Consider the following 71,310-nt stretch of genomic DNA (forward strand, 5'->3'; position numbering starts at 1 on the left):
CTCAGGGTCACACCTTGAGGATCGATAGGAATCACTGGCGTCTTCCCTCTCGTGCCCTAATGCCAGTTCTGATACACAACTTCCTCTCCTCATGTTTTAAATACAGATGACTGATGCCATCTTTCTATTCCTCCTGGAAGAAATCCACATGTCAAATCTGAGTGTGAAAATCCTGTATTTTGATACAAATATATGCCATAAATGGAGATCATGCTAGTAGAGCTTCCAAATTCATAGCCCTTTAAGTCCTGAAGCATCTCAAAGAGCTATTCCCTGAGGATTTATAAGATTTTCACTTTGCCACATAGCAACACACAGCACAGAAAGTGAGGAACCATTTCCAAGGGTGGGGCCGAGAATGGGAAGGCATTTAAACCCAGACATAGGGTAGCGCTGCAACAAAAGGCTTCATCTAGAATTCCGATTTGTTTTTCCCAATAGTGTTACCTGAAACACTACTACGAAAAACTGCCTGATTTTCTGCTTATCACAGAGCAGTGAATTTCAGCCGCAAAGTTTTATACACTGAGGAGTGTCCAGCGTCCCGGCAGGCAGAGTCCCCACGCTTACACCTCGGTGCCACAGTGTCCTTCTGGTCACCAAAGTGTCACTCGCTTCTGGGCCAGGCAGAAGGAAAAAAGCTACTGACAGTCTGGTTTGCTGAAAACGATCCCCTAGTATGTAACTTCCCAACAGCTTTGTTTTTATTTATAAAGGGACAGATCAGCAGCATTAATTAGCAGTCAGTTCTTATTGGAAATGGATGAAGCCTTGGCCTCAGACAGTCTGTAGGGTGCTGCTTTGTGAGTGCGCACCAGGGAAGAGCCGCTCTGTACTTGCCACCTGGCTGGGACGGGCGTCAGCCTCCTGCACCCGCTCCTGCAGGCTTTGCAGTGCGGCTTAGGGAATTCCTAAGTCAGGAGCATCCAGACCACTGCAATGCTGGTAATCACAGAATCATAGGGTGGTTTGAATTGGAAGGGACCTTAAAGCCCACCCAGTGCCACCCCCTGCCCTAGGCAGGGACACCTCCCACCACACCAGGCTCCTCAAAGCCCCGTCCAGCCGGGCCTTGAACACCTCCAGGGATGGGGCAGCCACAGCTTCTCTGGGCAACCTGGGCCAGGGGCTCACCGCCCTCACAGCCAAGAACTTCTTCCTAATATCTCCTCTAAACCTCCCCTCTTTCAGATTAAAACCATTACCCCTTGTCCTATGGCTCCCCTCCCTGATCCAGAGTCCCTCCCCAGCTTTCTGTAGCCCCTTCAGGTACTGGAAGAAGCTCTAAGGTCTCCCCGGAGCCTTCTCTTCTCCAGGCTGAGCAGCCCCAACTCTCTCAGCCTGTCCTCACAGCAGAGGGGCTCCAGCCCTCCCAGCATCTTTGTGGCCCTCCTTCATGGTAACGAATCCATTAGTTTCTTTAATCCTTTTATTTTGGTTCTTTTGTATTACAATAAGATTCTCCGCTGTTTCATTCTCCTTTGAATGCTCAGGTGCACTTTCTCTCAGCAGCAAACGTTCCGTGCCTGCAGGGCTGCAGCAGGCTCCAGCCAGAGGACAGCAGCCCTGCAGCAGCACGGCAGGAATGGAGTGGATGCTCCTCATCTGCTCCAGCGCCAGGCTTCACTGTCCCAGCTTCTGTCCCCTGTGGATGCCACATAAATTCAACAATCTGCCTTTTTATGGTGTATACAGGTGAAGGGCATGAGCACTGGGAGAAGAGGGGGACTGGGTAAGGTGAGAGACAATATCTCAGGCTGCCTCAGGGGTTTCTGGAGGGAACACCTAAAGAGATCCCACTGCTCTGAGCTGCGGGGATGCATCTAGTTTATACCGTTGTTCCCAAATTGACAAATAATATAAGTTTAAAGGTGGTACAAATGCAGCGCAGCACAAATCCCTTCTGTTGGTGGCTACACATTAAGGAGTCATTTAGTGTCAACTATACAACTTACACCGCATCAAGCAAAGACACTGGATTTTGAAGAGCAAAGAGCATCATCATATCTAGACCCGAGCCTTCTGCCCGTGTCCGAGACACTGGAGGGGACACTAACAGGCACTCTGGTGCCCATTCCCTTTGTTGTTCTTCCCCAGCGATGCTGATACGCCTCTTCCTGACCTTTCCGATGAGCCACCTCTTTCAAAGACAGGCTTTAAGGGCGGAGAGGAGCTGCTGACAGAGACCTTTCCCCGTTCACCTGCTACACGTATGGCCGTGCCTGCCATCCAAAGGCCTGATGGAGATAACGGCTCAGCGTGTGCCCTGCTCCGGGAGAGCGGCCAGAGAGGAGGCACCGCTGCTCCCATCTCCCCTCCCACGCACGGTGTATGTAAATGTGGAGATTCTGTTCTATTTTTTAATCCGGTGTCCTCCCGCGAATGCCACTGAGGGTAGAAATTTAGGAAAACACGTTCTGACTGCCTTGATGTTCAAATCTTGTTAATCAAGGCTGGAGTTTCTTAATGAAGGAAGTTAAGAGTAGCACTGTCATTTCGTTTTCATTTCTGTGCAGAGAAGAGGACTCCAGAAGTTAAGTGCTAATTTTACTAAATTACTATCCATTGAAATACACCCAGATCGGTGCAGTAACTCGGCTAACGGCATCTGTAATTATTTGATTACAGTTGCTGAACTATGGATCTCAGAATATTAAAAACATTATACATTAATATAAAGCCAAGGGATAATCTAACTGTCATGAATTCAGACAAAACAGCTACAAAAAATCATACGTGCAGTATTAAGCCCTCAAAAGGAAAACCAGCAGTGTATCTCTTCCTTTCCCAACTCTAACTCAATGTGATGCTTCTAGGCTGTTTAGATAAACATATTACTATTTAGAACAGATTAACTATCTTTTTTCCCCAAATATTTCAATACCTGTATACTGAGACATATCTTCTCCTCCACCATCCTCATTCCCAACAACCCCAGAACTCAGCTGTGGCACATCATGAGCCAAGACACTCAGCCTGCTCCAGACAAGGAAATTCAGACATTTCTTAACCCATATGTATTTTTACAATGAGTTTCCGCTGATTCACAGATAATGACCCGGCACAGCGATCTTTAGATGACAGAAATAAATACAAACACACCTTTTTAAAGAGACACATGATGATAATTCTCCCCAAAATGAAGAAAACATTACGTAGAAAACATGATGTGCCATGTGGACAATTCAGTTTTGGAAAAAAACCAACCAACCAACCAACCAACCAAAGAGGTGAGAGCAGCAAAGCATGACTTGGGAAAAGGAATAGCAAGAATTCACGAGAAGCAGGGAAATGTATCAAATAGCTGATGGCATTGCTGCGTCTCTGCGACAATTATAGAGGTTTAGGGTATAAGAAAACCCCGAATCGAAAAGCAGTTTAGAAAATATCCGACAAGATCAAACTAGTGCCCCTGACAACACGTCACAGGTACCTTCTAGCCAGGTTTTACTCATCATAAACACTAAGCTACCAAACTTGTCCTGCTAGAAGTGGTCAAGTACAGTCTCTTCAAACCTTGGAGACGGAGCTAAACCAGCACAGAAAACCAACCCAACCCTCCAAACTACGACAGAGCCCAGAAATTCCCAGCGTGAGCAGCCCCTCTAGGGCCCGCAGCTATCGGGCACCATGCGTCCAGCACCCACCCGCAGACCCGACACCTCGCTTTCTGTTCCGCACAAGGGGATTTTAATAACGATAAATTACTGCCTGGATGGCAGCGGCAATGGTCCATGGGGCTGGCAGAGCCTAGTAAAGCTGTACACCTAGTGGGGGCACAGGGAATTAAACTGAGTTTTTAGCATACCTTACTTGTTCTACAGGTTGTACTGGAACTATTTGATTTTTCCTCAACATCTGAGCAGATATTTCCTCCCTAGGGAAGGCCAGTGTCTAAAAAACCCTCCTTCCCTTCCCTTCTTCCCTCCTGTTTCCTCCCCAAAAGACAATTTAAAGGTGAAGGAGTTAGACAGCTAATATTTTACCTACAAAAGAGAAGAATGACTTAAACCACAATATTTAGCTGTTGTTGTTGCTTGATGACTTCATATTGATTCAAGTCTGCTCTGTCACCAGAATGTGTCTCACCATCTCCACATCACATGAGGCCAACGAGCCAGCTCAGGGAACTGATTTGACTGAAAATTAGTATTTTTTCAAACATGATAAGATAAAAAAATTGGTTTTAATCTGACCTCCCCCTTTTTTTTTTTATGCTGATATAAAAGAAATGGAGGGAAAAATCTGGCTGGGGAGGAACTTTTGGTGACTGCCCCTCCTTTGCCTAAACCTCCTTTAGGTTGACACTGCCCTCATCTCCCACCAAATGAAGCGGGGCTGAGCTGGAGCGGGAGAAGTAGGCAGAGATGACCCAAACTGCCTCGAGCTGCAAGGCCAGAACCAGAACTTCAGATCTGGAGTAAAAGGCAAAGAAAATACAAAAGAAAAAAAAAAGTTTTTAAAGAAAGGAAGCTTATTCCATTTCCATGTTTATTGGATTTAAGGGTCTGTTTCTGTTCTATTCCCAGGAGTAAAATACAGGAAGAGTTACAGAACATTTGTTGACAACAACTGACTATAGCGATGGGGGGAGAAAAATATGCTCTGGAGTAAGTGCTCCAGCATCCTCATAAATCTGCACTGGAATAGACTCTAGCCATTGTATTTCTAAGGCTGTTACAACAGAGCACAGCAGGACACACTCTCACCATAGCAACCCAGAAAACTGCCCCATCAGAGTACGTTTCCACTCTCTGCAACACCAATCTTTGCCTGTCCTTGCTTCTCAGAGGAAACTGATGTGTTCGGGTCCTGAAGTAGCACTCGAAGCCCGAGTCCTGGCTCCAGTGCCACTTGACGTCTCCTGCACTCCACCGAACAGCAGCAATGGGAAACATCAGCAGCACCTCTCTTATGCTGCAGAGAGTTATTGAAAAATGGTGTCAAACCTGGGAAAGAGTCTTTGTGATTCCTTCAACGCACACCAACCTTTTGGGGCCCAGGAAGAGTTATGGAACATTTGTTGACAACAACTGACTATACTGATGGGGGGAGAAAAATATGCTCTGGAGTAGGTGCTCCAGCATCCTCATAAATCTGCACTGGAATAGACTCTAGCCATGGAACAGACTCTTCAGGGCACATATTGGAGAGATTGAATGATCTGAGATGAAGTTCTAGTCAGGTTCTTCACAGCATTGCCCTCCTTGGCTGTATGACTAGCCCCCACCAGGAAGAAGGGGGCTCAGTTCTCAGCCTGAGCCCTGATGACAGTGATTTTAGACCAAGTCGCGGGACTGCGCCATGGGAGCGGAGCCTGGGGCTCACATAGAGCCCTGCTACCCCAGCTGCGGCCTCTGGCACAGGCCAGCCGGGCAGCCAGAGGTGACAATGTCAGGTTGCATCTACTACTCCAGAACCTGCCTGTTAAACCTTGTATCCTTTAGTATTTTCATAATGTTTCACTTTAAATATTTTATTAACCCTTCATGTCAAAAATCTGTTCTTATGCAATCTTCACAGTGAAAGAAGGTATTTCATTAAGCACTGACAGAGTCAATAGGACATTGCCCTTATTTTCCTTGAACTAGAAAACCCAGCAATCCAGAAGAGAAACCGCACACATTACCCACTGAGACCGAATGACTCTGTTACTGTCCCCAGTTTACTATGTGTCCTGTTTGCTCAGGGCAAATTGTTAAGAAGATTTTAAAGAACTGACACTACAGGGATCCCTGAAGGGCAGGTACTAATTCCATTCTTCTTATGGAATAGAAGTGCATTATCTCCTTTATACAGGTGGAGAATTAAGCAGAGAAGCTAGAGTACCCATTTTGGGGAGTGCTGTGCATCCTACTCCCACACAAACTAAATGAAGTCTTCCCTGGCCAGGGTCCCAAGAGATTACTGGTATTCAAACAGCTATTGAATCCTCCAATAGCTGAGCTGCAGAACTGCAAATATTATATTTAGCACTTGAAATGCTTTAAACTCGAACAGTCAGTCCTTACAACATGGGAGTAGGTGGTTTTGATTTTTTTTTTTCCTACTCAACTGATTAGAAGAGCATGGGGAGAGTTGTACTTTTTGAAATAAATCATTTGGTCAAGAATTGAAAGAACGTTGCTATTGAAGCCGGAATCTGAGATCTGCTGTCTATCCTCTGTTCATATTACCGGTTACCTCTGTGCACAGCTGTGCATGATATGCCCACTTGCTCTTTTACAGAAAAGTTCAAATTCAGTTGTCCTTGAGCAAGCGAAATATTCAGTAGCTTCAGTGGGAGTTCTGCTGAGCCTCCCAGGTTTGATGAGGGAGTTTGCTTTCACGGCTTATTCAGCCCTTTAATCCTTCTAAAAACGTTTCCCACAGAGCTCTGTAGGCACAACTGAGCCAGAGCCTCCTGCACTCCCGTTCCTGTGCCTCCAGTCCAGTTGTGAGCACTGTCAGCGAGGCCGAGACAGGCTCAGCTCCAGCACCGACGTGTGCTACTAGATAAAAAGAGGACACTTATTCTCACTGCAACAATATCAGGTATAAAAAGATTATGGGATCCCCGCTCTTCAAAGTTAACTCCAGCAGCATAAAGCGAGTGTTCTCATGACCGTACCCAACAAGGCTATGTAGTAAACTAACACTCTGCCTGTGACCCTGCTCCTTGATTTCAGAAGTGGTGGGTTATGCGACATTACCAGCTGTACGGAGGTAAGCTGACAACTCAAAAATAAAGCTACTGGAATGGGACTTTCTGCCTAGAAACAAAAAAAACCCCTATCTCTGAGCACAGGTTAACTTGAGAAACACTCTTGCAATCTGCAGTTCCAAAATACTCTGCAAAGAGTGGTAGAGAAAACTACTTTTTCTTTTATAGTCTGTGGTGCTCTAAAAAAAGAGGGGAGCTAAATTCTGAAGTGATTCATAACTGCCTTTGGGAGCATGCGGGCAACCTGCTGTAGACCTTTGGCATCCTGCTGCTCCTTCAACTAATAAATGACAGTAAGCGGTGCAGCACCTGCCAGCTGCAGCAGTTTGCACAGTGCCAAACATCCCAACATCACGTCACAAGATATCAGGGAGGACTTCTACTTTCATTTATACTCTATTAAGGATTTTTAAAAGCCTTGCCTTCCTGTAGACAGGAGCAAGCAATCTACTCTGCAAGCAGAGGAAATTCCACTTAGATGACCCCCATGATGTTTCCCCCCCCCCAGTCTTTCATTTACTCTGTAGCCTTTTTGTTTTTTAGGCCAGTCATGTATCTGAAGTAAGAGATTAAGATGCTTTACAGTTAGACTTTGACCTGCAGTAGTCAGAAATTATTGGATACTGTTTCTCCTGCATCCTCAGACATGGCTTTGGGATTGAATTTTAGGTAAAAATTTCCATATTGGGCCAACAGTTATACTAATCATAGCACAAGCTCCCAAACTGAACTCAGCTTCAAGATCTGTCTGTCTTACTGCTCCCAACAGAAATACCAGCTTATGCGCAGACTAATAAGGTTGTGTTATTAGAAGGAATAGTCATCTGCTCTTTTGTCGTATATCACGAAAATAAGATGCGCACTTTTTTCTTCCTTTGTGTTTTAATTGCCAGTCCTTCACAGAAAAGATCATCTCTCTCATTTGTACACAGCCCAGGGCAATAGGACCTTGTTCGTGAATCTTAATTAATGTGCTGTGTAGAAACGGTTTTTATTTTTGATGATGCACTAGAGATTTGAACCTAGAGGGAAAAAAAAGCTGTTTAGAGAAGTATTATAGACAAGCAGAGTTCTCCTTTCAGCGCAGTTCTTAAGGCACGAAGAAGGATTAGGCTGCTCTGAAGTACTGAGCAGGGGGACAACGGCATATTCACCATGGGCTTTACCCTGGTATGCGAGAAATACCATTTATTTCAGTGGAACCAAATAGATGGTAAGGTACTACCCAGTAACACTGAAAGCTGTCTGCTGCTCTTTTTGGTAGAGTTTGAATTCACAGGTACGTGATCTGTGTCTCGGTGCAGTCATGTAGTCTTTCTCGCAAACAGGGAGTCTTGCCCCACGCCTGGATTGCTTAATGATTTTGATATCAGAGCCCTGACATGAGGTTTTGAGGATCTTGTTCCCACGGAGTCAAACTGCTTTCCTTCTCATACTGAGCACGGCTTTTGGGGCCAAAAGTCTCTGGATTTCTATTTGGGGCAAAAATAAATTGACTAAGCTTTAATCACATAGTTTCAAGTTGCTCTTATATGACAGCATTTTGGTCATGGTCCTACAAGTGCTCTACTAAAGTGCGCCCAGGAAATTGCAGGAGGGATGCAGACACTGGTGCCAGATTAATTTTTTATTTAAGGTTATCAACATTTTAAAGTTCCAAACACCATTGAGATAGCCTTTCTGCAGTGCTCATCTACTTTTGATTTTCAGAACACACCATTACCTAGGAGCACATATTGCAAAAGAAATCCTTTTATACCATTTCCTTTCTTTTTTACTTCCTATGACTCCAAAACAGGAGAATATGAGGCTCTTGCGACCACTATGAACCCTCATACACTGATGCTGTTGACCTCTGCCAATGGGTTTCTGTTTCAGACTGATGAAGCGTTTCCACTAAGGGTGCTCTATCTTCAGCTTTCCAGTGGGGAATAGCAGTAACAAGCCAATATACATAAAAGCCCAACTGATCCTTCAATAATGGGTTAAACCGTCTCAATTATGTGATATGCAACAGTCAGTGCACTGCTGTCCTCTGCAAACCAGACTTCTCATAGATACCCGCTGCTTGCTGGCTCAGGCACACTACTTCACATTTACTTCGGCTCAAAACTTTTGCCTGAGAAAGATTACAATTTCCAGCTGAGAATTTCCTTCCCTGCTGACCCGTTTTTTTTTGGAAGACAGCATACCTGGAGTTTGATCCCAACGGACAAAATGGTGAAGGGAAATGAAAATATTGTCACTCAGACCTGTTTTCTTTCCTTTTGGTGAAATCAATACCCACTCCCTTCAGTTCCTCCAATATCTTAAACTACCATGAAAGTTCTCTTGTACAAGTACCCACACATTTGGCTGCAACACTGGGAAAAGATTTCCATGTCTATATTCAGCCATCTATACATTCAGATATTTTAAAACATTAGCGTTCACTTTGGGTAGATTGCATTATCAATAAACCCACCTCTTCCTCCAATTTCATATTTAAAAAATGTTTTCCTTTATTTATCATTAAATTCAACTCCCAGTAAGAGTCTGCAGAAGGGAGTAAAAAAAGTCTTCAGAGCCTTCTACAATTAGCATACCCTCATCATGCGCCAGTAATTACCTCCCCTGAGACTTCAGTTGGGATGCCACACTGCTCTCATCACTACAGCGCTCCCACGGGGGAAATTAAGAGGCAAAACACCCAGATTACTCAGACGCCACATTCACCGCGCGCACACCATTGATCTCCCGGTCTCTTTGCACTTGACTCCAGCCAACAAATCGCTCACCAGCAACCCAAACCAGCACACCGGCCTTTGTTCCAGGCCACCGATGGCAGGTCAAAATGGATTAGCATGAAACTTGTTCTTTATTTACAGGGAGGAAAAATTCTTTAGTGACTCAGTATTGCTCACAGGATACAGGCACTAAGCTTCTTGGGAGGCATCAGGGAGAAGAGTGTTTGGGTGTGTTAAGGGTTTTTTGCACATGGTGCTTTTGTTCCTTTTTCTTCTCTCCTTTGCTGCCTCCTCCACAATTTACCCAAGAAAAGTTAACCAATGCTGTCTTCGTTCTCCATTTAATGCTCCTTCTCTACCTGTAGGACTCCTTTGGTACATAATTCTTCTAGTCCCAGAAAATGCTTGAGTCCTTTCCCAGGTCCCTAACACCTTTTTTTTCTTCAGCTGGCATAGAGAAGTCTGTGGACCAAGTTAAAGTTCTCCAATCCATTCTATCAAAAAACAATGTAAGTTTTCTAATTTCAAAATTCAGTACCCCGGTTCTCAGCTGTGCTAAGTCTCTCTACACTACTATCCCAGAAATCGCCAATGGCCACTTCAGAAAACTGTAAAAAACAATTGATAAAACAACTCCAACTTTACCCACCCCACTTGGCGTAACGTGTGTGAAAGGGAAAACAGCCCTCTTAAAATCTCAGCGGTTTCTATCAGCTGTAGATATTTCGGATGACTGTGTGTACCCAGGTTTCTCTAAATAAAACCAGGAAATTCGTGTGCTACGCTTTTGCCCAGGATTACCTCGTGCTGCGTTTCAGCTCCCTGCTTGATTTATACTGAACGGGCATCAGTCATAGCCAAATTTCAGGACTGTGTGCTTGATAAATCATGACTAACACTGCATTGTGTTGCAGTAACCAACTGTTTATTTCACAGTTGCCAACGTTATGCAACTCTTTAGAAATATTCAGAAAACCAGATGTGTGGTACACAAAATCTAGGATAGCCATGTCCTCTCCTACATCAAGATCCATGCAGCAACTTCTGATCTCGGATCTCACGGAGAGCACCTGCAAAGGCCACTGGCGTTGACAGGAGCATTTCTGCTCACTTTTTGATGAGGGAGACGGATTTAAACACCCCATTTATTGGAGAAGTACTTAGAACACTGTCCCATTACACGTTCCCATTTGATGCCTTTCAGTATTTAAACAGTTTAAGAGTATAAGGAATGAACGTTCCCAAGTTGTAGGTAGTTTATAAGAAATCCTATTCAATAGAAAAGACAGTTTCCTCTCCTGTTCTTTGTTGTCCTTAAAAGTGTTGCACAGGAGAAAAATCCATGTTCCATCACATATGTCCTTACTGATCAATATATGATTTACAAAACCAATTTTAATTTATTGTCAACGTTTTTTTTTTAATGTAGCCCTTTCTTTTCTGTGGTATCTTTGTACATTCATAAAAGACCAATAGCTTATACCTAGGACTACTCCTAAATGGGCTGAAGCTCATAATCCTAAACAAGGACTGGACAAGAAGAGAATATCCATGCCTCTGTCTATGCGCACTAGTGTTACAAAATATGTATTAAAAAGCCAATGCCACAACTGCAGTCGAAGAGCACGTGCACGAAGGTACGGATACTCTCATCTTTCTACTGCCATGGAGTCGCAGAGCATAACCCCCAAGCAGGAGGTCCCTGGTAGTTGGTCTCATGGTCTAGGAAATGCAATAGCCTGCAGCTTTAGTTTTCAGTTGTCCTTAGAGATAAAAAACCCCAACAGTTCTAATTATTTCCTTGTATCATCTCTTTCCTCACTACCTATGATTTAGGCTTGAATTCCTGTACATTTTAGGAAGTTTTATGAAGATCCAAGTTCAAAACGGGAACGAGTACAGGCTGAATAAAACAGGCTGTCAGAGGAAACAGTCCATGAAGTCGTTGAATGTTTCTAGCACCCAGTGGGTCAGGGTGGGATGGCTACACTGGGCTGACAGCTTGTGTTTTAACACCAGTTTGGCAATATGGAAGGTTTACCACCGCCACTGCACACACCGCAGTAGCACTGGGAACTCGGGACAGAGGGTATGTCCAGCCTTTGCACGAGAGCAACAGAACCAAGAGCTGAAAAGTACGGTATGGAGGCCAGAGGGGGAACTCCAGGCACTCTCCTGCCATTTCTGCCCCACTCCACGGCTCGGCCAGCACACTGGGAGCTTTGCTCTGACCGAGAGGAGCGGTGCAGCTGGAGTAGTTCGGAAAAATGATTTTCACAGTAGCATGCTGAAGAAAGTGCAAGGTAAACAACTGAAGCTGTGATTTCTGTCATAGCGTTTGTTGGAATTTTGCCTGGCACAGTGCAAATACACCACAAGAAATGGTAAATATTAAAAGCGTGTAAAAAGGGGGAAAAGGGATCGCGAGGGTTTGACTCCCCAGCGCAACCCTCCCGGCTGACACCGTGCCCCCTCAGGCGCTGGGCCCGGCCCCGCCGCGGCAGCCATTTTCCCCCGGGCCCGGCCCCGGCCTCGCCCGCAGGCCGGGGGGAGGAAACCCGCTCCGGGGCGGGGACCTGCCCCGCCGGTGGGCAGCAAGGCGGCCGGCCGCCACCCCACGGGCTTCGTCCCCGCCGGCAGCAGCTGAGCAGGGGGAAGCCCGAGGCGGGGCAACGCCTCACCCCGCTTGGGGAAGGCCCCAGCGCCAAGATGGCAGAAGCGCCCTGCCCCCGCGGGCACCCCGGCCTGCACAGCCCCGCCGCGGGGCTCCGGCTCCCCCTCCCCCTCCGGCACTGCCGGCAGGCCGGGCGGGGGGTGAGGGGCGCCGACGGGCGGAGCCGCTGCCGGGCCCGGCGCATCAAGCCAGGGGGAGGGACCGGGCCGCGCCGGGGGAGGCCGCCGCGCCTGCGCCCCGCCGCCGCCGCCATCCGCGCACGGGCGTGTGACGGCACAGCCAATCCTGCGGCGGGGCCCGCCCCCCGCGGAACGCCGCGCCTGACGGACGGGCGGACAGGCCAATCAGAGGCGGGGGTGCCGTTCAAACCGGCGGTGCCGGGGCGATGGCGTCCAGTCGCGTGGCGGGGGCGGGCGTTGGGCGGCTGCACGTTCCCAGGCGTCTCCGACGGGCTTTTACTGCGCTCGGGGCGGCGCCGGCGCTCAGTGTGTTTGGAGCCGGCGGACGGGCGGGCCGGGCCCGCGAGCATGGGGGTGAGGTAGGGCCGGCCTGGCTGCGGAGGGGAGGCGAGCGCGGCTGTCCGGCGGGGCCGGGCCTGCGCGGCGGCGGCGAGGAGGAGAAGGAGGGACGCGGAGCCGGCCGGAGGATGGAGGACAAGAAGGAGGAGGGCGAGGCGGAGATCCAGGAGCACGGGCCCGAGCACTGGTTCAGCAAGTGGGAGCGGCAGTGCCTGGCCGAGGCCGAGCAGGAGGAGGCGCTGGCCCCGGAGCTGCAGGACGAGGCGGCGGCGCAGCCCGAGCACAAGCAGCAGAAGCTCTGGCACCTCTTCCAGAACTCGGCTACCGCCGTGGCACAGCTCTACAAGGGTGAGCGGGGCGGGGGGGCACGGCTGGGGCGGGACGGGGCGCGGTGGGCTCGGGGCCGAGGCTGGTCCTGGGGATCTGGCGGCGGGGTATGTAGGGGGAGGGGTGGGTGGGTGGGTATCGCCGAGCCGCCGGGGGTGGGGTGGGAACGGTGCCGCGGCGTCACAAAGGGGATGTGGCGGCGAGAGCGGCCTGGGCAGGGGGAGGAGTGGGCTTCCGGCCCGGGGGCTCCGCGCCCCTCCATAGAGGCAGACGGGAAAACAAAATGGCGTGAGGGGGGGGAACCGCGGCCGCTGCCCGGACGTCGCCCTTCGCGGCCTCCAGCGGAGCGGCCTGGCCCGGCGGAGCCGCCTCTTGCGTCGGCCCGGCCTGGAACCACCCCCAGCCCCGGCCTGGCGGAAGGGTCGGGCCCGGAGGGCCCTACCGGCCGCGGAGAGGAAAGCGGCCTCGGCGGGGGGCCACGCCGGGAGGGTCCCCGTCGACGGGGGCGAGACCCGCGAATGTCCGTGCAGCGGCGGGGTCCGGGGGCGGGGAGGGTGGGGGCAGACCGGGAAGCCCGGCCCTGCCGGCGGCGGCTCCTGACGCCCAGCCCAGGGAAGAGGCTCCCGACAAAATGGCGAAGTGAGGGGCCGGCCCCATTGTGTGGCGGGGGCTGCGGGGGGGGGGCCGGGCCGGGCGCTCCCCCGGCGGGCTGGGGGAGCCGCCGTCGCGCCCGGCGCCCGGGAGCGGGCCAGCCGCCCGCCCGCCCTTCTCGGCCCTGATCTCGTGTTGCCTTCGGAAGGTGGAACAAAATGGCGAAACCTAACATGGCCGTTCGGAGTTGGTGACTCCAAAATAAACAGCGTGTGTCCTTCCCTCCCTGCAGACCGGGTGTGCCAGCAGCCGGGGCTCTCCCTCTGGGTCCCCTTCCAGAACGCCGCCACTGCGGTCACCAACCTCTACAAAGGTAAGGGGCTGCCCCCCCCCCCCGCTGCCCCGGCAGCCCTCCCTGCCCAGCCGGGCCCCGCTCTGCTCCTGCCCCGGCTTACTCATAAGCAGGGCCTGTTAATGTCTCTTATTCACCCTGATAAAATCTAACCCGAGACTGCTTCCTGAATCTTGCAAGTTTTCCCTGGGCCACTTTAGCTGACGATAGCTGAATCTTTTCTGTTGCCTCATGTCGGTGACTAATAACTTAAAAGACGTTTTATTTTGAGACCCTTGAAAAAGGATGTTTCTGATGTGTGGCTTGCTCTCATGGATTCAAGGGAAGTGTGCAATAGCTTATTAAACAGTACTTAAATTTCCTGCACTTTGTATATTCCATGGTGTGTTAAATGTTGGGATATCAGTATAATAACGTACATTTGCAGTGAAGCATAGGTTGGGTTTTGTGTTTGTAAAATTCTGCATAGGTGTTAGGTGACAAAAGGTTTTATCTGGTTGTGACAGTGAGGCTTCTTAAGTAAGCCTCCCAGTTTATTTTAAGCACTAGAATGTCACTATGACTGTGTCTGGGGTGGCTGTAAGAAAGCAGTGTTAGCTGAAACTTTGATAAGAATGCACTCTGCACATGGCTGTGCTGTTTTACTCTGTGTTTCTGTCTGTCAGGATCTGCTCCTGGGCTCTGCTGTTCTTTGGGTTGTCACAAGAAGAATTCTTGTCTGCAGAAGAATCATTCACTGGTTTCTAGGTTGTTTAAGAGATTGTACAAAAATGATATCTGTATTAGTGGAGGCTTAAATTGGCACAGTGCGATTGGCATTGTTACTGTCTTCCATTCCTAGGAAGGAAAAAAAACTTTCAAGTTCCAAATTGTTGTTTTTATGACTTACAGTTTGACATTTTTTTTGAGTTGTGGGGTGGTGTGTATTTTCTGGTCTGTACAGTGTTATTTATAGCTCTACCTGCATGTTCTTTCATTTGTTGCCAGTTTTCCCACTTTGGGTTTGCAGTTGAACTTGGTAACATGTTTGTGATGGCTGATCGGGTTTCCGACAGATGTGGACAGAGCAAGGAGGAAATGTAGATGCATAATGCTTGCTGCCAGAGACTTGGCTTTTGCAGAAAGTGCGTTTGGATGTTGTGTATGTGTCATAAGTCATACAGGGGGGCAGCACATCACATGACAAGGGTAGGCGTTGGCCTGAGGGAGTGGGTCACTAGAATATGGTCTGGGGCACTAGTCACTTGAGCATGGTGCTAGAGTAGCAGCAGAGTAATGTTAATAAGTTATCTGGAATAATTATAGTCGTCTTTTAACAAACGGCATTGCTATCCCTTGCAGCATCTTTACTGAGAAGACTAAAGGTGTTCATTTTTGGTTAAATCATTTGATTACTTGTGCTATAGGCAAAATGAGTACTATTTTTCTGCAATAATATGATTAACAGAAGAGTATCTGTGGTGGTGATTATGGAAACTAGAATTTAAGTAGGAAGCTGTCTTTAGTTGGGTGTAATGCAATACTTCAAAAAGCAGCACTTGAAACAAATCTTGCCTTAAAATGGATCTTTAAGAAGTGATGAAGAACCTCAGTTATTTAGAACTATCATCTTTCAATTTTTAAATTAAATTCCAAGTGGGTGGAAATTTGTTGAACACGGGTGGAACCATATTGTCACTGGCATATTAGGCAAGTTGAAGTCTCTTAATGTGAATTTGCCTTCCCTAGTGATGAACGTGGCTCTTTAAAAATCTCCTGCTGTTTCTCACATACTCAGTAATATTTGTGTTTTGGAGAACTCTGTGAAAACACTGGAGAAGTACTTGGTGTGGTAAATCGAACACCACAAACTGCCCCTTGCCCTGTCAGCTGGCTTCTGATGTTTGGAATGTTGAGGCATTAAAAACCTTGTAACAAGCTATATGAAGAACAGTGCATAAGGAGAAAGCCATGATGTCTTGAATGTCAGCATTTTTCTGAAAATAGATTAGAAGTTTAATATCACACCACACTGTGAAGGTCTTGGATCATGAGTTTCTGGTTGGCGCTGGTGATAGAGGCCCCCTTTAAAGACACTTTATTATCTTCCAGACTGCGCTAAAGAAGGGAAGGCATGGCTTGTAACGCAGGATTTAGAATTTAAGGCCACTGTGGAAAGTTTTAGGCATATATTAAAATAAGACTTCTGAGGCTATGATTTACCTTATTTTTGTTTTTTAAAAAAAAGTGAATGTTTGTTAATTTTAGTTTTGACTTAGTAATTTCAGAATGTAGGCAACTTGACTGCTTACATTTTGCCAGCTTAACTGTAAACAAAGTAACTGTAGCTTTTAGCATAAAAATCTAATCTTTCCCAGGGTAATGATGCTTGAAATTTGTCCAGGCTACATCATCAGTCAGTGTGTTTGACCTCATAAGTAGTTCATAGTTAGTCCTGTGTAAAGCATTCTTGTATACAAGGAAAGCAGGTTATTGACCTAAAGCTGGGCTCCTCACCTCTCAGAAGGACTTTCTCATGGTGTTTCAGGAAGTGATTAAAGGAATATTGTCAGTTTCCAAATTATCCCCAAAGTGTTTGGTAGCTCTTACTAGTGAGTGCATTGGAGCCTTAGCTGCTGTGGAGTAGAAAATGGCTGGAGGAATAATCTGTCGTGTTGCCATTGCTTTCACAGGAATTAGCATTTGTAAATCTTCTAGCCTTTTAATTACAAAGCAGCATAGGCAAAATACTCTTAGAGTATGTAAAAGTAACTAACATGTTAAGTGTACACTATGTATACTTGTATAGCTTATATTCTAAAAGCCCCAAGATTTAGCTACAATCAATTTGAGATGTTTTCTCTTTCGGTGGATTGTGTTATGTTTGAAGTGCTGCTCTTTGATAGTGTACATTTTAGTGCTGTCTTTTGTGGACTGTGCAATGGTGCCTTAGAATATAAGTCTAAGAATAGCACTTAATAGTGATTATTTTTGTGTTTTTTGAGTGTGAGAAAACTAGATCAGATGTGTATGTCACTGTTTACCTGTAAACTAATATCTTCGACAGCTGTTCTTAAATAAATCTCTCAATATTGTTCTGGGCAAATGGCTCCTATGTTGGACTTCATTAGGAAAGCAAGAATATAAAAAGCTGTTTTAATCAGCTCTGCCAGATTAAAAAAAAACCTATGGAGATAAAATAAATGAAATTGGAGTGGATATGTTGATGTCTTTTAATGGAGCAAGAGCTAACATAGCACTGATTTTCATAAAACTGAAATAGCTGTTGGCAAAGCTCTGATAACAAATCTGTGACAAACAAGATGAGCATAATTGTGTAGAGAATATGGTTTGTTCCACCTGTTACTGTTGTGTGACATTTACTCAAACTAGTACCCAGAATTGTACTTACTGAAGTTTGAAAGCAATGTAATACCAGGCATTTAAGAGTTTCTTAGAGATATGGGTATACCTGATGTGCACGGGTGACCAATTACATCAAGGGAAAATGAAACTGCGTGTTGTAGAAGGCTTAATTGCAAGTAATATGTATTTAAAGCTTTTGTATATCAAATTTACAATGGGATCTTAAAATGGGGAAGGAATTTTTTTAGACTTCCGTTGTAAATGGTATGTTGCCTAATTGAAAGGCATTGGGGACACTTGTATTCTAGGTAGTTTCAAAATTATGGCCTCCTGCAATTGAAATTAAGATAAAACTAGAGGGACTAAAGAGATATGACTTCTGAAAATTTCTTACCTGTCAGAATTGACAAAAGGTGTTACTCCATTTGTTTTTGTGGGACTGTACTCATGCACTTCAAGAGCCTGTCTCTTAAAGTGCGTTGTCCGATTTATGTGCTTTCCTCAGACCAACAAGCTCAAAGTGTTTTTGATGTTAATGTGATATGGTTTAGTAACCAGTGCTGTACTATCGACCCAAAGTATAATAAATGCTATTTAGGTGGTGCTTGAGTTGCTGTTGACTTTTTGCCTTGCTAAAGAGTTCCACCCCTTTTACTAATATTCTCTTTAGGTTTAATAGGACTCCTCTTCAGTGCTAGCTAATCTGTTACAGCTAACTTGGTACTGCGTTACAGTAACTGCCAGAAAATGATGTTCTTTCCCGTGGTTGACAGGAAGCTCTATCGGTGGTGTGCTGTACTATACATTGCTCTCTCTGCAACACTTACTAAGAAAGCTTTTTTCTGTCTTCTTGCAGAAAGTGTGGATGCCCATCAGCGAAGCTTTGATGTAGGAATTCAAATTGGCTATCAGCGTCGGAATAAGGATGTGTTAGCCTGGGTTAAAAAACGCAGAAGAACTATTCGTAGAGAAGACTTGATCAGCTTCCTATGTGGAAAAGTTCCTCCTCCAAGGAATTCTAGAGCTCCCCCAAGACTGACTGTAGTTTCCCCTAACCGAGCTACTTCAACAGAAACTAGCTCATCTGTAGAGACTGATTTGCAACCCTTCCGTGAAGCCATAGCTCTGCATGGTAACAGTAACTTTTTCGATACTACCTGGTTAAAATTGGGTGGGGGTTCTTAAAAGCATGTCTGGCCCTTGGCCATTATTGGTGTCATAATCTGTCATGTACCCAGTGTTCCAGCTGAAGGCATCTCCTTCATTCTCTAGGGGAATTTTCGCATGTATAAGGCATGTAGCTACTAAAAAGTTGCATGGTCAAATATTTCTAATGAGAAAAAGGTATTACAGCTCTGAACCTCACTTTTATACAATATTCTGTAGCTGCGAACTCAAGAGTTAAGTGTCAACTTTTGGTAGGGTTTTTGAAGCATGAAGAGACTTGGCATTCATACCAATGTTAAAGTAAACAGAATTCTTGGAAAATGATAATACTATGCTAGCAACTAGTTAAATATTAAAATTTGACTAGTAGCAAATAACTAGCAAATTTTTGCAGGGTTGGGGAGGGAATTTGATGTCTGAAGCTTCTGTTTCTGGGTTCTTACCTTACTGTAGTTGTTGTATGTAGTGGATAATATGGTTTAGCATTCTACTTAAAGTACCCTGGAAAGGGTACTTCACTTGTGCATCATTGCAATAATTGAGTCCTCTTCAGAACTTAGTTCTAGTTCACTTCCAGTCTTAAATGTCTTCCAGTGTCATGCGGAATTTCCTTCGTTGTCATCACCAACAGTGTTGGTGATGCATATTTTCTCCTTTCCAGATATGAATATTCAGTAGTTTATTCTGCACTGGACTGTAATCTAGCAAGTGATAAAGAAAAAATGTGTTTTAAATTGCCCCAGAGGTGAAATGAAGCAGTTCAGCTGTGCGTTTAATCCTTTCTAAAATTCCAAAGGGTAGCAAATATCTTGAGGTATAAATTGCAGACCATTCTAAAAGTAAAAAATTCAAGCCATCTAGAAATACAACCTGTAAAACTTAAGTGAAATTTTTACTGTTTCAGTATTCTCGATGGGGGAGTGGAATTAATGAGTTAATTAGATGAGTGGATTCCTGAAAATGTGGTCTTGCTTCTGCTATACTGTGGTGGCTTTTCAAGATACACAAGCCAGAGACTGTTACTGTCTAGGTGACAGCTTAATTCTGGTATTGTTTGCTGCTCTGTTGCCATTTAAATCAAGCATGCTTCCACCCAGTCATGTAGGTGTTGGCAGTTTTCCTTCTCATATTAGAAGCTAGCTAGAGGTTTCTGTGTACCAGTATTGCTTATTCAGTAGGTAAAGCTAACTTCATGAGAAGAACTGCAGAAGCTGGGTCTCACCTGATAATGATGTGATAAACACCCTCTTATAAAAAATACTGGTTGAAGCCAGTGTGCAGTTGGCTTTAACTATAAAGGCTTGATCTCAGGTGAGAGTAAGCTGGGTAGACTCACTTCAGTACAGTGAACTCTCAAGCAGAGTAAACTGAGGAGCATTTTTATTGGCAACATGCCTCTTTTCATGTTCTTGTGTTGTTTCTTAGCATCTGTTTTGTATAGAAGTGGCTTATGGAAGTCACTTCTCTATAGCATGGGAATCTGAACTATGAATTATGAAGTTTTTTTACATTTCATAACCTAATACAGGGTCATGAGGACTGTAGTAAGTTCTGCGCTCTGTACTGGCACTGCAGGGGCTAAAATGCACTCTTCCCCCTTCATCAGCTGGTTGACAAGATCACATGTCAGTCACCTTTGGGATTAGGTTCTCTTGATATCAGTTTCAATCTGGTCTTCGACATAAATGCTTTTGTGCAAATCCTTTAGTGACTAGGCTTGTATTTGGCCTCATAACTGTTGTTAGGTTATTGCCTACAATGTCTGTGTTCCTCCAGCTTCTCCCCTTCTTTAACATTAAGGAGGCTGCGATTAAACCATCTCCCAAACTATTTTCCTATTTATCTTAGGGCTTCTCAGAACTATGCTTTGATTTTGAAACCTGTGTAGGATTTTCAGGTGTGTGTAAATCAATGCCTTTTGTAGGGCTGTGTTTATCTTCATTTTTGGCAGGCTGTTTAAAAGTGATTTGCTGCTTCTAGGCATTGTGAGAAAACATAAGAAAACCTGATGTTAGCGAGTAGCAGTCTCAACAAGTGTTCAGGACTAGGCTTTAAGGGGAATTTCTGCATGTAAAGGAGTGAGGCTTTGTTTTGTGTTGGTAGGCTTCCTGTGGAAAGGGAGTATTTCTCTATTGGTGATGTGGGTGGGCTGAATTAGATTTGATGGGTAATGCTAAAACTTGCTGCCCTAAGCAAGGTCTCTTTTAGTGAAGCAGGGATAGCTATGAATCTGTGTCGTATTACAACACCAAATAAAGCTCTGTTGAAGTTGAGCTGTTCTATTGACTTCTCAGAAATAGGTACAATATATGTCTAAAGACCATGGTCCTGTAACTTGTTGATCTTGGTCTTTGATGGGAGAAATAACTGTATTTTGGTAGTGTAAACTTTGACAGAAGCTGTGGTAACAAGGTAGCTAATAATAAATATTTCCTGGAATATCAAACTAGGTGTGTGTCCTAGACTAAATAAAACATTACAGGAGTATCTTTAGGTATCAATACAATTTTAAAATCGTATGTTGCATCAGGAGAGAAATCTGCTAAAATTTAATTTTTGACCTTGCTTCTTCTATCTCCAACCGTGTTATAGCCAACCTATATTATAGCTCTGCAAGATAGTTAAGTTTTCTTGATGACAGCTAGGGATTTTGAATCCAAAATTTGTTCTTATGATATTGGTTATCAGTAAGTGGTCTTTGTGCTGTAAGGAAACTTTTTCTTCTTTACTGGGCGGCTTTCAAGACTTGTTACAGTATCTAAAAGCAAAATGATCATGACAAAAAATCCTATACTGACCCAAGAATGTTTAAGGTATATGTGATCCACCTTTTCTTCTAGCTCTATGGCATGTATGCTGTACAGCTGTTACTGAAATCCTTAGTGTAACTTAAGGGTACTTGAGAATGAGTTTTTGGAACTAAGTAACCTCTTGAGAGAGTTAAACTCCGGTAAATAAAAAAAAAATATCTTTGCCCTTAATATCAGCTTTCCGTTATTAGTGTGCTGATGGGTAACCTTTGAAATAAAACATGTCTGGAAACTTGAACTGAAAAGAAATTAAAGCCTTCAGGAAAAGCCGAGTAGTTAGCTCAAGGTTATATCTGCTATTTTACTCTGACGTTCAAGTGGATTTTTCTGAAACTTCAAGAACTGGGCATCTGATGAAGCCTAGCCTTTTAAGATGTTACAGTAGAAGATAAATACCTTTATTTTTCAACATCTCGAATAGAGTTGGGTTTTTCAACTTCCTCCAGACCCTAAAATGTCATTGCAGTTAGCATAGGTATGGATAGATCTTCAGCTGCTTTCTGAATGTGTATTGCCATATCTAGTTCTTTAAGAGAAGAGTTTTAAGTGACAGAATTACATCAAACTGAGCTAATAGTCATAAGATTCCCAAAAGCTGATGTTTGCCAGGTCATTTTCTGCTTGGCTGTAGCTAGCATGCTAAGCCTTGCAGTGCTGGTGGCTGTGCACACTCAGTCCATGTCTGAAGTGATGGTTTGGTCTTTTAATGTGGGATGTGCTCCACGCTTTACAAACCATTCTCCCAGCATAATAGGAGAAGATGCTATGATTTGAGGAGGGTGAAGAAGCAAGTGTGGAAGGGCAATGCTGAAATGCGTTAGACTTGAGCATTCTTCACTAAAAATGATGTGAATATGCAACAGTGCAATGAAGGAATGTTAGTAAAGCTCCTTAGCTTTAATGTTGATGTATATCACTTGTGATTCAGTCTTTGGGGGGGGGAACCCTTGTTCTAGCATGTATAATTGTGGGGATTGGTCCCTCTAAAGAGCCTGAATTTCCTTTAGGCCTTCTTGTTCTTGTCTCAAAATACTAAACTGCAATATAAAACATCAGCAATTGTTAGCAGAGTGGAGAAGCAGCAGTTGGTGGAAGAGAAGATGGGAGAGCAGAGTTCAGGTTAGTTTGAAAGAGTTTTAACTTAAAGGTTGTGTGTGTATATAGAGCTATCAGAGTTGTGTATTGGTATGTACTGCTAAAACTTGCTCTCTGAGCAGTACTGTGAAAGGGTGAGTATGACAGTGTGACAAGGATCTATCTGCATGCCATTTTGTATTTATCTGGGGTTATTAACTAATTCCTGCTTTAGTCACACTTACCTAAGCGTGAATGTTCTTTTTGATACTTCCTGATACTTCTGGAAAACAATAGTTAACTACTGTTACTATACTGAACACTAGTTATCCAGTATATTATGCTGTGGTAGTGACTTCAATAACTCATACTCATTATGGACATGGTTATAGTGCAGATAAAACAGTATTTTCAGTTTGTTAGGCCAGAGTTCATAAACTTGCTAATTTTGAGTTGACAGTCTTATTTACCTTAACTATTTCGTATTCCATAAAACATTTTTTTAGCCAAGCATTTCGATCACTTGATAGTTTTGGAGAGTACTTATTACTAAGTTAGCTAGTATTGGTCTCAATTTCTTCTCTACTGCAGCTTTTTCTACTAGTACTATAATAAAAGCTTTAGAACATAGATTCAGATAAAAGCAGGTTTTTGTGAAATTGCTGGCTATGAAACACCATATTGTTGATGACTCGTCTGAAAGATATGGCAGGAGTGAGAATGTAGTTGGTACTGCAAGATATTTCGGATATACCCTCCACTTCAATCCTGTCAAGTTTAAAAAGGGAGAAAAAGCCACATGTCCTTTCTTAAAGGCCTCTCAAAAAAGGAAATGTCTCCTGTAGAAAGCAGTGGGAGTCTTCAGGGGTCGTCATGAGATTGTGACAGAAGTAAAGACACTTTAGTAGCTGTTTGAATCTCTCTCCTGTTGTATAGACAAAACTGATGTGCCTGTGATTAGGTCATGTTAATCACAACATAAAAATTTGAGGTTGTGAAATGGTGTTGCTAACAGTCATGTTGCCTTATTACTTCCTAGTATCTTACTGCTTGCTTTACTGCTTTGAATGGTTAAATGCTTTGGGAAGAGATCTGGGTCCACTGAGAACTTAAACTCAGAGTAATTCACGATAAATGGGTTTTCTGAGATTTCCTCTTTGCATTACAACAACTTTCCAAGAAAAAATGAACTGTGGATCACAGCTCTTGAAAGATGCTTTCTCTGTCAACAAAAAAAAAAATAGATCTTTTAAATTGTTGCTGGTTGTCTTCAAAGACATTGATTCCATGAGATGGCAACTTGATATTTCAGTGCATACCTCGAATTTTCTTTATGATTCTTCCCTGTTGGCTTGATTACCCAGTCCTAAACTGTGATCTAAATGTTTCGTTTGACAGCTCTGCTCTCTTGGATTGATGTGTAGTGCTATGTAATATGGTTAACTGCCAGTAACTGATAGCAAATTGTCACTCAGTCTGTTAGCATACTCAGTAACGACTGTTACTCATTAGTGCCGTATGAAATACCTGTATGAGATGCAAGATTAAACTGCAACTAGAAGTCCGTGTTGTGATGCAAAATCCTTGTACTCCTGTCTGTATAGAAATGATTCAAAACTACTCTCCTGCCTTTGATGTCAGGTTTGAGTGAAGATTTTAACTTCTCCTGAAGGTTGTTTCTGTATTTAAATGTACAATGATTCAGTATTACCTACATATTGGAAAGTCAATGCCTACTTGAGGCATGGCTTGCAAACCTTGGCAGTCTGTTTTAGAATATGCTGCAGCACATGACAGGTGCATCTTTTCTGACTTCTGTATTTACTGTTTTAAAATGCTTGTTACTTGAAGAGGCTTTACTTCAAAACATAGTTCTTGAGTGATGCCAAAAAAATGTATTCTCACATCACAGGTCGGTTTTGGGGTTTATTACAGAATAATTTCTGTTTTGTTACTTGGGCACTAGACATAATGAAAAAGTGTCATGATAAACTGAATTAGTATATTGGTCATTTGGTTGTGAGTTGTGTAATTTAAGAGTAAATGACTGAAGTGGTGTAAATTGTTGACTTGCAGTGGAAGTAACAACACTGAACTTCTGTGTTCAGAGCAATTTTGCTTGGAATAGTTATGTGGGGGGAAATCTCTGCAATCAATTTGGATTTGAAGCAATGTTGCCTTCTGTGCACTGTTGGATTTCTTCCAATTCAAATGTACAGATGAATTAATGTTTTTTCTAATGTATGTTATGCCAGTTGAAATTAAACTTGCTGCTATCTTTCATTTGTGAAGTGATTTGTTACCTGCCCAAAATTTGCATGTTGGTGGTTTATCCAAGTTATGGTATCTGAATTGGCTTTTTGCCGTTGGCTTTCTGTACATCTGTGTCATCCAATTAGCTGCTTTAGTTCCTTTGGTAGATGTATGGCAACCTCTTTTCATAATGGTTTTGAATTTAAACTTGACCTTAATCCTGGGAGTAGCAGAACAAACCTTGTTTCTGAATTAACTTTTCACTAAAGCAGCTTCTGCTGCTTAAATGCATTCTGCCATTGTGAATGAAAGATGACTTTAATAAGAATAAAACCTGCAGGGTCCCTATCAGACTTCAGACTGCTTCTGAGTTGCGTTGGAACACCACTTAGAGCTGTAAGCAAAAGCTCTAAGAAAGCATCATAAGTGGCTGCTCCTGGATAATGCCCAATTTGTGTAAAAGTATATCCTGTGCTCTTACAAGGACTTAAGCTTTAAATGTTTGTTCAACAGTAATGTGCAATAGAGTGGAGTTGGTTGGCCTGTTCTGTCCTGACTTGTATATATATCAGCCTGCCATTGCTGCAGATGCCTTCAGATGCCTTCAGAATTTATCTTCTAACTGTGGTGTCTGGCAGCAGATCTAGTAGCTCTGGTGGTCGTCTTTTCACAGAGCCTGTGAAATTGGTTACTTGGCTGATCAGCAACTAACAGATTGGATTTTGTTAGGCTTTATTTGTCAGCGTGTGACTTCTGGCTGCCTACATGATCATATATGAAGATTTGTATTAAGTGGCTTTATGTTTTATGGCTGGACACAGGTATAGAGTATTTAAGACTGGAGAAAAACCTCAGAGTATCAAGGTTTTGAAGGTTACTGAGACAGAAATCTTCCTGTACAGATTAACATTTGCTTGTTCTTATTGTTAGAAAATATAAAGATGTAGATCTTGTCCTGTATGACTCTTGCTTTGGCAGTTTATTTCTAGGCCAACAGATGTTTTTGTACTTTCCTAATAATTCTCAGATTTGAAGCAGTTGTTATAGCAAAGATGTTTGTCTTCTCTGGGCTCCTGTTTATCTACAAATATAGCCTGAATTCCAAACTGAGGAGAATTGTTAGGCTTTCATGTACTAGTGTGTACTAGTTACTAAACTTATCGTTTAGAATGTCCTGCTTTTGCAAAGTTGTTGTAATAGTAACATTACTGAAGACAAAGTTTAAATCTTATTAAGTTAATGATTTTCTTGTTTATGGTGTTGTATCTACAAGAAATAAAACTTCTGCTTTAATTAAACATTTTATTAATAACCTGAACACAAACCAAAGTAATTGCAGGATACCTGTGACAGTGTTTTGGATCAGATCTGTCAATAGCAAGTTCTGAGGGATTGACATGTGGTTTTGCTTGGCTTATCTGTTATTTTTTAGGTGCTCTTCTGAATTCTGATAATACTCACATGATGGCTAATAGCAGCAGCCATGAAATAAAACTTTCACTTAAAAATTAGACATGGCATACGCCTGCCTGAGATCTGCTGGCATACTGTGGTTTTCCTTAGAACTGGAGTGACTGAGGGAATGAAAGGGAAGCAGGGTTGTGGTGTTCAGAACCAGACCAAGGCAGGTCAACCTGGAAAGCCCTTGGTAGGGGATTTTCCTTCCGTGTAACTATTGGTCTAGTGGGAAGCCTTTATATTGAATTAGTCTGCACTGGAGTAAGTACACATACTTTGCATAGCATGTCATGCTTATGGAGCTAAAGTTTGCCATAGTGTGCTATACAACCTGGTGCATAAACTCACTTTTAATGTCATAAGAAGCTGTTTTAGTAATCGCTAGATTCTTATATGTAAAAGTGGGGAAGGTGTGGTCTGGACTTCAAATTAGTGTGGTACAAATAATAGGATGAAGTGCCTTTAATGTTTCACTAGAAGTCAGACAAGTGTTGTCTCTTCTGCCACACGTGGGAAATAAACTTTCTTTACTGTTTGACCTAAATACTCTTTCTTTTTTTCCCCCTAGGTCTTAGTGGTGCAATGGCTAGTATAAGTGTTCGCTCAAGTACCCCAGGCTCGCCCACTCACGTGAGCAGTGGCTCCAATGCTAGTCGAAGGAGAAATGGACTCCATGATGTTGATTTGAACACTTTCATATCAGAAGAAATGGCACTCCACTTGGACAATGGTGGAACTAGAAAGCGTACCTCAGCCCAGTGTGGCGATGTCATTACAGACTCACCAACTCATAAACGCAACAGAATGATCTAAACTGCAAAAATTTCAAACCCACCATGCTGCTTGAAAGCCACTTGATCCTCAGAGTACTATTGAAAAGGAAACATGAGGCCATCTTTCCATATTCACTGTTTAAGACAAATGAATTCAATAATTGCCATAAAGGAAATTTTAGATATTACATTAGATGCCTCTTGTAACTGCGGCTTTCTTAAACTATATTCTTAGCAGAGGACATCAGATATTGTGTAGTAGTTAGCAAGATCATCATAGGCAAACATGTATCCGTTCCAAGGCTAAAAGTGACCTTACTTGTATTCTTAAAGGGAAAGGAAATTTCAGATGTTTATTTGGTTATAGAATGCTTTTTTTTGTCCTTTATTTCCTGCTGTGTTGAGTATTTGCTTAAACAGTATTGCCAGTTTGACTGAAATTGTCTACAACATGACTTGGCATCTTTGTCAAAACTGCAGGCTTCCATTTTTGCAGCACTGTACCATGCACCTAGTTTCTATATAGTAACAGTGTGCAAGTTATAAATATTGGACTGTACCCTTTTTAGTTTTAAAAGCAGTTGATAATTCTGGTGATTGTGTGATAATGTAAAGAGGTGCTATGATGGTCATGCAATTAATACTTAATATTGAATCAATACAAGGATCTTTATTGGATTCACTTTGTGTGTTTTAGTGCTCTGAAGTAGCAATATTAAACTTTTCCCCAATTAACTTCATAGGCTTTTAAATCAGTTTGAGAAAAATATATGTACTTATTGGTATTATCCTCGTGGTAATCATACACAGTGCAGACTGCACCAATGCTGACCTAAATTTAGAGAAAGATGTCCTGTAATTGGAAAAATAGGCTTTTCTGTTCAGTATTAGTGAAGGGTAGGTTTTGTGTACACCCATATCCCATTTTGCATTTCTTGTGAAGTAATTGCCCATTGCTGGGGAGGGGTGGGAGGAGAGGGAGTGAGGGGGAATAGTTGGCGAAGGGGTGTGTTCTAACAAGTAAGACTTCTGGTCACATGTGGAAGCTTGGACTAACTTAAAACAAGACCCTGTGTGATGCTCTCCCTTTCTGGAGGGAGTGACACGCGGGTTCTATGAAGTGCTAAGAAAATAATTTAAAACTGGAAGTTGATTATAAAGCTCTGGATAAACATGCCGTAAGGATGAATTAAAAAGGATAAATGGCTTTCTTTTTGTGTTGAGCTTACATTCATAGGATTGAACTCTGGCTGCCATAACTTAAGCATAATCTAAAACTGAACTAGAGATCAAGACTGATGTGCTGCAAATCCGTTTCTGAATGGGGAAGGATATGTGTCAGTCTCAAAGAGTGTCCTAACTATTTTTACATGTAGATGCAGCAAGTCTTTGGTGGAGAGCTCTGGCTTTTAGGGCCTCTAAATCTCTGCCTAGGAAAGGGATGATACAGGAGGAATAAGAAAATGAAGAGCTCCAAACCTGCAAGTTGGGAAGAGGTATTTAGTGAGGTGGTTGCATGCTTTAACTGGAAGCGTAGGCTGATTCTTGGATGAAATGCAGCTATGCTAGATTCACAATACTAAAAAAATCGTGATGTTCTAGCGAAGTTAAGGCACCTCGAGCTCCATGTTAATACACAGCTCTTCAAGACTTTTGCTTACGTGCTTGTAGAGTCAGATCTTTTTTGTATTATCTTCCCTGTTTGAAGCAGACTTCACTGTAGTTTTGCTCCCTCTTACCCTGGTGTCCTCTCATTGGTGTTCTATAGTCAAGGCAAGACAGCAGTGATGTGTTAAATTCTCAGAATTCAAGGCTCTCTAAGAGCATAATTTCCTTGCTTTGTGGTGCTTCCATCGAATTTCTTTACACCTAAGAGCTCTTGAAGATGTCAACAGTTGCACAGTACTGTAGCTAGAGGTTCTGTAGATCATGGGACAAGTGTAAGAACTGTTCAAAGCAAGATGGTAAGAACTGTTCAAAACCCCCACCTGTGTTACATAGCTGAACTTGCACATCACCCGAAGACTCAACATACATTAATTTCAGTTACTGCTATTAACTACGATTCATAAGACTTATTTTATGTAAGATATTAATACTGCATAAAGCTATTTTTCATTTGGAGACTGCATTTTCAACAAAGATTTTGAAGATGGTATCTAAAGATATCTGTTAGTATTTATTAGGCTGTTGGCAGTGGGATTTTTCTGTTCCAGAAGAAAAATCTGGAGTCCTGAACAGAAAGGACATGTGTGAGAACCATTCTTCAGCTCTTCTGTTTATTCATTAACTGGCTTGTACTACTAAGATGCTTATGCTCCGCAACTTCTAACACACTTTACTATTACATGTGGTAAAGATAACAACATGTTGGTATCAGTTCTGCATATATGGACTGAACTGTAACAGTGCTTCTGGTCTAGCCCAAATACACAGAGCCTGTTCAAATTACTTCTCCCTTTCCTTGCAGTGAAATAAATCCTGTTAATGCTTTGAAGCATTAATTCAGTCTACTACCATCTTAAAACTAAATTTGTCTGGCTTTTTATTTAATTTGTGCCATTTTTCTTTGAAAGAGAGCAGGCTTAGGTATTAAACTGGTTGCATTAATGTTTTTTTTGCTTGTACCTTAAATATTTGGCAACTTTTTGATTGTTTTTCGTTTAGCCCCAACTGTTGTTTGCTCTTTGTTAACCTCTGCCAGAATGATCAAAAATGCATGTATTCACCTGGTAAACACAAGGAGAACAGGTTGTCTCTTAAAAAAAAATAATAAAAAAAAAAAGTCCAGTACCTGTTGCTTTGAAGACTATTTCTTGTGCCAGTGTAGAAAATTGACGTTCTGGAAATAGCTTTTGGCTATTATCTGAACTGTAGCTCCTGGAGCCAGAAGCGAGTTGATTTTCTGTAAGAAACACTGAATTGAGAACTGTTTAGTTTGGTAAAAATGGTGCTTACTTTTGCTTTCTCCTATGAATCGTATAGTTGACCGGTCTCTTCTCCATGTACATCAAATCTAACATGAATGTGCGGCAAGTTACATAAAGTACATCCTGCACTGAAGCTACTGAGCTTGGCTTGCTTATTAATGAAGTAAGTTTTAAATGTTAAATTTAAATCTATATTACAATAAAGTAATGCAAAAATGATTTTGGCTGAAACTGAAGTCCTGCAGTTAAACTTACTCAAATGTGGTTTACCCAGCTGGAGTAATAGAAACTCTAAGTCATAATAAACCTAATAAAAAAAAAATAAATACATACAACTAATCAGGCTGCTTTGTAGTTCTTTAAGTTTCTGAATAATATGATCCATCAGTAAACCTGAACCAAGATATGGTTAGTGCCAGTCAGCAGGCTTATTACAGGATTTTCCTTTTGGAATGCAATTAAATGGCAGCTGTTCACTAGCTACCCTGAAGAGGCTTTCCTTTCTGTCTTTTATGGACTAATAAGGATACTAAGAATTGGGGTGCGCTGTTACATCTGTACAAGACGTTCTGCAGAGTTTAACACCACTAATACTTAGGAACAGCATCTTAAATTATGCCACTTAAAACCTCTTTAGAAAGTTAAGTGGTATTGACTTGATTGGTAGAGCTTTCCAATTTCTTGCAAAAGACTCTTTGGACTTAAGTGAAATTAGGTGCTTTTTTTTAGCAGCTTTTCCTGCTTTATGTGGGTGTCCCTAAACCTGCAAAATATTTTCCAGTTGCTGTATCAGCAGATCTTTGAATTTTGTTGTGAAGAAAAGCTTTATTTCCCAGGAGCTTTTAAGTTAAAAATGTCTTTTTTTTTTTTTAATTAATGTTAACACTTTTTCACTTCTAGCCAGCAAAATGTTCCAGTGGGGATTTGGAAAGTATTCTGACTTCCTAAAACCCAGCACCTTTCAGGTGGTAGCCCAGGGCTAGTAGTATTTTGTCAGAACCAAGGAATGTGCAGGTGACCTGTCCCAGGGCTCCCTGCACAGGTGGGGCTGTGGCTCCCTCCCTCCGGAGCTGCTGGTGCTTTTAGGTGATGAGGAGGGCAGTGGTGCTTGTCAGGAGCTGTGCCTGGCTCTGAAGGTTTCCTTGGCTGCGTGTGTAACTCCTGTGGGTAGTTTGTGGCTGGTAAACTCTGGGGGCTGCTGAAGTGGCTCTGCAGTCAGTGCTGGTGCTTTCTGCTCTCACCCGGCCCCTCAGACCATCGCAAAAGGAAAACTAAATGTCTCAAGCTCACAAGGGCAGTAGTCGATAAACCAACCAGACGCACTTCTGCGCGGTATGGAAGCATCTGCTAACTGTGTCTGTCAAGGGAGACTGGGAAGCTGAATGTTTCTCGGTGGGTAATGAGGTTCCAGCGTTTCTGATGTTGCTTTGTTTTGAGCTGTGCTGCTCCTGTGGCTGATGTTACAGCAGCTCTCTGGGTCTTCAGAACACTGGGGCTGTATGTGGGGCTGTATTTTTACTGGTGAAGGTGGGATGTGGTGGGGGAATGCACAAGAACGTGACCTTGTTGGAATCTGCAATGAGCCCATTGAGCATACACTGTGGTTTGTAGAAAATCTTGAATTTCACTATAAAAAGTACTGATCAATTTTTTAAGATGGCATTTAAGACCACTCTTAATCATGCTTTGTGATGTTTCACCATTTTTATATCAACTTTGTTTTATATCAGCAATGCTGTCTTGCATCTCTGTCAGAAAGACTCGTGATGCTTCTCCAGCTCTGAAACTCCAGCCACAAGAATTCTTCTGGTGGTTTGTACACCTAGTGTCCCTTTTTCAAAGCAGCAGATACCAAATGTCTGCTTTTAAACTAGATACACGGAGAATCCTGTTCTAAGCTTCTGCTGGGGTTTTGGTAGGGTTGCTTCCAGCTCCTGCCCATCCAGCCCTGTGCACCCCTGCTTGCAGCACGTGGTTGATGATGAAAAGTCCCGAGGTTAGCATTTGTTGCTTCATTAATACATATTTTTATATTGATAATGGTTTGAACTGAGCTTTCTTGTTTTGAAGTGGATTCCTTGAGTCTTAATTACCTATAATGCAATATGCAAGAGTAAGATGGGGAGAAAATACCGAGTTTGTTGTCCTGTTTAACTAAGCAATTACTTGATCTCATATAGTTAATAACTCCAGCTGCCTATAGCGTTGCATCTCTGCAAATCAATGATCTTTACACCACTTTCAAACCACAAAAAACTTTGCATCTGTGGCCAGTCTTGTAGCTATTTTTCAGAAATACCTACTGTGCTTTTTTTGAATATAATTAAAATTTTAAAGCTCTGGGGAGTGTTTTGCCATGAGTTGGCAACAGTGATACTGATGCGTGTCTCTCATAAAGCACCGCTGAAGATCACTAATGCTGTCTTCAACAAAAGTTTTCTAAACCCTGTTTTCCTGTTGTCTCTAAAAGCACCGACAAAAAGAAGCGTGTGGATTGCGCTTAGAGGCAAGCGGACTTGGCGGCTGAGGTGGACCATCTTCTAGCGCCTTGCGTTGAATATCCTGCCAGTAATCCAACTCTTCATCCTCCTGAGGGAACCATAGTTTATTATTTCTTTCATCTCTAAGCCTTTCTGCTGGAAAAGCCCAACGCAGTTAAGTCTGCTCTTTCATGGCTATGTTTAAATGACCTCCTGTGGAAGAGCATCTGTGATCTCCCATGGTAGGCGGGCTTTTTTCCTCTCTCCCTGGAGATACTGTTGTCACTAACGTGAATCACTGAAGTTGCATTTCTCTCTGTTAAAATGCATTTCAAAGTCTTTATGACGGAAATGATCACAGTTTTTCAGAGTAGGAAACTGCTGAAGATGCTCTGAACATTGTAGCTGCAGTTTTGCATGCTGCCAGGTGACAGTGCAGTGGTGCAACTCATTTGGAGTCCTACGTTATTTATTAAAAACAGATTTGTCTGCCTCTGCTTGCTCTCTAACAGCTTTGCATGTGGGCTTGCCAGAATTCATATTTCCTCAGGCCCAGATGCATTTCCCAAAATACAGGCAATTCATCTCTCCCATGCATAAACTTTCCAGGGAAATGGGTTCAACATATTTAAATCCAAATAACCAGGGTCTTTAATAATAGTTTCAACACAAGAAGGCCTAAGAGTCCTTCAGAGTTAGTTTTCAGCTTGGGTTGATCTTTCCTAAAGCATATACCCACTAGCCACGTCTGCACGTTTGGTTTTTTCCCTCCTATTTGTGACTGGACCGTTCTGACTTCTTTTCCACAAGGAGCATCTCCCTGTGCTGAATGCAGCGTGTCTGAACATCAAGGTATTTCTGGTAAGTGCTTGTGCATGATACGTGTGGTGTTTCTTTTAAATGAACTTAATCTTGGGTTGCCCGCAGGTTGCGGTGTCTACATCCCTGGAGATACTCGGGACTCCAAGGGATACAGCCTAGAGCATCCTGCTGTGGGACCTGCCTTCAGCAGGGGTCGGACCAGGTAACCTCCCGGGCTCCCTTTCCACCTGAGTTAGTCCAGGATCCACTATATGCTGTCCTCGATGCAGTTTGATCCGTGAGGGGGGTAAAAGACACTGGTGTCCTTGCGCCAAGTAGCACCTGCTGCTCAAATAACAGCTGACCACTGATGATAACTTAGGAGGGGCCATTTTCCTTTCCCGTGAGGCACATGCTCCTCCGGAAATGTAAAGGTTGTTCTATCAAAATTGCTACTTCATAATCTTCTAAGGGTATGCAGCCCTGCAAAACAGAAAATGGTCCCAAATTTGGCCACTTGAATTTTTCACTTCAGTGTTGGGTGTTTCGTGGGCTTTGCAGTAACAGAGTTGTTTTGGGCTGAGATGTGAAGCTGCTGCTGTGGTGGATGGTTGCTCTACATCATCTGCTCGGCTGGTGGGAACATCACCTCCAAGGGACAGGGAAGCGTCTGTCAGAGCTTGGCTTTGATAAGTCATAAAAATGCCATATTCTAAGAGGTGAAATTCCAATTAGGAGTAGCTAAGTGCTTCTGTATTAAGGCCAAAGCCCCTCCTTGTTAATGTTCTGGCAGACTGGTAAGGGATATCGCAGAATTTGGAGTGAAACTTTGTATGTTAGCTTCTGTGGGGCACATTTTGATGTGATCTGATATAGGGGAAATGGGGTAGAAAAGTGAAACTGTGAACACAGATTAGACGTATAATCAATTAAAGCTCTAATTGTCGTTATGTCCCTTTCTTGTATGACTTATTGGAGACAAGTGGTAAAATATTATCAGTTATAAGGGTCTAAAACTTTCCACTTACTGGACACCATGCTGAAGATTCGGAAAAGCACTGGTGGACTAATGGCAGCTTGAAAATGTTTTTCACAAACCTGGGAATTGCCTGAGAAGTAGAACATGGATTAGAGTTACTCTGTTCCAGTCTAAGATCTCCAGAAATGCAGATTTTTGAAGTTGTTCGAGTGCCCGAGTTTGTTTGCTGTGAACTGGAACTGCATTACTTTAATTGTTTTAATTCCTGAAATGGTTGGACTTTTGTGTATTCTGTTGAGACTAAAGCAGCCGGTCTGGGCTAAGCATCCTTCCTTGTGTCAAACTCCAAATAGGAACTAGTGGCAAATGGAAAAAAATAATATTGAATGTATATTAAATATTCTGGCTTGGGAGGAACCTAGATACTACCTGTTGGCTGCAGGGTCTTGCTAGTGCATGCTGCAATGGTTTTTTTTTTGTACTTAGACTCCTAGTTTGATATCATTATGGCAATACTGGAATACTTTTAACACAGCCGACAGTTTTTTGCATTCCCAGAAGACTGGCTGGACAGATCAGAGCGATGTCACTGGAGCTTGCCAAAAATGGGGGCAGGTAGCTTTGGTACCTCTCGGTGCATCGGAGGCTGATCTGGTACCACTTGGAGTAAACAGGGGTCTGTAGATTTGATCATGATAAGTTCTGTAGTTGAGTTTCACTAGTTGTAAGTGCTTATACAGATGTAAAGATGCATGAGGTTCCCAGCACTGCTGGTGAGTAACCCACCAGGTTGTCTATATGTTGACCAAGCAGCTTTCAAGTGAGACTGACTTTCCACCCCATCATTTACCTATGTGTGTGGATTTGAGATAATATTGTCAACATTTTATTGCCTCGGTGCAGCTATTTTGCCACAGCTGTTCTGAATAGAACTGACAAATCTAAAGGCCGATTCCCACAGCCTGCACAACCACAGACTTGCCCAGTGCAGTGCTCTGGGTCAACCTGCGAGTCCTTGTGGTAGTTGCATTAATGTGGAGGTTGGCGGCCCCACTAAGACCCCTAGACCCTCGACGGATGGTCAGAATGTAAGGGATAAGTGATGGGCAAGAGATGGTACAGGAACATCGGAAGGTGAGGTGAACTTGCCCGTTGTCTGTCACAGCCCTCAACTGCAGTAACTCTTAAGCGTAAACTGGAATAGCTCTGTATTTGGGTTGTCCCTGGTTCAGCATTGTCCCTAATGGCCAACTGATGGCTTAAGTGACTTCAAAAACTCATTTTTACAACTGCGCATGTGATGTATTACTTAGAGCTATATAAAACAAGTGGCTTAAGTTCCTGAATAAAGGCATGATGCACTGGTATGGAGAAAAATCTCTTTTTTTAAGCCATAGTTTGGTATGTGGTTTAGGCTCAGTGGAGGCATCTTTTTTTTTTTTTTTTAACATGGGATTTCACGGGGATGATGCTGGTGCTTTAAAGTATCTCTGAGTTTCTCAAAGCTTTAAAGCAATGCAAAGAGCACTTGGGATTATTTAACTGCCATGCCCAGTCCCTTTACCCCTCTGAAAACCAGTTGTTCAGCAAGCAAAAATAATCCCCCTGGTGACTCCGGCCAATGATTTTGAAATGTTCTTTGTAAAGTGAAATGCTCAGAGTCAAGTAACGAGTCACACAAGCTGTGCTGGGAGGCAGGAAGGTCTAAGCTCTAAAAAGTGCTGATGCGCTGTTACTGCACTGAGCATCTCGTTGCTTACAGAAAGAAATGTACTGCCCTGACCACAAAAATGAAGCTTTGGCCAGAGGAATGTGTGGCCACGTTGCAGATCAGGTGCTGGCTGTTCATGGCCGTGGCATGGGGCAAAGTGGCAGCGGTGCTGCTGTTGGGTGGCTGGAGAAGAAAGCTCCTGGTGCCCACGTGTTAATGGGGGGGCAGGTGAAGTCTACAATGGTTTTCTGCGATGTCTGATGTTTGGAAACAAATAAAATACAGGTATGGAGGGAGGACAGGGTGTAATTTGTCAGAAACAAAGAACATATAAGATTGTCTACAGTTTCCATCTTGCTCGTATGGCTGTAGCTGCTTGCTGTAGTTAACAGGATACTGGAACAGAAGTGGAGAGAGGTGACTCAGCCAAACCTTTATGCCTTAGTTCCATTATCTGCTATCTCTCCAACCTGCCTGGCAAGCACTTGGGTAGGTGTGAATCAGGATCTCTCGAAGGAATAGGAAAAGGGCCACCAGGGGCCATCACCTTGAACTTGTCCTTTCAAGTGTTATCTATAAATATGGTCCCCCAGAGCAATCCAGCTGGCACCCTCTAGTCGAGCTTATTGCAACCTCAGATAAAACTGCTGTTGAGTGGAGCCAGATCTTCAGCTGCTCGATGGAGCGGTGCCCGTCTGCGCCGCTTGGGAGTGTGAGTCAGAGGAGCTCCTGCCCATGGCGCGGCCTCGCAGCCCCTCGGCAGCAGGGAGGAACCGCCCAGTGATTCTCTGCCCAGAGAAGTTGTGGATGCCCATTCCCTGGAAGCGTGCAAGGCCAGGCTGGATGGGGCTTTGGGCAACCCGGTCTAGTGGGAGGTGTCCCTGCCCAGGGCACCGTCTTTAAGGTCCCTTCTAACCCAAACCATTCTGTGATTCTATGATGGTGTTTACAGCCTGCAAGGGAAGAGGAAGAGGAAACAATCCAACAGATGATGTGTCTCTGTAAATCTCACATGACAGTGCAGCCCCTGGTATTCTGGGAGGCTCACCCCAGGGCATACCCATAACGTGACAGTGATCCAGGTACTGCCTAATGTCTTTAAAGCAGCATGAGCCCCCACGTTAACTAGCAAAGACAAGGCATCATGGGCAGCCCGAAGTGCGGGGAAGGAATCCTGGCTTTCCCCGGCTCTGGAGCAATTTTGCTGCTTGTGTTTTATCCCATGTTTTCTTTCGGTGTGTGGCCTCCAGCAGGTTGTGGCAATGGCTGCGCCGTGCATGGCAGGGCTGGCTCTGCGGCCTAACGGTGCCTTCGCCTGCCAGTGCGACCGATGAGGAATCGATGCTTTTTTTTAGCTGGTGAGCTCTTAACATCATCAGATGAACAGAACTGTGGAACAGAAAATCTCTCTTGAATTTACTAGCTGTATTTGTATCCTTAAAAGAGCTATGTGCTGTCATCTTTGTGAAGACCAAAATGTATCTTGACAGCCTGCTTTCCTCCTTTCTCCGTGGCTGAAGGCAACTTTGCAGGCCCTTGGTGCTGAAACTGTCGCTTTTTGTTAATCCTGTGTGTTTCCTACATTTAAACTTTCAAATATATCAAGTAGAGTTGGTGTAATCTCCATAATCATAACTTTATTATACAAGAATAACCCTTGCCTCTCTAGCCGGCAGTTCCCTCTCCTCAGGCAGCAGAGGAACAGGCAGTGCCATGGCCGAGGCACTTCCCAGGGGATGCGGTGGGGGCATGGCTCGGGGCGAGGGGGGCCCGTACCTCAGTTGCCACAGGGTGACAGACGAGGCAGTGGGTGGAGCGATGCCGTGCGCTTTCCTGCTTTCTGCAGCTTGTGTATCTCATTCTCGGTTTTAGGTTTGTAGATGTGTTGTTTCCATTATCTGCCAGAGTGACACTTAATCCATGCGGTAAAATTCCAGGCTTAGCTTTTCACATAATGAAACCAATAATACATTGTAAATTAAATTACATTATTTGTTTTCTTTCTTTTTTCCTGAACTTTGTTTCCATACAGGACATGACCAAGAAATGCAAGATGGAAAAAGAAAGTCAGTATTCATTGATGGTAAACTGTTAATGCTCTTTCAAAATGAGGGGTGGAATAGAGCAATTGCTTTTCTTCTATGTGGCCCCAGCTCCAGGGAAATTCTCTCCTAGGAGGTCACCGTAGTGGTGACCACAACCCCTCAGGGTAACGCAGGGTTTGCAGGTGAAGCTGGAGAGCAGAGGGTAGTGCAAGCGCAGGCAGGCAGAGAAGAAATATGATAGGAGTTGGCAGGCATCACCTTCCTCCCTCTTAGAGGAAAGGGTTGAGACGAGCAGAGCCCGGAGGAAGGGCCGGTCTCCATGTCCCAAGTCGTGACCTGCCTGGTTTTATGGGAGATCCTTGTCCTGTACTGGAAAAGCCTCCTCCTGCCTCCTCCTGTGGGTGGTGTGAAGACAGCACAGTGCAGGGTTTCATTGCTACGTCAGCTTTGACTGTGCGTGTCTGTGGGGACACTGGGGTGTCCCTGCCAGCCTTACCTCTATCTGTGTGCCTGTTGAGCCCTGCGTTTGGTCTTGGCATCCTCGCCTTGCCCACAGCGTTGGCTGAAGCTGCTGCTGGCAGGAGTCTCGCCTTGGCAGGCAAATAACGTGGAAACCCTTTTATCTTTGTGGCTCCATCCTGCCCCAGTGCTTACGCAGGGCTGTGGTGTGAACTGACTTCCCCTGGCTGACAAACCTCACGGGGCAAAGCCAGTGCCCGTGTGGTGCTGGTCCTGCGTGCCCGGGCCCCCAGCATCGCCTGCTGCCGTGTGGGTCCTGGCAACATCCTGACAGGGCATGCTTGCGCTGCTGACGGGTGGGTGTAAGGGGGATGTCTCGGCAGCTTCTGCTGGCCAGCACTGTCCCCCACAGCCATGTCACCACACGCGCCCTGTGCCGGTGCCTGCTCCCCACTCCGTGTCTGCGGCGTTCCTGTTGTCTGGGTATCAAGATAAAATTAGGGGGAGTTGGACAAGAAGTGTGCCAGTACTGAAAGAAATAAAATTATTTTAAGGGTATGGGCATGACTTACAAATGATAATGCAGGGCAATGGACCAAGATTTCCCCCGTGTTGAGGCTGTTACCTTTACCCAGCGGCTCAGCCCTCCTGGTTATGCAAAGGCCAGTACCTTTAGAGCAGTTTTAGCATCATTAATTGTGCCAGAAGAGCCCAGAAAGTAACAGAGAAGTGGAGACTGTCCCGGTGCCCTTTGTGGGCTGCCCTGGCAACGCTGGCTCCCTGCTTCCCGCCTGGCCCGAGGGCAGCAGCATCCCACCGGCCTGCGCCGATCCCAGGCACCGTGACTCCCAAATTTCCAGAAACGCTTTGGCTTCCAGAATTTTTTTTTTTTTTTTTGACTGAGGCCTTCACATAGGATTTAGATGAAGGTAAAAAAGCAGATTTCTCCTGGCAGTTGGGTTCCCAGGCCCATTCTTTGGGTGGTGCTGCCATCTAGGGTGCAAGCGTGCAGAGGCTTTGCTGCAGACAGAGCATCCACGGTCTCAAAATACTTTCCACGGTGTTTTCCACAATGTTTACTCTCCGGGTGCTGCTCGGGAAGGGTGTGCGGGCAGCCAGAGCAGAGCCCACTGCGGCTGCGGGAGCAGAGCAGCGCTTGGAGGTTAGGTGTAGATAAACATACGTTATTCCAAGGAAAAAGCTGCATGAAAAATGGCAGAAGAGCACTGCGTTGTGGCTTGGGCGTTAGCGTGGTCTTGGGGGGAGATGGGGGTTGCTTTCTGGCTTTGCTGTGAGCTCTCTGTGTCCCACAGCAGCTCCATCGCTGCCTTCGGTGGCTGCGGACGCCTTGTCCCCACTGAGGTCAGCCCTCATCTCGGGGCGGCCTTTTACGCGTGGCTGGGCATGCCTGTTTGTTTGTTTGTTTACCAGTGCCTGTGCAGCTTGCCAGGTTTTGCGGAAGAGATCAGAGATCACTGGCAGTGACTCCGGGCTCCCCGTGGAGCAACCCTCACTCCTGGCACATGCTCTGCCTCTGCGAGTCGCCGCTGCGCGGCTCCAGGGACGGGCTCGTGCACCGTGCCACGTTTTTTGCTTTGCTTTGATGTTAAACAGTCCTTTTCTGTAGATCTAAGAAGCTTCCACAGGTACGTGGAGAAAGCCAGAGCCAAGGCTGGGCTGCGGGGCAGGGCTGGAGAGCAGATGTTCAGTTCCGACCGAAACCAACCCCGAGCTTGAAATCTGCACTGATGGCTCTGACCCCACAGCGAGGACTTCAAAGAAAAAGGAAACTTTTTGTGTAGTTCCAGCTCAGGTGCAACTGAAACTCTATTTTACAGACTGCTTTCCACTGACTTCATATTTGTAAAGCCTGGCAAACGGGCCTCTCACTTTGCTGCATTAAACTTGAGCCTGGCTGCGTGTACTGAAGCCGCATGAGTTTGCCCTGAGCTTATCTTGGTGCACGAGTTAAAGACCTCAGCAATTCCAGCCGGTATTTTACCCTGAGCTCAAATTCCTGGTTAAATGAATTTACATACAGTCTTAAATTCCTCCTAGCTGGCTGTCTCGGTCAGAGGCAGATGAAGGGGGGCTGCGGGGCTGTTTGCCATCCATCGGTATGGATGAACTAGACATTTAATAGTCCAGATCAATACCCGCTGCCGTTCTTCCACAGCTGTGTTTCTGTGACCTTCCCGATTGAAGGAATGGCCTCTGCAAAAGCATGTGTACTTTGGAACAGAGAGAAGTGACGGCCCTAAAGAGGAGAGTATATCTTTTCAACTGCCTTTTACGTTTAACTGTTTATGGCAGTAAAACTAAGGCAGTGCAGTTTGTTATGGGCCTGCATCCTATGCTTACAAATCCCTCTATGTGCCTCCGTACTCCACTCTTACTCAGCAATACCTCATGTCCTCCAATTTTGGCATTGTTTTAAATACACCTGTGTTGAAATGATCTGTACAGTCCACAGTATGTACAGTGTTGAGACAAAGTCCACCAAAGGGCCAGCAGGAATTGAGTGTTTTCATCTGGATGGGAGTTTTACTTGGTTCCAGATTCCCCGTTGATTCTGATAGATTTCAGCAACTTGGAGGACAGATTCTGGCATGTTTTTGATGCGCCGTGGCTGTAGAACAAACTATGGATCAGATTTTCAAAGCTATATCACATTTGAAATGGTTTTGTGTATTCTGGGAAGCCTTATAAAGTTGTTATAAGCTATGCAGGTGACTTTCCCTTCTCCCCAAATCAATCCCCTATACAGATGCTACAACCTTTTGCTCTTTTGGTGTAAGCCTTGGCTTGATCAAACCTTAACGTGTGCTCAGTAGTGGAGGCATGACTTAAAACCTGCAAAATAATATTGGAGTAACACGGCTGTTGCTTGTAATGCTGCATGCAGTGGGTCAGATTCAGAGCTACCTGGTTTTACCCCAAGACTTTGGGTCTCACTCTTTACTTACAATCAATAAATATTAGTAAATATGTATTTACTGATATTTAAGTATTAAAAGAAGTATTTATTGATCAGACTTGCTACACTGGTGTTTTCTTTCATGTTTTTAGAATTATATGAAGCTGAAGGAAAATATTCTTCCCTCTGAAAGAAAGCAGAAGAGTCTGCACACCAAACAGCCCTTTGCTTGGTAGTTTCCTCAATTTTCTTTTGGGTATCCCCCATTTTCCCCTTGCCTTTGGAAGAACACAGCAGAACTCATGCATTGTTGCAGCCTTAAGGGCTGCTCCCATTTTTAAGGGTTCTTGTTGGAGATCTTCCCCCTCTCTGAAGCACATTTTGGAGCCCTGTGATGCTGGTAGGTAGGTGATTCAGCTCCTAGAAAAACATCTAGTGGGCACTTTTTAATGTGTGGGTTTTTCAGATTAATCTCAAATGAGTACATTTAAAGCAGTATTGATTTCGGTGTGCTTTGAACTTGACCTTTTTCTTCTTATTTGTTAATGTGGATGTAGCTATCTGAGATAACTATTAAGTTTAAGTATTACAGATGGACTGAAATCCATCAGTTACTTGGAGTGCAATTAAATGCTTCCTACTTTTAGATACTCTAGAGATTTCAGAGACTGTAAGGCTGGTAATTCTGGTATGAATGCATTTTTAGTTCTCATAAGTATGTTGTGATATTATACAAGTATGTTATGTACAAGTATGTATGTACAACATAAACTTGTCTATTACATATGCAAGTATGTAATATACAAGTATGCTGTATCTTTATACAATTTATATATATTATACCTTGAAGTGATGCTTTTTGGCTGTAAACAAGAGAAAAAACGGATGCTTCACTGAGGAGGCTCTCCGAACGGGGACCACGAAGGATGGCGTTGTCCCTGTGGCGGTGATGCTGTACCACAGCAAGTCCCTCTCCTGAGCTAAGCGTGGATGCCATTTCACTGGGGTAATTATTGCCTGAAGTTGCCCTGAGCACATGGACCTCAAACGTTGCTGGAAATTGCATTCCTTGCAGGGTGGGTGGAAGGAAAACACTGAGTGTCGGCAGTGATTTCATAGAGAAAAGCAGCTTGTAGGCTACAGCATAGGCATCAGCTGTAACTAGAAATTTCAGGAGAGACCTTTTGTGCCATAAATGGCTTTAAAGTAATTGATTAAATAATGTGTGTGTCCTACAGAGAAGGAAGCCTTCAGCAGCCTCCCTTAGCACCCATGCAGAGCTTAAATGAGGAGAGTTGTGGGGTGGATTTGCCAACAGCCCCTGGCAGCAGCGCTCTGAATTTGCTGTGCGCTGGCTGATGTGGAGCTGCAGCGGGGACCTCAGCTGTGGGGGACATGCCCACCTTCAATGTCTGTTTTCATGGTCCACTTGACTACCTGAATGGATGGCTCCATCCTCGCCTGGGTTACAGCCTGCCTGGTACCCCGTAGGGGGTGCCCACACAGCGCATGGACCAGCTCCAGGAAGCTCCCAGTTCAGCTGCCGCTGTTTCAGGCGAGAAGACCCCAAACCTGGTGTTTTTGATACAAAGGAGCTGATTTGTCTGACTGATCTGATGAAGATGTTCTTCAGTACAGGTAGGCTCCTGCATGTGCGGCCTTCCCCTCATATTTTACTTTAGGACTCATTTTCTCAGAAGTATGGAGCGTAATTTCCTGCTTGCACATCTGTATGGCATCCACAGCTGCTGGATATGGAAGTCCATGGATGGGCTTTTCCAAAAAATGTTGTTTTAGGGCTACCAGGCGTTTGGAGTTACAGCCACAAGTCGTTGCATGTGACTTGTTTTAGGCTCCAACCAATGCAGCTTATGGTACAGAAACACCTTTAGTATCTTCTAAACTTATTTTAGTGCAACACCTCCCCTGTTTCCTAAGAGCTCCAAAACTACTACTTGGATAAACCTCCATATTTCCCAACTGGCTTTCAGCAAGTTCCAGATCTGGTCCTAATTAGTGCTGTGTGAACATATGTTATGTGAGGAACTGACGAAAACCAAAATTTGTCATTGGAAAAGCCCTGGTGTATTGATGTTTTTTTTATATGAGCATCTGAACTGGGACAAATCATTTTTCTTTTATGGGTTTGAGTTGCAGAGAAAAAAAAATAAATTAGAGATGTCAAAATCTGCTTGTGAAAGCTGTGGGGTAACTCCTAGGTGTTGCCATCTGAGGCCTCTGCATCCTTGCTCTGTGCTATGAGTTTTGCTCTTTGTCTGGAACAGGGCTCCTCGGTGTTGCCCCCGTGACCACAGCTCCGGTGTGGCCCTGCTTCTCCGTGCCCCGCAGCAGTGTCTCTGCTGCTGCGTGTCACCCCGTGAACCCCGCACCAGGTCTCTGCTCCCACAAGGAGCTGCCAGCAAAGAGGTTTATAGAGAGGTAGCGGCAGGAAGGTTGGCAGCTGATAACAGAACAGCTGTATTTGTTGTTTCTAACTGGCAAAACACCAGGCAGAATTAATTTAAGGTACAGTACAGGTTACTACAACTTCTAAAGCAAGGGAGACTATATAAATGTACTGCTACCAACATATTAGGTAATATTTTACTATGAAATTTTGGCTGACCCTGTTAATTTTACTTGGAGAACAGTATGGGAGAAATATAAGGAATAACGTGCCATGTCAGGTTGCCCATCAGTAATCACGGAGGCTCTGTGCTCACCGTCTATTGCTGGTTGTTGCTGGTGACAGTGAGAATCTGAAACTGTGGGAGGAGTGGCACGAGAGCCACTTTACAGGGTGAACCATGTCTACCAGCTCATCTCAGCCCTGGGTTTCAACAGGTCCAAGTGGTACTGCTCCAGTTGGAGCAGTTTAGGAAGTTGGAAGGCACAGCATCCCCAGGAGCAGAGCCTGACTGTGCCAGGAGGTGCCATCCACCCCAGTGAGATGGTACCCGTGGGACAACTTCCCATGGCGCTAGTGGCAGCGGTGTCACCCAAGCCCTGCTCTGCCCGGCAGTGTAATAGCCCAGTGTCTGAAATTCCCACATTACAGCACGAGTCCAGGCAGGGGTGATTCAGAAGGAAAGTTCGTTCCCTCTGTCTTTTGACACATCAATAACAATTCTGTATTTATTTTTTTTCCCCCCACTTTGGTCTGATATTTTGCGCCTCCCAAGGCATCTGAGGGACCTGGTCCTTCAGAATATTCTTGTCTTGCAACAGGGAAAAGGATTGCTGTTCATGCTTTTTATTCCTTCAGCTGCTTTAGGATGGGTGATAACATTAGACCGAAAGCAGCTTCATCGGAGCTCCCCTTCAGAAATCCCCAGGGTAACAGAAAAACAAGAGATGTTAGAAAACACTTTGTAGCATCGCTGCTGCTTTTAATATTGTGGCAAAATGAGGATGAGTCTGTGCTGTTGTAATTAAGTGATGGTGTGAAAAGTCTGGAAAACAGTCCAGGTATAACAGGAGCATAAACTTCCCTGACGTCAGCCCCGCTAACAACTCCCCTTTGGCTTCAGTTTCCTCCTCTGTGACTTTGTGAATACATTTGGCAGCAGCTGGAGCACAAGTTACAGCCACAGAAAATAAAACTGAATGTCGTTGAAGATGTGCCCTGGAAAGAAGATCCAAGCCGGCTGTACTTAATGGAATGAGATAGTTTGAGGATTATTTCTTCCTAAATGGCCCAATGCAAGCGATAACTCTTCTGGACTGCAGTGAAGAGGAGGCAGCGTCCAAGTAAGTTCTGCAGTGTTTTCACGTTTCCCTTAACCTTATAAATACCATTTTTTATTAGTTGGTAGCAGGCTGTCAGGCTGTGTCTGGGAATATTCCAGCCTCTGAAGGCACACGAACATGCTGTGGAAGGAGCTGGTGTGTGCTGAACAGGAGAGGGCACTGGCACTCCAGCAGCTCTGCTGGGCTCAGCGCCCCGCAAACACCCCGCGCCAGCTGACGCTCTTCATACGGGACGAGAGCCTACGGAAAGAGTGAATGAACCGTGCGTATTGTCGGTGTCTCTGTGGAGACAGGGAAATCAAAGGGTTGGGGCTAAATTGCTGTGCACTGGGTGGGAACCTGCCCCTTTCCATAGGCAAGTTCATCTGCTGGAGTCTGGTACAGCTCTTGTGGGTGTTTTTTGAAAACCTCTGATTTAGTGTCCTTTTTTTGCACCTCCATTAGGTATCCAATACACAAACTAAGGTTTGTGTTGTCCGAGGGAAGCTCAGGCTGTCGCAGTCTCTCCTGCAGCTGTAGGAGTGAGCAGCCCTTCATCCCAAGAGCCAGCCTGTGCTGCCTCTCCTCCTGCCCCCAGAAACTGGGAAACGCTGAATTTCCCTTCTGCTTCACAGCATTACCAAACGGTGCGCTGGGGAGCAATTAGCTAGTTGGCCCCTAACCGGCCAGTGAGGAGCACTGGGTCAGGCTCTGTCCCTTCAGCCACCATCCCACCATCTCTGATGGTGATGCTGGTGAAGGGCTCCCTGCCCCGAATCAAAATGCTGGGCACAGACCTCTCTTTTTTTTTTTTTTTTTCTCCTTAATTTCCATCCTTTTTTGTTTTCATCTATTTTTGCTTTGCACATGTAAAGGGTCTATTGTGCCGGAAAGAACCAAGTTCCGTTTGTTTTCAATTCTAATAGGTCTTAATGAGGCCCAAAGTAAAGCTCTTGTGAAGCTACTGGCATAATTACAGGCTGGGAGAGCCTCCCTGACGAATCTAAATGCAGCCCCCGGCTTCCTGATCCCTCGGAGCGTGGCAGAAGGAAGGGGGGATGAGGCACAGTGGCAGCAGCCCCTTCGTTTCTCTCCCTTTACATTTTGTATCTGCTCCACACAAAGGTTTGTGAAAGGTAAAACAGAAAGGGCCCGATGGCAATGGAAGGAACTATGTTTAGAAACATGAAAAATAGGAAGGGGAAATGTTTTATTTGCATTATTCACCAGGTTCTATTATTTATTACATTGCTGTGCTAGTGTATTGTTTTATAACTCCCACAGAAATGATCGTGCTTCTGGAGGGCAGCTTTGTGCTGCTGCAGCCTGTCTTTTAAATATGGACTCTTGATACGAGATGCCGTTTGGCTACTTCAGTGCTGCTTAGTTTAAACAATGAATTTGTCAGGTTGGATTTTGACATAGGCCCAGGAGAAAGCGATTCACATTCACGCAGCTTGCTGTCTTCCCCATTCTGCCTTCAGACGAGTTTTTCCTTAAAACAGAGGTTATCTTGCGAGGGGGGGAGCTTGGGCAAGGGCAGACAGCAAGGTGCAGTGGGCTGATTTCCATGCTGGATTTAACAAGGACGATGGGACAGCAGGAGCTGCCTTCCCACCCTGAGCAGGTCAGCGGGGACTTCATCCTCCTCTGTGACCTTCACAGCAGCACCTTGTCCTCAGGCTCACCTAAACCAGAAGGAACCTCCTGGGCAGCGAAGGCATGTTCGGGTCTAGCGCATTTGGGTCTTGCACAAGCGTGTCGAGGAGGTCGCTGCATTTCCAGTGTTGTTCTTGAAGGGCTGTGGAGCCACTGGCCTTTCTGTGGGGTGGTCGGCATCTTCAGCAATCTGCCCTCACGCACAACTTGGTGTGCGGGAAATGTAACAAGTTAGGAGAGACTTTCCTGCACTCTTCTTAATACTTTTTACAGAAATGAAGGTGGGTAGTCTGTAAGTCTGCGGTTGCTTTCTCAGCATGGGAGATCAGAAGATAGGTGTATATGTTTTTTGGTTCTGTACTGCTGCTCGGCAGGTTTGTGGGAGCACCGTCTCTTGGAGCAGCCCCCTTTTGCTGCAGCAACTGCTGCCCACCACATCTCTGTAGTTATCTTGGACGATTTTTTTTCCATTCATGATACAGGCAAGATTTTTAGCCTGTCTTAAACACCTCATAGAGCCTATGCCTTCTAATACCTCCCCATAGGCAAATATTTGCACATATGTGGAAAAACTCATTCATTTATGTGCAGGATCTCATTCAGGTCCAGTTGTGCTGGTCCACATGTGTCCTTTAATGAGGGTCTGCCTGGAAACCCAGCCTCAAAACTGTCCAGATCCAGTGTCCATCTGGACCAGGTGAATGCTTAAAAAAACCTGGAAAAAATAAGGACATAAAATGTTTCTCTATAAGAATGCATAAATATTGAAATGCTAAACTAAAAGGGCTCTCGTCTCATCCCACAAGCCATTTGAGAGCATTGCTCATTCAGCCACAGGAGGATTTTAGTACTTTAAAAAAATTGCCACAAAACATCTGCAGTCTGCAAAGAGCTGTTCTGCAAAGCATCTTGTAGGCATTCTGCGATGCATCCCCGAAGGATTTATTACCTCCAGCTGGCTGCTTCGCAGCAAATCCTCCTTCCTTCATCTAGATGGCACTCTGCAGTCTGAAAAAGCCTTTTGCAAATTAACGCGGAGAGCGAAGTTTCAGCAATCGCAGCTGGGAGCCTGGATCTCTAGTTTTAATTTTGTCAAACTCTAGTTACATGAATGGGCAGGCAAGGAAAGGGAGGGCAGGGGGCAAAAAGAAATTACATTGATGGAATTTTCTTAGGGTTTATGAGCTGTGGGACCTTAGAAAAAATAGTCTTTTCTTCTGGAGCAGGTGTTGGTCCTTTAATGTTCACTTGATAAATACACGCTGCATATTTTGGGAAGCTGCAGCACAATCAGCCTTCCTGTTCTCCTCCGTAACCAGCTCCACCACTCACCCACCCGTTTCTTGTCCTCGTAGGTTGTGCCGCTCCTGAGCCTTTCTGGTACTGGATATTTGGCCCATCTGAGCTCGTTTGCTCCTTCTGTCCCGCAGGTCACTACATGTCGTACAGCCCTGCCTTCAAAGGCTTGCAAGTAAGCCAAGGGGTTAGAAAAATAAGAAAAGATGCTTGTTATTTAGATACTGCCATACTACAGAAAATAGAGCTGTCCCAGGGTAGTACTTTCTTACTTTTAAAGGCAAATTTATTGCCTTCTGTGAGTTTATTTTTCTGGGTCTTCCCAGGCAGGAAGAGAAATATCTGGGGGTAACAAATACAAAGCAGGACCCGATGAAGGCAATTTGGGGAGGATGAGAAAGGGATATACGGGGCTGTGCTAAAACGATCAGGGGACAATGCAGTGAGGTGGAGGTAGGAAGAGCGAGGGAGGAGCTGGGAACAGCAATGTGCATTTTTAAGCTGCATTAAAATGCCAGCATCCCCAGTAGAAGCAGAACACCACTGGTGCCATCTTTCCCGTGGTCTGAGTTCATGGCATGGACTTCAGACTGTGAGAAAATCAAGCACCTTAACCTTTGGCCAAGCAGACGTCTGGAGATGCCCAGGGTTCATATGCAACACATGTATGCGATTCCCTATATAGCTTACTGCAAAATTGTGGAATTTATTGGCCTAAATGAGACGAAAGGTGATGAATACATCACATAACTTTCTGGCAGTCGTCTTTTCCTCAGCGTGTGTTGGTGAAGGGAGATTTTTGTCTATCCATATGGCCCTTGCCTGCAAGGGGAACTACGTGGCTGAGTATTGAAATCAGCATTTGCTAAATCTGGAGCAACTCTGTCAGTGGCCTTTGCTTGGAGTGAGACTCCTTTTAATTGAAGGCATCAGTGCCGGGAATGGTGTCTGGGGAGGTTTACTTGAGAGATTTGTCTGTATGTCTTGTGAGCTTGGTCTACTTGAGCCCTCTCTGAGTGGTGGTGGCTCATGTAGCTTTCACGTGGCACTTGGGGAGTACCTTGAGCCGCTGCGGGACCCACCTTTCCCTGTGCAGCGGCACTTGGCCATGACCTCGTCCCAGTACCAATGCCCAGTACGCGCTGCTTGGATGTTTTCAGCGAGCAGCTTTTTGCTGGGTGGCAATTATCAGAGCAGCCATGGGTTTGTCAATCCAATGTTCATTTTCACCAAGTTGGTGATTCCGCCCTGGATGCCCACGTGTGCTGCCGGGGGTGGTGTGAGCTCGGCTCACCCCCTCCTCCTCCAGCTCCCACCGGTTCCCTTCCTTTGCTCTTACTCATCTCTGGCGTGATTGCCTACCTGTCTGGATGCGTTTCCTGAAGTTCTCCTTCCCTTTAATTTCTGCGCCTCTGGCGTGGGTGGCATCACGTGTACGGCTATTTCTTGCCAATTTGCACTGGTTCAGCTTGCAAAACCCGTGTGCTGCCTTGGTTGTTTTGTGCTCACCCAACAGTTGTTGCCTGTTCGGGGCTAACGAGGGCTCTGGGAAATGGTTTTGTGAAGCTGCTGCCCTGTCCTTCAAATCCCTGCCCTTGAGGTCTGATACTGCAAAGGCAAGATTAGAAGAGGACGAAGTGTCTGCAAATCGGAAGATTTAAATAAATAAAATTATATAATGGTTTAAAAACTTTTACTGCTCCTAATGTCCATTAACCAAGGATGCGTCAAAAGAAAACCTACCTATCTACCTGCATATACCCACCCTCTCTCTCCATCCCTGTCCTGCTATTCCCCGTCCGTTGGTCCCTTCCACAAAGCGTTGCCAAAGGGCTCAAACCCTCAGCTACATCACTCGATTCTCCTAAAATTAACGGATACTTTGAAAAGCACAGTTCATGGTGGGTTCATGTGAACCCACTCTTTCTTCAGAGCTGCTTGACCCTGGTTTGGACACTTTTAAAATCTGTTGTCTTTGGCTGCTACACCCCATCTCCTCCCAGGCTGCTTGCCCCACAGGGACAAAGGCAGGAGAGTGATGGGTATGGTCCCAGTGGGCTGTCACTGGTCACGCCAATCAGGAGGTGTGAGTGGATGGACCACAGGGTTGCTCATGCAGGATGTGAGTAACCTGAAGGATCCGTCCTGTCCTGCCCCGTCATGGAGCAAACGGGGAGTAGTGAGTAAGAGGTGGCCTGGGCATCCCGTGGTAGAGCACCGGAAAGAGCCTCAGGCTCTGTAGAGGAGCAGCTGACATGGGGAGAAGAGGATTTTCAGGATTCTGGCAGTGTAAGGGGGTGGCAGAGCTCCAGGTGGGGTTCCCCATGTTACAAGCTGTGCTGTTTTTACAGCAGAAATAGATTTTCACATCTGTCTGCTGTCCCAGCAATACCCTTGCTGCACCAAGGGAGCATCTGACTGATCTGCTGTGCTGAAAACCTGCCGGGGCCCAGCATCAAGATTAACACTTATGGGATTTTCCTGGTGAGATTTTTTTTTTGTGGTATTTACCAGAAGTCCTTGAGGGCAGAAATTATTACATGAAAAGATTAAGGCATCGTTAATCATGTTTTATTGTCTCCTACCCCCTACATCTTTTCTTCTGGCAGGCTGGCTCGGTATTACTGATAAGAACTTCTTCATTTTCCTCCATTCAGAAGAGTAAGCTTCTTCAAGTCTTTCCTATGATTGTGCCATCCTTGGGTAAGAAGGAGCTACGAGAAAATTTCAGGCAATTGAGTGGAATTGCTTATTACTTTGCATGCAGACACATTTTGACCTCTGCCATTCTAGGTTTCTTCTGAGCGATATATTTAATTCATGGTTCTTCATAAATGAGTAGAAATAACTTAAAAAAAACCCAAACAAGTATTTGGATGATGTCTTCTTCATCCAAAGATCCTGCCTTGGCGTGAGGGGAGCGACGCGGGATGGAGGTTGGTTGCAGATGGACTAGTTTCTCCTGACGTGGTGGCACTTGCTGTTGGGGTCGAGGGTTTGCCGTGGCGGGGGAGCTGCACGGTGGTTCCCAGCTTGGTCTGGCACCAGAAATAGTGTGGTTGAAACATAGTTTAGATGCCCAATTCAGAAATATTTGGAAAACACATCCCAACTTTTAAAGTAGAAAACTTAAAAATTAATCAAGGAAGAAATAGATGCTAGGATAGAATCAGGGTACATTTTTTAGTTTGCTTTGGTTATTGAGATTGTCTGTACCATGGGCCATAAGCGTGCTACAAGTCATGCCCTTGCTCCCTGGTGCCTCATTCATTTCCATCCCCACAACCTTTCTTCTGTGCTGTGTCAAGGAGGGGCACGCTTGTGCCTTGTACTACTGTGTGTAAAACCCTTCTTAATTTATGTGCTAATTAACCTGATACTGTGACTTGATTGTTAGGAGCTTGGTCTCCTGGCAAGCCTGTCTTTGCAGACAATGATCCTTCCCTTTTATTTTAAGTAGAGCAAGGAGGGCAAGGCTGGAGCAGGGGGAGGCAGCAGCTCCTCAGGATGGGGGGGTCAGGATGTGATAAGTGTGAGTACCGTGGAGGATGCAGCAGCTTCAGAAATATTTGCTTCCAGCCTCCCCTTGTAATGGAAGTTTTATTTTAGAAAGTTTTAGTTAACGTCATTCTAAAGTTTATTTCCATTTTATTTTTTAAGTAAAAAGGCTATAAAGCTCCTGCTGGGTTTTCATTTTTGCTGGCTGGGAAGAGAGAGGTGAATCGGCTGCTTGTCTCCTGCAGGGATGCTTTTGGGGCTGCTCAGCGTGTTCCTGCCGTTGGCGCAGCGCAGCCTGACCTACCTACGGCCGTGATCCAGCCACCGCCTCCCTGGGGCAGGTGGGGATGTCGGATGCACTTCTGCAGCCTCGTCAGCTCTATCGATGCCACCAGCTCTTATTGATACCATGCGATGCTGCACGCAAAACCCCTGTCACTTTTGCCAGCATGTCCTGGGACCACTTGCATTTCCTTTGCTTTCCGTGCTGCTGCTGCCACAACTTGGGTGCTGAGTCTTGCCAAAACCACTTGTAATAAAGGCAAGATGAACCCATGCATTGCTTGCGGGGCCAGGGCAGCTGTGGCAGCCTTGTGTTCAGTGCAAAGGCCTTTGCGCTGGCCTTGGGTGCGGGGATGGGATGCAGCAGGGCAGTGTGTGTGTGGGGTGTCCCTGTGTCAGCCCCATCTCGGTGCCAGCCCTGCGGCCGGAGGAGCTGCCGCCCAGCTGCTCTGCAGGCTGAGAGCTCGCACTCTCGTCACTCAGGTTACTGCCAACATACATCTAACAACAGGAAAATGAATGGCTAGTTTTCCTATGCTTTTCCTTAATTGTGTGTTTCCTATGAGCTCATACAGCACAAGCCAATTTTAAGTAAATTCGTATAAAATTGAAGTCTTGTGGTGAAACTCTTTCCTGAAGAAGCCACTTTTGTGTTAAGTGGGAGAATAGCAATGGCCAGTTCCAAAGTTGGACCTGGGGCCCGTGTGTGGCCATGGGCTCCTTTCCTGCCCCCAGGCAAGTTGCTGAAATCACTGTGGGCTTTTGATGGAAGTTTGTGTGATATGAGTGCCCGAATCCCTCAGATACAGGGATTTGTGTTGGTGGGAACATATGTATTTGTGTTCCCACATAGGCTTCAGTCTCTTGTCTGTAAAATGTGTGAAAGTGCAGCATTTGGCTTACAGGTGTGATGAAGAACACAAGAAAAACGACGAGGCCTTGTATCTTGTGGTGGGGTTTGCACAGTCTTCTCTCTCCTCTTGGCTGGACCAGTCACCCCCTGGAAAGATGTCAACGTACAGCTAACGCGTGAGTGCGCTTTGTAATTTGGAAGCATTTTCAGTGAAGTTTGTGATGTTTGAGCAGCAGGTAGGGAATGTCATCCTGGCTGGTGCAAGAGCGAGGTTCCTGGGCTGTGCTTCTGAGTACGGAAAAAGGCGAGGTTTGCCTGTCCCTCGCCTTTGCCACCTGCTTTGCTCCCCGCAGCAGCATCCCGCGCTCCTGCTGCATCAGCACTGGCTGTGTTGGCCGTGCTGTGAACTGATTCAACCTAAAAACTTGCCAAAAAGAAAAAAAAAAAGATGATTTCTTAGAGGGCAGCTCAGTTCAGGAGCGGCGCTGAGCAATGGGAGCGGAGGTGGATGGGAAGGACTATTGTGAAGCCACATCTACGATGCCAAGACAAGCTTGTGGGGCTGGCAGGTGGGGAGAGAGGGAGTTTTTTTTCCCTTTTCAGGCTGATAACACACATAAAGCACCAAAGTGCCACATTTTTTTCTTTAATTGAATGTTTCAACAGAGGCATGTGTCTAATTGCATCACCCACTGCATCATCACCAAGGATGCGCTGAGGATGCACAGCGCTCCTTGAAATTTGCTGCTGTTTTAGAAACGTCTTTTTCTCTGCAGTTCATTTTTTTTTTGTTGAGTGATATTTTTTGTTCTTTTATATATTTCCACATTCTTAGTAATTTTGAAAAAGAAAGACTTAATGGGGGAAATAACATGCCTGCAGAGGTGTGGGCTGCAAGTGAGAGAGAATGCTGAATCTTGAATAAGGCTGGGTCGGTGGGTAACTGTTCAAAAGTTCAGAAGGAAACCAAAATGACGCTGCAGTCCCATATATTCAAAATTTTCCCTGCAAAATTGCTCGCTAATGTGCCCGATCAATGCAGTAAAAGCCCGGTTCCCAGCTTCGTTACTCCACGGCTGGGAAGACGGCAGAAATTTGGGAATTTCTAATTCCGCGCGCTCTGTGTATGGGTTTATATTTTATGTGGAGAGCGTGGGAAATTTGCCTAGTGTGGCAAACCCAAATAATAAGAAATTAATTTTGTAGGGCAGCACAAGCACAGGATAGGCCCTGATTTATGAGCATTTGTGTAATGGCAGCATGCGGGTCCTTAGGCTGAGTCCAGCACCAATATTAGGTTTTTTGGATTAATCCATCGTGTGGGCTGGAGTCAGGCTGGCTGGTTGGTTTGTTCTTTGGTTTCCTCCTCTGGAATAAGGGAAAAGTTTTGAGCATATGGATAAAGCTAAATCAGAATGATAAAGCCTTTCATTCCAGACTGAGGGCATCTGCACAAGAATAACTGTTCCAGAATAACTTGTCACGTAGACAAACTAAAAAAAAAATAAAAAAAAAATAAAAAAAGTCTATTTTAACCAGAGAAGTGAAGGAGGTATAGAGCTCTGGGTGACAAGCATGGCCCCTGAAAACACATGAATCACAGATCACAATAGGCTCTTTAAGAGCTATAGAAATGATAGCGCTGTTTTGGTAACGGCACATCATGATCCCATCTATATGTGCATATACTATATTTATACTATATACATGTATATATTCCCATTCTATATATATATATGTATATATCTAAAACCCCAATTTACTGGTGTGGCCTTTAATCAAGAAGAACTCTGGCTTGTAATTTTTAGTGAAATAAGATGATAGAAAGGAATGTAATTTATCAAAGAAACACTGCTGAATTTATGACAAGAAGAGGGAGATAATGGGATTTCTGAGACCATACGGATGCTCTTCACAGTGATTTGAGAGGGCAGGATATGGGGGAACTTAACTGAAAATGAGTTCTGTTTTTTCCTGAGATTGTTTGTTTTAAACCTCATCTATTTGCAACTCTTGTATTCTGTGGATGCACATGGATTCTTATATGCATATAGATCATTTATTCTAACAAGTAGTTTTTGCCTGGAAAAGATCTCATGCTGCAGACCTCCATTACTAACAATATGTTCTTTCACAGTGCCAGTCTTTATTTCTTTTTAGTCAAAGCTTTCTACCAAATTTCAAGCTTGAATTAAAACTGCTGTTCTGACATGTGAAATATTGCCTCATCACTCTGGAGGTTTGTTGTATTTTCCCCCTCCTCCCTTCTTTTTAATTAGCCCACGTGTAGAGTCCCCCCCCAGCTAATGCATGCACAGGTTTTGATATAAGTGCTCATGGTAATTTGGAAAGGACAACAGAGATGTGACTGGAGAAGGTGGTTCATTTGTGTATAATTAGGCATAAAGGCTTGACGAGTCCTCCTGTGCTCCCACTAGTGCACGAGAACCTGACCCCGGTGGACATGCTAATGAGCAGAAATCAGGATTTCTGCCTTTAACCCAGGTCGGTGTTAGGATCTGCCCGTTCTGCAGCTGCATAGTGAGGTGGGGGAGACCAGAGTTGGATGCCCAGGGAGGGTTTTGTCCTGCTCCTCCCTGCCCGGAGGGTTTCCTGAGGCTTCGTGGTGTTGAGCGCTGGGCAAATGTCCCGATCCTGGAGAGGGGCCGTGGAGCTGCTGGGCAGCTCGGAGCTGGGGGGCACCGGCCCCCCACTGAGCAAAACTGACATGGGCTGTGTTTTCTAGGAGCCTGAGCTGAGCTGAGCGTGCACGTGCTCGTGCGCATGGCTTTGACGGACACTGTCTGGGGCTGCGTGGCTGTCAGTGCCGATGGTGCAGGTGGCATGGAGTTTGCGGCATTCCAGCTCCATAACCACGTCCCCTCTGCAGGGAGCACCGGCCTTGGCAGGTTTGCTTTTACCTTGCGACCTTGGTGCTTTCTAAAACAATCTACGGTGACCCAGTAGGGTTTTCTACTATTGCAGCAGGATTCTGACGTTTTTTGGGAGGCCTTTTCCAACCAGAGAGCTCAGTCACTTTGCATGATGTTTTTCAGCTGGAGGCAGCGTCCCACCCATGATCTTTTTTGAATCATCCATTGCACCCTGCGATGGTCTCAGCGGGAAGGTACAGCAACACAGCCCAGAAATATCCTCATGTGTCCCCTTAGAGGAATAAACCCCAAAAGACCTCAGTCATCCTCTGCGTTGCAAATGGCTCTGGCAGGCGGTCCAAGCAGTCGGCTCCCCAGGTACTCTCCTTCAACCACCCTTTTCTTTTATTCATTTGGAAGTTTTCTCACCGCCATTAACCTCACTTTTGGTACCGTTAAGGGACACTGTGGCACACGGGACAGAGATGGAGCAGTTGGGGAGAGTATTAAGCTGGGCTGGGAGGGGGTTTCTCGCGCAGGACCCCCAGTGCCCGCCTCGCTCAGGTGTCCAAGCCAGAAGGTGTCGCTTTGCACATCCAAACCCCACCTGTGCCTTCTGCTTTGGGCTCCTGCAGCCTCAGCCCTGGCGTTTTCTCTGCACCTCACCCGTGCTTCTCGTCTAGTGGGAGGTGTCCCTGCCCAGGGCAGGGTTGGAACTAGATCGTGTTTCAGGTCCCTTCCAACCCAAACCATTCTGTGATTCTGCTGAGCGGAGTGGCTCACGCCACGGGTCTGTGCTGCCAGTGCCTGCTTGCCCTCTGCTTTAAAATATTTACTTCATTTACTGCTTCTGCAATGTATCCATTTTGGCTGGGCTAGGAGAGCCGCGTGCTATCAGAGTTTCTTCCTCTGGGAGGTAATTGTAGACCATGGCTGAATTACCCCTACCGCCTCTTGGGAAAATTGCACAGCCTGAGCTACGAAAGCCTCTTGCTATCAGGCAACTTTTTCCAGAGCCAATATGACTTCAGAATCCTGTCTGAATCCTTCATGTATTTTCAAGACTGTCCTTGAAATGTGGTCACCAGAGCTGCTCACAGCGTTTAGCAATAGTATCTTGGATACCGGATGCCGAAATAACACTATTTCCCTGCACTTGCTTGTTAATCTCCTATTTATGTAGCCCTGGATTGCTTCTCCCCTCTCAGTAACAGCACCACATGAGGAGCTCATGTGTGGCTGAGCCTGTACAAACCTCCCCACTTCCTTTTCTTAACTCCTGATGCCAAAATACTGTCGTCCATGTTATTAACGTGACCTGTGTACTTGGTCCTTGGACAGGCACCGTGCCATTCGCAGCTATTCAGAGCACTTTGCTCGAATCACCTGATATTACCCAGCTTTCCAGATCTGTTCCCGTCATTAGTGCTGTTCCTGGCACCGAGTACTGCCATGCACAAACTGCATCAGGAATGGTTTTGTGTATTTCCCGGTTAATTGAGTAATGTACTGAATAGGGTTGAATCAAGGACAGAAACTATTTGGCTATTTGCCTGTTTATCCTGTAGTGCCTGTCGGTTAACTATCTTAAAAATAATTTGGGTACCTTTATTTTGTGTAAAACACTTATGGATTGAAAATCTACTGTTGATGGAAGTCTGCGTCAGGCTTAGGTCTCTGTCAAACAACATACGGATGCAATCAAAATACCTGCTTTATTTGGCATTTTATTTTCCATGGTTGTTGATGATGATGATATGCAGGTTAGCTGACCTTTAGTTCCCAGATACCCCATTTATTGATAAGTATTGGCTTCTACTGAGCTTTATCTGCAGTCCTCAGGTGGATCTTGCAATATTTTTTGAATGTATTAACAGTTGGCATGAACTGCCCAGGGCTCTCCTTGGGCAGCTTGTCTTCATGTGTTTGCTAGAACATAAAGGAGTTCGGGAGTTTTAGGAGTTTGTTTGAGAGTTTTTCATAAAAAGAAGGGATTCTGGCCAGAGGTCGGGGTCCCAGCAGTACTGTGACATACGCGGTGAGTTACAACAGAGCAACCCTGCTGATGACAGCTAGCCATGGGCAGTTGTGGGCTCCAGCTTGCCCTCTCGCTGGCTCCTGTCACAGTGACACAGCCCCTGCTCCTTAGGCACCATCTCTAACGAGCACGACTGAGATACGGACCCAAAACTCTGCTGCAAATCACCGAACGTTGATAATTGCCCACAATTGTTGTGAAGTGGATCCGGATCTGAGAGGAGGTTATTTTGCACGTGGTCTGTTCTGTATTCATGTAAGCCCCTATATGGAGAATTATTGCTACTACAAATAGGAGGGACTGAAGTGGCCTGTTTTTTGGGTTTCTATATCAATACTAACGAGTTTCTCTCTGCGGCTCCCTGAGCGAGAGCACAAGTAACCCTGGTTTCCCTCTCCCCGGGGTGTGCGTCTCCCGGTTGCAGAGGTGGAGGGAGCCAAGTGAGTGGCTTGCCGGCTCCTGGGGCGCTGCATTCAAGCAGCCTCTGCCTAAAAATAAACACCCACCTTGGCTGTAGGTGCAAAAACACTGTGACCCCCCTCAGCCAAGCCTGTAGCCGTGCCCGGACAGAGGCAAAGCAGCCAGCCAGGTCAGCAGGGCTGGTACCTACCTACCATGAACAGGCAGCACTGCGGTGTCAGCCCCGGATGCTCAGTCCGTGCAGCCACTGCAGTAAAAAACAGGTAGAAACTGCTCACCCTTTGGGCACGCTCCAAAGACAGGGAATATTTGGCTTTATTTCTGCAGCACATGCTGCTGCTATTTCTGTAGGTGGCTGCTTAAAAAGCGAGGGTGCAATGTAGATTGTAGGGCTCTGCAGAGCAGTATCCTGGTCTTTCAGGAGGAATTTGGCTCAGTCAGTCCCTGCTAGGGATCTTCTGCATGGAGATTGTTCAGTATTGCCTTTGAATCGGGCAGTACCTGCCAGGGCTATCCCCTGGCACTTCTTACTGCCAAATCCCCCAATGGAAGAGGCATATTCACATCAGTAGAAAAACAAAATGGGAAGAATTAAACCAAGAAATACAGGTGAGAAGGAAAAAGTGGTTTTTAGAGTCCTGCAGCTGTCGTAGAGCGCTCTGCTGACGTGCCAATCCCCTGCAATGCACAGCATATGTCGAGGCGGCTCTGCTTAAAGGGATAACGGCAAATGATCTGAAAGTCTGTCTACTTTTGTGTTCTTACTTCATCCCAGCATATTACAGGATTTCGTTCAGGTTTTTCAGTGGTCTCCTGGGTAACGCTTTATTACAGCTACGGCGTGGAGTTCTAGTTTGTAATAATGCGAGCTATATAAATAATACTGATTCTGCTGCCTCCTGTAATGCTTCCTGCCTGGGAACACTTGAAAGCCTTTTGCAAACTTTAATTTCCTATTATTTGGGATGAAGAAGCACCTCCAGGTACTGCACAGAGCATTGCAGCAGTGTGTGTTGTGCTGAGCAGCTGCCTGTAAAAGCCGTACCTTTGAATTGTGGGCCTCAAACAATCGAGGGTCTTTTTGCACCCAGAGTGAGTCATTAAAATCATTGCTTTTTTAGTTGATTGTTTTTTTCCTTTGTCATTCTGAGGTTTTAAGACAGATGCCAGAGAGCGGGAGACGGGCTTACGAGAGCTGAAGATGCTGTGAGGGGAGCTTCAGCCTTGGAGAAGAGACAGGTGAAGGCTGGGATAAAAGGATGGTTACGGTATTTCACAGATTGTAACTTGGTGCGTGCAGAGGTGAAGGATGCTGTGACCCATCAGACTGCGGTGCGGTCTCAAGGACAGGCACTTTGGCTCTGAGCGGCATCTTTGGTGCCATAATACAGCTTTCCCTATGGTGCTGCCCAGTGCCGGGTGGATCTATAGTTGGATACCCAGGCACAGCGTAAGGCCGCCAGGTATGCAGGCTCAATTTGAGTATCTATGTTGCCCTAAACTCCCTGTGCTTGGTGAGGAAGAGGAGGATGAGCTTAGTCCCCAGGACTCCTTCCTGCTCCTCCCCAGGAGCTGGGGTATGCCCTTACTGGGGGTGCCTGGTGGGAAGGGGTGGTGCTGTGCTGGGCATGCAGCGGAGCCGGCAGCAGATCCCGAACGGCACGTGTGGCACTGGCAAGAGAAAACAGCAACGGCGGTGAACCGAGTAAAGGTTTAATGGATTTCCTAGAATCTGTGCTCTGTGAGGGCCTGGTTGTCAGGATTTGCACAGTATTGACATGGGTTTTCAAAGAAATGAGGACTGGGTTGTATAGCAACGGCTGTCACTTTGCTTGGCTGACCTGGCATGCTCCCTCCTTTCAGGGTAACATTAAAATGACTATTGTATAGAGGAGAGTGTGGCATAATTGACTGGAGACAATGTATGTGCTGTGCTGTTCTGTACAATATTGATTGCTCCTTGTCCAAATATATGTATCTAAAATCAGTCCATTAAGCAGCAGCCCTGCTGGGCGGATGCCAATCTCTTCACGCTGCAGTGGCTTTCGCTTCGTCTCGCCTGTACTACAAGGCCTGTAGGCGACCTGCAGGCACACCACACGGGGGGGGGGTCAGTGCCCGTCGTGGTCCCCCAGCCCCTGCCTGCGTGGGTGAATCTTTGCTCTGCCAGGGATCTCCCTCCTTGCACTGGTGGTATCAAATCCACTGTGATGCTGTGTGGCACTAGTGCTGGCTGCTGCGTGCCCTTCAGGGCTTGTGTGAGGCTGTGGCTAGATCCCAAAGGAAAACTCTGCTCTTTTCTAGGCAGATGAACTAAGGGGAAAAGCCATCGTGGGGTGGCAGAGCCCAGCCAGCAGACGCGCTAATGTAGAGATGGCTCCTGGAGGCTGGTGACACAAGCAAGAGTGACGCTGAGGCTGTTGGGGCACATCTATGTCACCTCATGCTGCACAGCCACCTCAACTGGTTTGAGACGGTAAAACCAATGGTGCAGCTGCAGCTAGGCCACACTGGAGCTGCGTCGTGCGTGGTGCTGCGCTGGCCTGTGTGCTGCCACCCACCTACACACGGCCATGCTCGGCCCATGGGGTTAATGGCAGCACAGCTCACGCAGGCTCATTGGTGGCCACTGAAGTGCCTTATTCTGTGTTTTTCATTACCTTTTACCACTTAAAGGCTCCTAAATCTCTGTATTCAGAGAAGAGCAGTGCTGCTTTTCCACCAGTGCAGAAGGGATGCAAAAGAGGGGAGGTCCATGCTGCTTTCCTCCAGTCTAACTTAAATCTCTGCTTCTTGCTCAGCAGACTGAAACTCGTCGCAGCCATCCCCAGGCAGAAGTTCTCAGGCTGAGCACAAAACACACGAGCAGTGCGGGTCCGTAGAGCGTGCCCCATGGAGGGAGGTGGCGTGGGGCTGTTTGCGGGGTGTGCGTTTGTTGCAGGGTGGAGAGGCTCTGCCATGCCCGGTGGCCCCGGCTTCACGCTGTAATGTGAGGCCATGCAACACCGCACTCTGCTGCTGCTTGGAACTGAGGTCCTTCTATTCCTACATCTCCTTATATATGTACACACATATAGATGGGAATCGTTCCTCTGTTAAATCTAAGTAAACAATTTCTTTCCTCCTGCAAGCAGTTAGTGTCCTAGCAGTTCCCGTAATGAATTAATCTTCTTTATCACCCAGTTAATCGGTTCCACAAAACCAGTGAGCAGTGAAATCTGACCTATTGATTGATCTATAATGTCATACTAGTAGATGGCGAATTACAAGAGCCTCCGTGCGCTTTGGTACTGCTGCTGGATTTGTGTTCTTTCAGAGTTAGTGTCTTAGCTTGTGCGCTGAACGTAGGAGCAGTGTGAAAAGGTTCGGGGGGAGAAGGACTACCTCTTCTGTGGAGTTAAGGCTCAAACAGAAGCAAAAGAGTGTCTGCTGTTTTCCTTGCCCCACACCATCCATTTTAGACAGAGAAGAGCAATATGCTGCAATCTGACAGACTGCTAGAATCAACAGCTGAATGATACAGAAATGACAAAGGGTCTTGATTATTGACTCTTGCGGAGCTCTTGGTGGCAGCAACGGATGTTGGGATGGGGCTTTGGTTTCATCTCACCTGAGGTTTGGCATTTATTCCACGAGATGGGACGCCGCTCCCCCCGGGCACACTGTGCAGGAAGCAGAGAGCGAGGTGCACATCTGGGTTGTTACTCGGCTCACCTCAGATGTTCCTCCCTCTGTAGTTTGGAGGATGCAGTGTGTGGGCTGTGGGCATTCAACACTTCAAATTAATGTTTGATATTTAAGTGGAATGCATATGTGCCTAGGTACACAGTCAATTTTTCAACCCCCTGCCTGTGACCTGCTGACGTGAAAGGCTTAGTTATAAACTGCATTTGTTTTGGCTACAAATAATGTTTTGGGGCTATCCAAAATTATATTGTTTTAATACAGCAGTTGGCAATAGCTGAAACTCCTCTAGCTACTTTTTCCCAAAGCAGTGTGGGAAGGAGAAAAAGCAGAAAAGGAAACAGACTAAAATATCACTGTGGTATTTTTTCTATTAAAAACCCAGCACAAGTTGCAGTGGTATGTGGAGACAAAGGGCTGAGCCCTCGATGTTGTCCAAGGGAAACAGCGCGGAAAACTCTATTAATCCCTCTGTATTGCATTGACCTTTTATTCGCTCCCATCTTTTTCCTCATTCCTGTGATGTTCTGGGTGCGGTGTGGTGTCACATCAGGCTGTGGGGCTGAAGGGTGGGCAGTGCAAGTCCCAGCGCCTGATTTCAGTTCAGATACTTGAAGCACACAAGTAACACACGGAGAGAAACCATCAGGGCAAATGGAAATTTTGTGCTGGGCTCCTCCATAAAACTGAAGTGTTGGCCTTATCCTGCTGTTGGTTTGCTCCTTTGAGAAGCCGGTACACCCTTAACCTCCGTCTTCTGGCTCCTCAGCCAGAAGACACTGTTTACTTGCTGCTGGCTCCATGCTGCATGTCAGGGAGCTCAGAGTGCTCAAAGCTGGTGGTGGAGGAAGGGAAGCAACTCTTTGGCCTGATTTTTTTCTCACCCCCTTTGCTATGGAGCAGACTTTGGGCAGGGAAGCGGTGCCTTTCTGTGCTGCCCACGTGCCTCTACTTGCAGCAGGAGGAAAGTGCTCCTCTCTGGCTCTGTGATTGTGTTTTGTCTGTCCATCTGGAGAGACTTTCCTTGGGGGGAGGTAGGGTGGCTCATTGACTGGGCACATCCCATCCCCAATTCCTCCTCTCCTTCCTTCCCCTGGTGCTGAGCCATTGCATCTCTCCCCACCAGGAGGAGGACTGAGACTGACAAATCCTGTGGACTGCAGCTGAGTCTAAGTCTTTCAGCTAGAAATAGTGCCTGCGAAGGATTTACCTGAGCTTCATTAGATAAAATGTTAAGTTTTGGTGGGAGTTATAGTGTACATCTACTGCGCCTGCCCGCAAACTAGTGGTGGAGGATGAAAGAAAAGCCTGGTAGCTTCTGAAACATTAAAATGTGGAGAGCATCAAATAGCAATTCAAATAATAAATAAATGCAATGACTTCTAATGAGAAATTAGAGAAGAGCGCTGGACTCTCTTCAGAGCCGTACAGTGAAGGGCATAGGGCTGCGAGCAGAGTTTGCAGCAAGTGAAATTCTGGTTAGATAGGAAAAACGTTTTCACTGTGAGGGTGGTTGGGCATTGCAACAGGGGTCCAGGGAGGTGGGGAAACCTCTGTCCTTGGAGACACTCAACACTCAACTGGCCACAGCCCTGAGCGACCTGGTCCGACACTGAAGTTGGCACCATTGTGAGCAGGGGATGGAGTGGGGACCTCCTGCCAACCTCAACCCTTCTCTACTTCTGTGATTTACAGGAGCAAATTCTCAGTTATTGTTAATCTATCATTTTATAGATCTATTTTTATCATGAAAATACATTGCTTCATGAGCAGTGGTGTCTCTGAGCATTCATTATTCAGAAAAAGTTTGTCTTCCAATTACACAAGATCATAAGAAGAAAAGTGACTGGTTTGTCAGAACTGCAGAGCTAAAATAAGCTGCAGCAAGCACATTTTCTTGGCATGGAGCTGGTGTCTCTAATTAGAAAAGCTCTGGAGAGTTAATCTGCTTGGGTAGTGAGACCTATGGCTTCCTCCTGCAGCATGCGAGATGGCTGGAGCTGAGCATCTCGGAAAAAGGCCTGGAGGCTGGGCTTCAGATAATGAATATCTCTTATTTGGGAACTTTATATATACGATTTTCCCACATATATATGAATTAAGTTTGGTGCGCTCCTGTCAAATGGCTGAACTGCAGCAGGGCTGGGAATTGACTTAGAGACGTAAATTCTTTTAGTTAATTAAAAAAAAAAAAGGGGGCTGAAAGTCCTTAATATGTGGAAAGCAGTTGCTGCAGAGAGTGGATTAAGTTACTGTACCGCCTAGCTGGGTGAAAGAAGTGGCCTCAACAGGCACAAAGAATAGCAGTTGCTCAGAAGTGCCCAAGACTGGATGGGCTTCTTGTTTGGGGAAACCATTCCTCCACTCTTACATGTGTATCAGCAGTAGGAGGGGAAGAAGTTGTGATAATTAGCTGAAGAAAACCTCTTCTGGGACGATAACCTTACTCATCCTGCTAGACAGTTAGCTTCGATATTTACTGAAACATCAAGGTTATCTTCCGCTCTCATGCTAATGCTCTCCAGAGCAGGGGGAGCAGCTAATCAGGGTTACAGCAATCAGTCAGGTTTTTCTTGACACATGGTGAATGTAATTATTTTGCAGTTCACTCCATGTTCTTGTTAGCCATGGTGATGTTTATTCTGGGAGGCTTTTCTGCCTGAGGTAGTACAAGGGTTTTAATTTCAGACAGGAGCTTACCAAATCGGGTGGTTGGCCTGGACTCCAAATTTCAAGAGTTTCTGTAAAGCTGGTTAGCTTTATCAGATTTTATCAGTCCTGGTTCCTCTTCTGAGACATCTACCGCATATGACAGTTTTGACGTGGATACTGATGTACTAGAGTCGACTGATGAATGCCATTGGACAAAAATAACTTGCATTTATTAGCGATTTGAACTAAACTGCTTGATTTAAAAGCAAAAGCCTTATCTGACTTGGCCAGCATGCTCCACTTTATCTCCTCCCCAGCAAAACTTCTAAACCTCACTCCAGCTGAACAGTTCGTGAGCTGAAGATATATGAACGCCTCGTTGGGGCAGGTGAAGAAGGGGCTGAGTGTGTTGTTGCTGCAGTGGCTCTCGCTCGGGTTCTGGGAGAGCTCCGGTTTTCCTGTGCAACGTTCAACACGGGCTGACGTACCTCCGCTGGCATGACTGTGCTGCTCTCTGGGATTTCCAAACACCTTCCTGGGGTAGTGGGCAGCTCTCTTTCAAACACTCAACAACCATTTAGCAGATTAGCATTGGCTTAGACCTCACACTTACTTAAGAAGCGCTTACTGAGTTATTGGTCACTGTGAAAAGCTTGGCAGGGATCTCTCAGGCTTCAGGCAGCTGAGAGTTTACTCCCCGATGGGTGCTCTTCTGCCCGGTCACACCTGGGTAGACCAAAGTTAGCTCTCCTCTTTTTAATACTTGCAGTTGCTTCAGCATATCTTCTTTTTAATAACAGATTCTCACATCTGGATTGCCAAAAATTTGCGCTTTACCCGTCTCACGCTCTGCAAATAATATAAATTGCTGTAGGCTTTTTTTTTTTCTCTACTGTCAATCTACCTATTTCCTTTGAAAGCTACAAGAAATATTTTTATTATTGCAGGCAAACTCCCTGGGAATGTGCAATTGATTATTCAAACCTCACGGTGCTGCTGCTGCAGAGACTTGCGTGGCTGTGGCTGACTTTGATTCCCTGATAGCCTGTCTCATGCTTCTGTCCCCTAATGCAGCTGATCGCATTAAGTCACGCAGTTAATCAAGCGAAAGAAATTGCTTCTCCTTATCCAAAGACCTGATGACTTTATCCGACAGGGAGGGTCTCTAACAGAATGAGACAAGGAGAAGTAGATGAGATAAGAAACATCCACAGGATTCATTAGGCAGTGGAGTAGGAGCGCTCTTAAGGGCTGCGCATTCGGCATAGAAAAACCTGAATAATCTATTGATAAAACCAGCCCTCTGGCTGGCTCTTTCTTATTGCATTTTTCTGTATTAAGAAGCCAAAGATGAAGAACAAATTGAGTCCAGGTAATGATACACAAAATTGTTAATTTAAATGTGTGGAGTGAGCTCATCTCATCAGCAGGCTGTTGAGGCGCTCGACTACAGCGCGGAGCACAGTAACTCCATAGGGGAGGCAGCTGGCAGAGATGGGTGCAGAATCCCATATTATCTATGCACGCATGGGTTTCTGCGTGTTATTTCCATCAGTGATAATGGGGAATTAAAACATAATTTGCTAATGCATGAAAAGAAATGTCCTTATAGGGTTGGGTACACCCAGGTAATGGTTATCCTGATAGAATTAACTTAATTACAGAAGGCTCAGGAGAGATCATAAACATAGAATCATAGAATAATTTGGGTTGTAAGGCACCTTTAAAGGTCATCTGGTCCAACCCCCCTGCAAGGAGCAGGGACATCTTCAACTGCATGAGGTTGCTCAGAGCCCCGTCCAACCTGACCTTGAATGTTTCTGGGGATGGGGCGTTGACCACCTCTCTGGGCAACCTCGGCCATGGTCTCACCACCCTCATTGTAAAAACATTTCTTCCTTATATCTAGTCTGAATCTTCCCTCTTTTAGTTTAAAACCATTAGCCCATTTCCCTTTGCAACAGGCCCTGCTGAAAAGTTTGTCCCTATCTTTCTTGTAAGCCCCCTTTGAGTACTGAAAGGCCACAAATAATCCCTCCTCCTTTTCTTACTACCCCATTATAGCAATGATCTGTGCAAAAGCAATTGGACTATTACATTATTCCTACTAAAACAAAACGAAACTATTTATGAGTATCCTTGCGGGATTTGTCACAAGTAGTTGCCCAAGTGCTGCGTGGCCTCCAGTGCTGTTGAATGTAGTTTGTTCCTCCCCACCGTTACATACCTACTTTGCTACATGGAGCTATTCTCTCTGACACACGGTATTTCTGCATTACTGGAGAGTGGCAACAGGCAGAACGGGGCACAGTCCCTCCGGGGAGGCAATGACAGCGTGCTCTTCTTATTCTTCAATTTTCAGAGCTGGTCCTTTAAGAAGCCTGACATGGACGGCATGCAAAACTGCCTGGTTCACACAAGACAGGTCCCAGTCTGATCTCTGCTGAGCTCTCGTGAATTTATAACAGCTCTGCTACAGTGAAATGGTTCTGGGGTTTTGCCAGCAAGGATGCGATAGAGATCTCTCCCACCAGGAGCAGAAGTGCTGCATAGGAGTTTGCCTCCTGCACTGGGGCTGTTGGAAGTTTGGCTGTCTTGTAAAGGTCTGTTGGTTTTGTTCTCAAACTTACGTACAGGCAAATAAAAAAGGTAAGAAATAAGGTATTTTCAACAGATGGCGGGCTTCTTTGGAGCAGTAAGTCCCCCAGGGAAGCAGAGAAACAGAAATCACATTCCTTTTATGCGTGCTGCACCACAGAAGGTATAAAAACGTACAAGTGTTTTACATGCCCAGGTTCATCTTTTGCTTTAGATTGCGGTGAACAATAATGTTAGTACTAAAAGTTAATAAAGATTGTGTGGAATAAACGGCTGCAGGCTAAACATGGACTAAAATATTCATAAATGAGAGCTTTATGGGAAATTGCATAGCATTTTTCCTGGCAGATGTTATGCATCTTCCTCTCCATTTTGACAAGATCTTACTTGCAATCAGCTCATAAAGCCATTGTATGCCAGTTTGGAGTAGCTAGCAGAGCAATTGTAAAAGAAGCCACCATTTTGGGGATAATCTACATAGTTTTACTTGATTGTATAACTCGCTTGGGTCAAGGAAAGACAAATTTTTACTTCTTGAGAAGAATAAGTCCTGCTGGATGAAAAAGTGTGGAAAATTTTGGTGAGATACTTGTGAAATTATTGGACTTGACTATCTGGAACCTTGAACAGCAAATCGTAGATTCAATTGTGGAAGAGGTAGAAGCAAGAGCCGTGAATGCTCCCAGCAGTGAAATACCACAGCAATGTCTGCTGGGTCTCCACCTTTCTTGCAGAGGTGTACGTCTCTGGTAACAAAGCTGATAAAGGTCTGTGAGAAATGCCAGAATTTAGAGTAAGGAGGGCTCCTCGGTCACATCCTTGCCCTAGTTGTACTGGCTAGGATGGTTTAGAGCATCTTGGCTGGTTGCTGTTTGGTTATTGAATGCTTCTTAAAGCAAAAAGAAATGACTCTGAATTTACCATAGTGCGTGACGTTGACAGCAGGCAGAGCTGCTCAGTGCTGTGGGTGTCATGCAGGATGTTGTGCCGGCATCCTGGAATTTATCGCCCACGTTTTGTCACATGTTGGAGGCCAACTGAAGATGAGCTGGCACCATGTGAAATGCCGTGTTGGCCAGGTAATCCATTTAGCATGTATTTAAGCTGTTGTGGGATTGATCTTTCTTGGTCTGGGCTGAACACCGTGCTCTGAGTTTACACCAGGTCCAGTTCATTTAGCGAGAGATTGGGTATCTGCTCTCTGTAATGTGCCACGTCCTCCTCGAAGGACTGCCAGGGCCCTCAATTACATTACTTGACAAGCTGTATTTCACTCTCCATTGCATTTGTTTTCTCACAATTTTTTTTTTGTTTTGCTCAAGATAAGCCTGCACTAAAAATAATTGAATTGGAACTCTGCAAAGTTGAGTGCTACTTGCATTGATGTTTCAGGCTCATCTCATTTGCTGTAATTACTACAGAAAGCAGGATGTGATAATGGTTAACATCAGGATTAATAAAAAAAAACCCCAAACAACCAAACACAAAAGGACATTGCAGCAGGCGTCTGCTGGAAAGGTGACAGGTCCTTATGAAGAATTTCCCTGTGAGTTTGTAAATGCTGACTTTCTTGTTCCTTCTTGCAGTTTCTTACTCCATGTTCATGGTGGCTTTCCATCCGCTGGTGACGAGCCAAGGCACAGGGAGTCCATCTAGCTGCTGTCCCACATGGTCCCTCCCCAGATCATTCCTCCCAGGCAGACTGGGAATCACCTCGATGCTGGGATTGGTGCTGTTTTCCTGGTGGTTGGGCCTTTTACCCTCTTTCATTGCCAGTTCTGTTCAACTGCTATAATGATAAGATTCAAGCAATTATGCTGTTACCTTTTACCTTTTTTTTTTTTGGACTGCTCTCTTGCTCCTGGGCTGTTCCTCATTTATTTCTTTGGACTATAGTCAACACTTAAGGTGAGTTGCCCTAAATGCAGTTGTTTAAGAGATGTTCTGTGGACTGTGCTCATTCCTTCTCTGTTGGACTGATCAAAGATGTTTCTTTCCTGATGGGAGTCCAACACTGCCAACCACAGGAGCTCTGACGGTGGAGAATATAGAAGTGACTGTAGGAATAGCTGGCTCCTATGTTGCGGCCATGATCCACTTTGTCACCTCTCCTCTGCTGGTTTACTTCAGCCAAAAAAGCACCTGGGAGAAGTTTGGTCTTTACCTAGAGTATGCCTTGTCGCTACAGCACAACCTCTAGGTAATGCTGGTTATAATTTTTGCAGTATTTGCCATAAACACTGTCACAAGTTTGTATATAAAACATCTTAAATGAATGTTCGCTTTATATAATTGATGCATAAAGAAAGTAGTCATTGTCAATGCCCAGGAAAAGCCACAATTTATTGCTAAAAATAGAAGTGTGACACTTCATGACTTACTAACTGGGCCTTGGTCAGGATATATTACATTGACATCCACTGTGGTGTGTATTATTTTTAAGTCATAACCTATTTTTGGCCTTAGAGTTGTGCAAACAGAAGGATACGTTGCACCATATTTGTTCGGTAAATATTTTAGTAATAACATAAAATATGTTGTGATCAACTGGTTAGGAATTTCCTTCAGAGAACACAACCCGCTTGTCAGCTTGCTAAGGACTGTCCCCTGTGCCCCCGGTTTGTGGGAATTCAGGGATAGTTTGAGGAAATTTTCAAAGAAGGTTTTTCTGACATCTAGGTAATTGGATATTATTAACATTAAATTAATCTGATCTATTGAGGATAAATAAATATACTATGATAATAAGCTATATAAAATCACAAATAGATCTACTGGTATTTGGTGACTCAGTGGGTTTTCTGTCCTCTGGCCAGGGAAAGCCCCAGATAATTTCTTTCTCCCTAATCTTCTCTCCACCACTATTTTCCATCCATTTTATCTATTAACATAAGTGAAGTTCAGTCTAAGCTTCTACAATGGCTTCTCATACTTGCAAAGCTTTTTCTGATAGCATTGTTGTGTTAGTTATACTGTGCTTGTGTCTCTAAAGATTATCTTACAGTGTTTCTTTTATTGCATTATGTACTCAAGCTGTCTAAGGCAGATATGATTAAGCCTGTGTGTTGGCAATTTGTCTTCTGCGGGTTGCATGTAACGAGCATGCAGTAAACTGCTGAACCAGCACGAGCGACAAGCAAAATCTAATTTAAGAGCAGGAGGGATGAAGGCTGAGCGTTTGCAGAGAGGAGGCGACCTCATTGGGTCAGGTCCTTGTCCCGTCAGCAAGGCAAGGGCTGCTCACTCTGCTGGACGCTGAGGTGCTCTCTTTAAAGCAGGATGCTTTTCCAAAGTAGTCAGCTCCGTTCTCTGCCTGTTCCAGTCAAACCGTTCCTGCTCTTGAGCTCTGCAACATCAGTGCCGTTACTGCTCTGCTGCTGGGTGGCAGTGGCCCTCTGGATTAGGAGTAAGAATGGAGTCTGGATGGAACCTTTTCTTTTCTTTAACATGTATGGATGCCAGATACAGAGCAGAAATTTTCAAATGGTTTTATCCAAAACACCAGCCTGGGGTCTCCCCTCAGCTCCAATAACCGAGTCTCCTGTGTTTGACGTTTGGGTTGCTTGAGGATGATTGCGTGGGCATTGCTGTAGCAAAAAAGCACCAGGATTAGTAAAGAATTAGTAATAAGTTGTTCCAGGAGTGGTGGAATTAGTGAACCCTGGTCTTTCTGTATGTATTTATTTATTTGCCCTTACATCGTTGCAGTATTCCTTAGTTACGTACTGATGTTCATTTGACCCCTCCATGCAGTAGCTCCAATCCCTCTCTGTTTCCCCACGTATCCTTCTATATTCCCTATCTCTCCTTGTGCCCAGCTCTGCAACTTTGTATATCCACTCCCCATTTCTATGAAATGAGGTGACCAGGTCTCACGCCGTGTTGTTACCACCTTTCAAGGTGGGGGAGCTTGTTTGGGTCCTTCCTGGCCAGAGATTGTTCACAAAACAGGGACGATTTTAACATCTCTGAAACCACTATGTCTTTAAGTTAACTTGAAATTGGCCGGCAGACTCAAAATTTATCAGAGTGGACAAAGTCAGGCAGCTCAAGTACATTGGCTTCACTGTCTTGGGAAATGAGGCTAAAAATAAGAGTATATTTATTTCTGGAAGAAAGAAATTGGGTTTGGTCTACCAATCTCTTTAGTTAATAAGGGTAATGGAAATGAGATTACACTGGCTGATTTATTATTTCTGGTGGTTATTAATTACCGGGTTTTTCTTTTGAGTAATTAAAAAAGAATTTTTCCTGCTTTAAGTGAGTGCACCAGATCTCATTAATCTGAGGGGTTTTTATATATTCTTAACCTGGAGACCCCAAGAAAGGCTAGTTTTCCTTGTAACTGTTCATTTGCAATGTAAGGCCATGCAGCTAATCTTACAAAGACTTCTTTGAAGCTTTCCGTGTTTCTGTGAGTGTGTCAGTCCTATTTGTGCCTTGGCTGTTTATTCGCATTTCGGTTCTACCATCCTCTGTTTCTTCTCTCTGCAGATCTGGAGTCCTCAGCAGAATCAGTCATGCCCAATTTTAAGCACACATATAAAATGAAAACTGTTGTTGGTTTTTTTTTTTTTTTTTTTTTTAACCCACAAACGTCAATCTCCCTAGGATGCAGATGAGTGCAAAAGCCTT

The 71,310-nt window shown here is 45.1% G+C and overlaps 1 protein-coding gene across 2 annotated transcripts; it reads left to right on the forward strand.

Moving 5' to 3' along the window:
- The first annotated feature begins 12,562 nt into the window (after window positions 1-12,562).
- HAPSTR1 (HUWE1 associated protein modifying stress responses) lies at window positions 12,563-29,920 on the forward strand. 2 transcript variants are annotated; one of them, XM_063343147.1, is made up of 4 exons: window positions 12,563-12,969; window positions 13,748-13,912; window positions 18,093-18,368; window positions 26,567-29,920. In XM_063343147.1, the coding sequence occupies exons 1-4, from the start codon at window positions 12,750-12,752 to the stop codon at window positions 26,809-26,811; spliced, it is 906 nt and encodes a 301-aa protein (XP_063199217.1). In that variant the 5' UTR covers window positions 12,563-12,749; the 3' UTR covers window positions 26,812-29,920. The 2 variants fall into 2 exon arrangements, with proteins under 2 accessions (XP_063199217.1, XP_063199218.1); XM_063343148.1 differs by having other exon boundaries at window positions 12,569-12,969; window positions 13,832-13,912.
- The last annotated feature ends 41,390 nt before the right edge of the window (window positions 29,921-71,310 follow it).

This window comes from Chroicocephalus ridibundus, chromosome 8 (genome assembly GCF_963924245.1).
Source record: "Chroicocephalus ridibundus chromosome 8, bChrRid1.1, whole genome shotgun sequence".
Taxonomy (NCBI): domain Eukaryota; kingdom Metazoa; phylum Chordata; class Aves; order Charadriiformes; family Laridae; genus Chroicocephalus; species Chroicocephalus ridibundus.

What these genes read in the sequence shown, in the direction of transcription:
- HAPSTR1 (XM_063343147.1), top strand. Translation starts at nt 12,750, where the DNA reads ATGGAGGACAAGAAGGAGGAGGGCGAGGCGGAGATCCAGGAGCACGGG. An exon ending in CGTGGCACAGCTCTACAAGG is followed by an intron (nt 12,970 to 13,747) that starts GTGAGCGGGGCG and finishes TGCCTTCGGAAG; the next exon opens with GTGGAACAAAATGGCGAAAC. An exon ending in GGTCACCAACCTCTACAAAG is followed by an intron (nt 13,913 to 18,092) that starts GTAAGGGGCTGC and finishes GTCTTCTTGCAG; the next exon opens with AAAGTGTGGATGCCCATCAG.